The 72089-nt window shown below is 43.2% G+C and overlaps 2 protein-coding genes across 2 annotated transcripts; one reads left to right on the forward strand and one right to left on the reverse strand.

The window, feature by feature from the left end:
* Positions 1 to 2228: 2228 nt before the first annotated feature.
* LOC311325828 (inhibitory synaptic factor 2A-like) lies at positions 2229 to 30130 on the forward strand (the record flags this gene model as incomplete). The annotated part of the gene is made up of 3 exons (XM_084458618.1): positions 2229 to 3373; positions 14063 to 14134; positions 29947 to 30130. The coding sequence occupies 3 exons, from the start codon at positions 2229 to 2231 to the stop codon at positions 30128 to 30130; spliced, it is 1401 nt and encodes a 466-aa protein (XP_084314744.1).
* A 6228-nt stretch (positions 30131 to 36358) lies between these two features.
* Positions 36359 to 46571, reverse strand: LOC311325934 (indoleamine 2,3-dioxygenase 2-like; the record flags this gene model as incomplete). Its single annotated transcript, XM_084458751.1, has 9 exons — positions 36359 to 36708; positions 36839 to 36987; positions 37084 to 37135; positions 37315 to 37432; positions 40364 to 40463; positions 40733 to 40851; positions 41033 to 41152; positions 42645 to 42740; positions 46482 to 46571. 9 exons carry the CDS (start codon positions 46569 to 46571, stop codon positions 36359 to 36361), a joined length of 1194 nt encoding a protein of 397 aa, XP_084314877.1.
* Between the last annotated feature and the right edge of the window lie 25518 nt (positions 46572 to 72089).

Here is a 72089-nt window from a genome sequence, read left to right on the forward strand (position 1 = left end):
CCAATCACGCTGACCACCAGTCCGTCATACCCCTGCATCTGATGCGTCTTTCTGTGCGTCTAATGTTCTCCGTATGAATAACTGAAGGGTGATCCGAACAGACAACGTGGCCTGCCTGAGTACATAAGGAGATTTAAGAGGATTATTTTGCAATTTTCAATGCATTATTCATAATCCTGTGGATAGCCTGAACCAAAGCAGGGAAGGACAGGTCACTGGTAGAAAGAACTAGCTTTGAGAAAAAGAGGAGGAGAAAGGAATGAGGGTTTCACGGTGACTGTCTCAGTGTTCCCATGTGCCACTTGACGGTTCGCAAGGAATTATAAAGAGCGGAAGGGATTTGTTCTTTGTGTGAATGGATATTTACTGTTCCACAGTACATGCCCCTGCGTGTCTGAATATAAAGTGAGTGCTGAGAGGACATTGCTGCAGATGTGATTACCGTTTCAGTGGTGTGAGATTGTTATTTCCTGGTGTGAAATAATATGATCCCTTGTGGATTAAAGCCTTGTGTGCTTCAGCCTTGAAGCAATGGAAATTTCCTATCCATGAATGCTTCTGACAAAACAACGTTCACACTGCAGTCAGAATGTATAAATCACAATTTTACAATCACAATTTTACTACATCATACACCCCATCTGCAAAAGTCATTCTGGTTTTCAGAAGTAAAAGCACAAAACCTTCAGACAAAATGTTTTGAGCAATGCAATGCCAACTAAACTATTTCAGGCACAGGCACTGCTAATGTAATCATGAACTAAAATCAGTTTCAGTGGTGCAAACATGGAAAAAAAAATCCCTGAATCAGACTATGATCCACGAGCAGTCAGATACATAGAGATCATAGTGTCCAATCTGCAAGGTGAAACGCGTGGCTGGGTTCCTGGCACATTCAGCTGGCCTACTTTGTCAGGCCTTGTCCACAGCTGTCTCAGTATTGTGTGAGTAAGTGGAGCCCTCATCTTTGGGATACTGACCAGGGCAATCGCTCAATGGGTGGCAAAGGTGCTCTGTTCTTTTATTCAGGTGGCAAAGGGGAATACTGTCCTGAAGAGGAGATAAGGAGGAATGTCTCTCTCTCTCTCACAGATAAAAGTCCTGTGGGCTTAGAATATTTCACAATATCAAACACAGCAACATCACTAAAGTACAGAGCAGTAGCTATGTTAGAAAGTACTGGAATGTGCTATATACAGTACAGTGGTGTTATTATGCTATGCTATGCAATATGGCCGCTACAGTGGTGTGATTATGCTATGTAAGAGAGTACTGCAATATGGCCGCTACAGTGGTGTGATTATACCAACTCAAAAGCTACACAAAACTGAATCATTCATGGCTGTCTGATACTTATGTTTTGCTGCACTGCCTTATCTGTTCATAAGAGGGAGGATAGTGTTGACAGACGACTGTTATAGACAGACTGATCCCTCAGCACAGAGGGCAGAAGATAATTGCGGTTGCAATCTGTAATCTGTAATCAAAACTGGAGTGGAGTGAAAATGGCAATGAAGAAATATTTGGTTTAGGATAACACATGCCAGCCCAAGAAGCACACTGATGGATTAACAATGTCTCTGAATGATTGCTTAGAGAGATGCAGGCACACCATGAAAGCCAAAACCCTGTCTGGTTATAAATGACACATTCTGGTTTATTCATCAAATTGTCTCAATATAACAAGCAAGCTACCTCTGATGTATTGCTGAATCATTACATTTCCTCACTCACCCTCTCATATGTCATACATAGGTTTTCCAATATCTTACAACTTAGTTTCATTGTTACAGTGATTTACAACCTGATACAGTATTTGCATACACCACAGGGATCATACCAAGTCCAAGTATAAACCATTAGACCAAACGGACATCATAGTCTGGGGCTACCTCCTCCATCATAAACCACCTCTACTACTGTACCATTACATTCAGCTTTATTCGGCAGCCCTGCAATAACAGTATAGATATACTTTTGGGGACTATGATAAGTAAATAAAAAGTGGTTTTGTATGTGTATTTTCTGATATCAAATATGAGAGTGCAGATAAAGAACTGACTGCCGGGATTTCTGAATAAAGGGAAAACATACAAAAAACTGGTCCATCTGCTCTCTCTCTCTCTCTCTCTCTCTCTTTCTCTCTCTCTCGAAGTAAAGAACTGAGATTCCACCTCAGCTTGTAGACTGTAACTCTGCCTTTCTCTCTCCATCTCTCCACAGGAAACATGGTGAGTAAGGAGGCCTGCAGTACAAGCGTGGTTCTCTCCAACTCCGAGTCCGATTCAGACGCCGGCCCGTTCCACGGCCTGGAGGGGGAGCTGGGTAGGCAGCAGGTGAAGAAGAGGAACAAAGCTCTCCAGGTCCGCTTCAAAGACATCTGCGAGGCGCAGAACGAGCAGCGAGCCAGCAGGAAGGGCGGCCGCTCCATTTCCTGTAAGGTGACGTACAGGAAGTACATGACGATGCCTGCGCGGCGTTCCATCCCCAACGTGACCAAGAGCACAGGCGTGCAGACTTCGCCGGACCTCACCAAGCACTACCAGACATTTCCTTTCGAGAGGAAGAAAGGGCACACCATCAAACACACTGCCTTGGTGGAGAGCTACAAGGGGAAGAACAATGGTTTTTTGAGTGATGTTAAAGGAGGAGGAGGAGGAGAAGGGGAAGAGGGAGGGAGTTCGGGAGTGCCGTTGCGATGCGGGGGTAAGATAGTGGGACAGACCAAAGCACTGCTCCACCACACGGATGACAGCAGTGGGCTGAAGGATCTGCTCTCCGGAGCTAACTGCATAGATGGGCTGACCTACCCAGACCCCTCAGTCATCACCGCAGACCCTGAGAGCTGTCCAGACACAGGGGCAGAGACAGAGCACCAGAGCTGCGGTGACAGGACCAAACACAAAGGATTATCCAAAGACGACGCCAGTGCCGGCGTTTCCTCCAAGCGCCAGCTGGCCGACTGTGAGGGCTCCTCCCAGGACACCAGGTCAAAGAAGACGGGCCCCGTGGCGTGGAACTCCCTGACGCATGTGGATTGTATAGGGAGCCCCTCGGGGAGATGCAAACGCAAGAAAACCGCGCAGCTAAATGAACAACGTTCCCAGACACTTCCCCATAGCGCCGGGTGCTCTGCTCAGGGCCGATCGGGCCGTGTGTCAACCCTTAGAGGACCTCAGCGGGGCGTTGAGGAGCAGAGTGCCCCCCCAGGACAGCTGGGTCCCGGTGAGCAGGCAGTGCCCATGTCCGGAGACGGGGAGATCAAAGCACAGCTGCAGGCCATGGAGACTCTGATCAGCTCCAGCCAGGAGACCATCAAGGTCTTGCTGGGAGTCATCCAGGAGTTGGAGAAAGGGGAGGCGCAGAGAGAAGGGTGAGTGTGAGGCCCACTTATTATTATTATTTATAATAATAATAATAATTATTATTATTATTATTATTATTATTATTATAATGATGATGATGATGATAATAATAATAATAATTATTATTATTATTATTATTAGTAGTAGTATTATTATTATTATTATGATAATAATGAAAAGAATAACTACAGGAACATTGCAACTGTCTGCATTACCTGGTCACACAAGCAGACAGTTATTACTGCTCAACAGTCGACTACAGGAACTATTACATGCATGCATTCTGCTGGTATGAACACAGATATGTAAAGTTCTTGAGCCATGACCTTTGGTGAGGCCTATACAATGTTAGACTGAATGTAGAAGGCTGTGTGCTCCGTTACTAAAACTCACAGCAAATTGTGTTTAAGTCTTATCCCAGTCCTCTAGAGAACAAGGCACCTGTGGTGTCGCCTCCCTGGTCTGATTTAAAAGACCCACTTAGCTGTGGTTCACAGAGCCCAGCCTTTCACTTCTTCTTAATTGTGCTTCTCCGTGACACCTTCAGTATGCTCCATCACTATTAATAGAGAGGAAGTCACAGCCCACTCCCCCCAACCTCCCAACCCCCTCCTTCTGCACCCCCCCCCCCCCCCCCCGCCCAACATCTCTCCCTTCGTCTTCACCTCAACCCCCCCCCCCCCCCCCCTCCCCCTTCAGCCAGACCACTCAGCCACTCTTCAAAGCCCTGGTCCTGGACTCCAAGCGGAACGGGATGTAAAAGCTTTTCTCATCTCAGCGGGGATAGAGGTAGCATCACGTCCCTGGGGTTGGCAGGTGAAAGCTTTGCTTTTAGGGCACCAACGCATGTGTTGACAAGAGAGACTTCACCTCCGTTCTCCCAATGGCCCATAGACAGAAAAACAAACAGACAGGGACATTAATACTGCAACACACTGCACTACAGTTGATTAGCTGAGGTACTGCAGATACACTTTATTCCAAATTGGGAACGTACACCGAATCATTTGTTGTTAATCATTTGCGTGCTCATTATAGCATAATTGACTTTCGTTTTAAAGTGCATTAGCATTGGAATTGTGTTATGAAACAATGTTCAAGGCATTTCTCATTACATTATATCAAGGCTTGTTCTTCTTTTGTGGACGTCGATGGCAAATCAGCAATTTACCATATTTGTCATTATAACCTAGTTTGGTACTATTAAACCTTAGAAAGCATTGAAGGCTCTCTAAGATTTAATATAATTAAATCTTTTCAATTTTAATACCAGGCATATACCCCAAATGTCCTGGCGTAGGTGCCTGCGTGTTTCATATACCGGTATTATCTATATGCTGCTTTATTTTTTATTTTTGTAACATTTACTAATAAACTATGGGCCAAATCCACAAAAGGATTGTGCGGCTTTTACAGAGGCAAAACCCGTGCAAATGAGACAAAAAATAGCATCCAGGCGTGCGCAAGAACGCGCACATGGTTAATTGCAATCATGGGCGCATATTGTACACAGTTGGAAAATGTGTGGGTGTGTTTGCCCGGGCATATCATTAAAGCAAAATATATTGTGCTAAACTGGAGCAAATTGCGGTTGCAATTGTTGTGCAAAATATCGAGCTATTAACGGGAGCAATTCATTCTTTGTGGATTTGGGACTATGTTTTTATTCATATTTTCTTATTATGTAAAGCACTGTGTGCTACATTTACTTGTATGAACGCTATATGAATAATTTTTTCTTTGTCTTTTGACTTAACGCAGATGCTGAACTCACCAGGAACATGTCAGTGCTTCTTTGGTATTCACACAATCTGACATATTTGGGTATTGATATGTTGTGTTCAAAATGCACTGTTCATTTCTCAATCTATATTAAGTTAGTGTTCTAGAAGTCTTTTGTATTTGGTTGACTGTTTTGTGCTCCTTTCTGCTATCTCATTGGAGAACAGAGGGACTCAGAGGGACAGCAGATTTTCAAAGGTCGCAAAATAATTTGCTGACACTGCTTCTTCTTCCCAGTGTGTGTGTGTGTGTGTATGTGTCCACAAGCTTTTGCCTATCCTTCAAACACACTGGAGAATCCAGTGTAGCCTGACCCCAGAGTTGTTCCCTGGTTATCGATGCAGAGAACCATAATACTGTATTCCTCATGCATGCAGACAGACAGACAGACAGACAGACAGACAGACAGACAGACAGACAGACAGGCTGGTCAGCAGGTGTGTGGACAGGCTGGCAGGTGAACAGAGAGGCAGACAGATACAGACAGACAGACATGCAGACAGACATGCAGACAGACAGACATGCAGACAGACAGACAGACATGCAGACAGACAGACAGACAGACAGACATGCAGACAGACAGAATATGCAGACAGACAGAATATGCAGACAGACAGACAGACAGACAGACATGCAGACAGACAGACATGCAGACAGACAGACATGCATACAGACAGACATGCAGACACACAGACATGCATAGAGACAGACAGACAGGCTGGTCAGCAGGTAAGTGGACAGGCTGGCAGGCGGACACAGAGGCAGCGAGGCCGGAGAAGGATAGATGATAAAGGACAGGACATCGTCCAGGACAGCTGACGTGAGCAAACAACAACACAAGACTGAGCTAATGCCAATAAACGGCTTGGAAGCCTTGCAGAGCTGACTCTGGAGGCGAGGCTAGGTGAATGACTCTATCGCTCTGCCCATGACAGAGCTTAGAGAATGCCTTTTCTACAGATAAAATTTAGCAGCACAACACCGGCATTGTACTGAGATACCTTCCTCTTCTCCAAATGGTAGTTTACAAAATCAATCACCTCGATTGAGATAAACATCAAATGTGTGACCTTACAAATTGTTACCTGTTTATCACCTGAGGTACCAAACAATCGATTACTTGATTTGAACATGAGATAGACTAAAGGCCCATAGCATTTCTGGGTCTGGGTTTCACAGTCCTGAGCATGAGGAACCAACTCGCTGTGCGACCTTGAGTCCTCATCAGTGTGTTCGATAATCCCTGGGCACGACTATGGCATCTGGGGTCACCTCTTGTGTCACAGTGAACAGCTAGGATAGAAACCCCTCCAGCTGTCATCTATCAGCCCCCACTGACAGCAAGCAATTACATGTACTAGTGGCACCTCCCTGTCCCCCCACACAACACACAGACACACACAAACACACAGACACACTGACACAGACTCACACACACATGGACACAGACACATACAAGCACACGGACACAGATGCACACACACGCACACACACACATTAAGCAAAATAACTGATTTATCCCATAGCTGCCACTGAGGTGTAGAATGTGATGGAAGGGGATGTTTTAGCCTTGGGTAGCCTTGATACCTCTCCATGCATGTCCATACTGGGCCTCTGCATGCCTCTGGACACAGACATGCACAGCTCCTAACCCGGAGCCCGACCCTAACCCTACCCCTGACCCTTAACCTAGGTGGTCAGGTAGCCGCTATGGCTGATACAGTACATGTGACATGGTGGCCTCAGTACTATTTGTGTGTACCGGCGTGCATCCTTCCTCTACATCATACATGGTGTACCTAAAGAACCTGGTGTTCCTTCTCATCAGATCTTGTGGTGTAGCACTGTCTCCTAAAGCCTAACCCTACAGCTTCTCAATACAGTAACCCTACAGCTTCTCAATACAGTAACCCTACAGCTTCTCAGTACAGTAACCCTACAGCTTCTCAATACAGTAACCCTACAGCTTCTCAATACAGTAACCCTACAGCTTCTCAATACAGTAACCCTACAGCTTCTCAGTACAGTAACCCTACAGCTTCTCAGTACAGTAACCCTACAGCTTCTCAATACAGTAACCCTACAGCTTCTCAATACAGTGTGAAGAGGAGCTGTTCCCAGTGCAGGCCCTGGGGGCTCTATGGGAATGTCATATTGTAAACACCGTGCATAGGTAGCATTTGTCATTTTGATTGTCTTCTCCAGAACTCATTATTTCCTAAGTACACTGAAGCGCAATGAATCACATAGGAGAACAGGAAGCATGCAGTAGAGTATCGCTTCATCGATTATTCATTAGACATGATTTATATACATTTACATGTTTCTCGCTGCTCTATAGAATAACGTCAGAGAAGGTGAGGCACATTTGTATACCGAGGGTAAAATGAGATAATCCTGTTTTGTTAAATGAGCTTGTCTTGTACCTGATTAACCTACAGTAATCTGGGAAGAGGGTTGTAGTAGAGACACAGCTAAATGAAGATGAATCAGGGGGCGCCTTACTCACTGGGTAAGGCGCGCACCATATGAAGGCTAGTCCTTTGCGCGGCGGACCCGGGTTCGATTCCCTGCTCGGGTCCTGTGCCGCATGTCCTCCCTTCTCTCTCTCCCACTTTTCCTGTCTCTCTACACTGTTCTATAACATTAAAGCTGAAAAGCCCTAAAAAAATATCTTAAAAAAAAAAAAAAAATGAAGATGAATCAACTGAACATCTGTAAACATAAACATCTCTAAACATATAAACATCTCTAAACAAATAAACATAAACATCTGCAAACATATAAACATATGTAAACATACTGTACAAACAACATAAACATACGGTATGTAAACATATAAACATCTGTAAATGTATAAGCATCTGCAAACAAACTTCTGTAAATATATAAATAGCTGTAAACATACAAACATCTGTAAGCCCATAAACATCTGCAATCAAACATCTTTAAACATATACACATCTGTAAATATATAAACATCTGCACAGTGCAGCCACTGGATCAGAGATCAAGACCAGGACAGGAGTCAGCCTCTCAGCCACTAGATTAGATAGATAGATTGATAGATAGATACTTTAAAAATCCCCATTGACATTTGGGGTTTCAGCAGTACGGTACAACAGCATTGGAAAAAAAGTACAACAGCGGAATAAAGAATATACATAGATAATATATGAATTAAATTACAAGAAATATATACATACAGTATGCATAAATATAGGATATATACAAACATACAGTACATACATACATACATACATACATACATACATACATACATACATACAGGTGCACCTCAGATAATTGTGAAAGTAATTTTTTTCCCGTAATTTAATTAAAACAGGGAAACTTTCATGTATTCTAGATCCATTACACAAAGTGAAATATTTCAAGCCTTTTTTGTTTTAATCTTTATGATTGTTCAGTATGTTCATTTATACACTCAATACCTGGTCGGGGCTCCTTTTGCACAAATTACTGCATCAACGTGGAGCATGGCATGGAGGCAATCAGCCTTGAAATATTTCACTTCATGTGTAATGAATCTATAATATATGAGTTTCACTTTTTGAATTAAATTACGGAAAATAATGAACTTTCCACAATATTATAATATTTTGAGATGCACCTGTATATACATACATGCATACATACATACATCAGAATTTGATTATTGCCATACAGTTTTTCAACGTACTAGGAATTTGCTTTCTGTCAGAGATAACATTGGACAGGATGCAGGTACGAGACAGGGCAGTGCAAAGACCGGACAGTGCAAAGAGCGAGTACAAAATGCTAGTGCAAAAAAGGATAAGCTAAGGCCCAATCCCAATACTCCCCGTTAGCCCTAGCCCCTAGTTTTGGAGTGCCCTCGACTGGGTAGTGTTATAGATTTATTCCAATAATTAAGAAAAGAGTAATCAAGAATGCCAAGGGTCATCTTTGGAAGTCCAAGCTACTGGTTACTTTTATTCCAAATAGTTTACGAGTTTGCAAAGTCGCGCTCAAAGAGAAAAGGAACATCCACCAAGAGCAAAGATTTTCAGGAAAACAGAGCATTATAAACAGTGTGGGTGTGACATGCATGTGCAAATACTTCACTAGCCAATTATCAGTGAGTAGGTTAGGTCTGAGGGTCAACAGCTGAAGTGAACATTTACAGAGAAGATTAACTGGGAGGAGGTAACCTCTGGTGAGGTCTCCTGCCATAAAGTCAACGAGAAAGCCTGGGGACAGTGGGGTCAGGGCAATAAACAGAGGACAGCGCTCACTTTATAAGACAGACAATGTCTTGAGCAGAGAATACACTCAATTGAATGTATCTATTACAGTAGTGGCCCTTCAGAACGGAGCCACAAGTGATAGGGGTTGAAATCTTTACCTAAGAAATGGGACACCACTCGCTATGTCTTCAATCAGAATTGTATTATTTGCCTGATTTTCTGTGGAGTCCCTGAGATGTAACAGTATGATTGTTATTATTATAGTGACAAATCTGACCAAATGTCAGGACAGAACAAGACAGATGGAAGGAGCCAACAGTGGTCACTGGGATGTTATTCAGCGTGATGGGGGGAGGGGGGCTGGTTTCTTTCTAAAGTCTACAGTCATCTCCACTGCAGCACCTGTAGGCGGACTTGTCTCCCTCAGAGATGAGTCCGATGAGGTTGGTGTCATCGGCAAACTTCAGGAGCTTGACAGACTGGTGGCTGGAGGTGCAACTGATGGTGTACAGGGAGAAACGACGCAGCCCTGGGGGGAGCCAGTGCTGATGGACCTGGAGTCAGAGATGTTTTTGCCCAGCTTCACGTGCTGTTTCCTGTCCAACAGGAAATGTGTGGTCCACCTGCAGGTAGAGGAACAGGATCCTGGCGTAGGTGCCTGCGTGTTCCAGATTCTGTAGAATGTTGTGAAACCAGGATTGGGTCCATGATGGATTTGAGGTGCAGCATACGTACGTCTCAAGTCAAGACACCCTTTTGTGCCTGCACAGGATCTCCTGCAGCAATGCAGAGATCTTAACAACAGCGAGGCAGGATGGGCGGACTACATCTGGCTTGTGGAGTGGGAGGCAAACAGTGATTTCCTCCCGGGATGGACTTACCCAGACCGGTGTGGGTGAGGCTCAATCGCCTCCGGACCGGCGGCGGACGCTCATCAATGCACAGATGGGGCTTGGTATCCTGTGCGGCGTGCGAGTGTGGCGCCGAGGAACAAACCGCAGACCATGTCATACTGGACTGTCCGATGTATCGGACAGCGGAAACCCAACGGAATGACCTGATGGTTTTGGATGACGAAATGGTGACATTGCTCCTGGAGGTGTGCCCGGATATAAAGCCCGGGTGGTAAAAAGATAGCCCCTCGGCCCCGAGCCTGGGGAGGAGAGGGCACAACACCTAACCCACACGACAAAGAAGATATATACATACATAAAATACATACACACATACATAAATACATACATACAGTCTGTATGTATAATAACACTCAATGTACTCAATTATACATACAATACATACATGCACACATCCACAACACTCATGAACACACAGAAACACTCAGGCACTGTTATAGAGTCTGATGGCTGCTGGCACAAAGGAGCACTTGAACCGTTCTGTATTGCACCTACGTGGGATGAGCCTATGGCTGAAGGTGCTCCCCATCTGCCACAGCTTATCATGGAGGGGATGAGAGGGGTTGTCCAGGATGGACTTCAGTTTCTCCTGTCAGCATCATGTTGAATGCACTAGAAAACCTCAAATAGCATGACTCTCACTGTCCTTTCTGGCCTCCCCAGGGCCCATTCATCTTCTCTTCACACTTTGCTCATTCACCTTCTCCCCTGATTACTTAGTTTGGCCAGGCGGCCAGCTCTAGGAAGGGTCCTGGTGGTTCCAAAATTCTACCATTTAACAATGGAGGCCACTTTGTTCTTCAGGACCATCAATGCTGCAGAACTTTTATGCATTCTTTCCCAGATGTCTTGGAGGTCTATGGATTTCCTCGACTTCATGGCTTGGTTTTGGCTCTCACGTGCACTGTCGACTCCAATCAGCTTATCACTAATGTAATCATTGCCAAAGGTGCCTCAAAAAGTACTGAGTAAAGGGTCTGAATAATTATGTACAGTACATGTGATATTTCTGTTTTATATTTTAATACATTTGTAAAAAAAAATCAAATAAAATGTTTTTCACTTTGTCATTAAGGGGTATTGTGTGTAGATTGATCTTATCCACTCAAGCACCGGGCAGAACGGTAAAACTGGTGGTAGACTTATTCATTAATTGAAGAGAAATGGGCCAAGAAATGGTCACATTTTGTTTTAATCCATGTACAGTATCCACCCAGTGATTCGAATAGCATATGATTTATGTTTAATTCCACAGGATCCAGGCTAGGAAAATGTAATTGTTGCCTCTGTGCCCGGCAACCGCCAGGGCAGCGGTATACATTTTCAGTCGCGTGTGTTCGTTATTTTGTTTGTTCGTTAATTTGTTCGTTTGTCCTTTAGCAGGATTATACAAAAACTACCGGAGTGTTACACAGAACTCAGTGAAGGGGTATAGCATGGGCCAACTTAGAACCCATTCAATTTGTTTCTCACAAATCAGATATTATTTTGTTTGACATATAAAGACAGAAAATATAATATTGTTCATGAAAAAAGCAAATAAAGTTTATATATATCTATCTAAAGTTTAATTGACTCTTGAAAAACTTGAAAAAAAACATCTTTGTTGGCCAGGACTCAGTCCGGTAAACTTAGCAGATGGAAACGGTCCAAGTATGACCAAGTTTTATTTTAATTTAATTTAATTATGTGTATCCGCCCAGTGATTCGGTTCTGCTCCAAAACATAATGGGTTCTAAGTTGGCCCAAGCTACACTGAAAATATATCCCTAATGGGGGCAATAACAACAATTAATTCTTAGAGTAAAGTGGAGTTTCTCAGTGCAAAGGACATTTTTGTCGTTCTTCCGACTGGATTTGGCAAGTTTTATCTATGTTTTGTTACACTGATTGGCTGAAAACTCAAATCGTTCTTGGCGTCCGGAAGTCCAGACTGTATTGCAAAACCTTTTTTGCGAGGAAGTGTGGCTTCCAGGTTAGCGGTCGCTGGGCACGGAGGCAATAAGGCTGTAACATAACAAAATGGGGAAAAAGTGAAGGGATGTGAGTAGGCCTACTTTCCGGATGCACTGTATCTATAGGCTATTTAAACAAATAACAATTAACAAGCATACACATTTGCACCACACAAAAAACAACTAATATTAGTTAATATAGGCTAAGTAAAACTGAATAATTATTTAGATTTTTTTTGTCTATTTCCAGCGTCTCTTCATGAGAACAACATGGTTGTACCCCAAAATGTACCCCCAAAACTATGACCGATATAATTTATGATTATACCGCGGTTATCACAGATATGAAGGAACATGGATTTAAGGCATTAAGTCAACTCGTATGGGGAACCACTCTGTTATGTACAGAGAAACAGATAACCTTTATCAATAGTCTAATTTATTCATCAATCTCATTCTGTAGGCGGAATTCTTTGACTCAATCAAGTGACATAAGATAATGTGATGGCGCTCGGACGTGGTCAAAAGTTAATAATGTTTATTGAAATTATACTAATCAATTATCAAAATAATATTATAACACAATTCAAATAACAGATGGAAAAACACAGGTGGCAATATGAAAACACAGCACAAATGAAAAGAATGATGTCATGGGTTATCACAGCCTATCCTAAGTCTTCTAAGCTTACAACACTTTGGCATCTCACACCACAATCATAGGAGACTGTTGGATACAACCTTAGTAGCGGTGTGTTAGCGTGTTGTCCGGGCGGTGTTGTCTGGCTCGAAGCATGGAGGAGGCACGTGACGTGGTGGTCGCTCGGTTTGATGAAGGGGAGCGCACCTGCGCTCCCGTTGAAACAGTGATAGTAGCGTTGCTGCGCGAAGTTGATGTTCGCGGAGTTCAAAGTTCAGTTTCAGAGTTCACAAGTTGCAAATATCTCATTCAAAACCTCTGCTCTCGCCTGAGGTGGATCTTTGAAGTGTTGATGGAAATTCCTAAGCCCTGTGTCGACTACAGGGTTCTCAGATAGCAGTTCAGCATTCCACAGATAAAGGCTGATGTTATCAGCCGGCACAAACTTAGTTACTGGAGAGGTGAGAGAACAAGAGAAATCACGAGAGAGCTGCACCAGAGTGTGAAAAACGAGAGAGAGAACTTCCTGTCTGATCCCTTTTTAAGGAGCAGAGAGTGAGGTGTGTCACTTGGATCAATAACCCAGTGGGCACCTGTTACCATCGTAAAACAGAGCTCACATTCTGTACTCACTGTGGAATCATCAAATATCCCGGTTATGATTTCAACATGATATGACAATTCCACAACATGCCTAAACAACTGATTCATGATTTTAGCCAAAGATGGATGCTGTGTTTGATACAGAATCAGCAGTATATAATCCGTTATTTGTACAACATGCCAAACAATTGTACTGAATCGACTGCGCCCTTGTCCACGCTTGGCCTAGTCCACCACGGGAATAACTTGACCTTGACAATAGCCTGGCGCGGCTTCCGGAGTGGCGTGGGTTTGGGGAGAGACCGGGGGTGATAGCCTGGTCAAACCAAATGAATAACTGGTTCAGCTGATTAGTACGTAAAACATTCAGTCATCCTTTTAACCAAAGAACACTTTCCACTGACTAACATTTTTTCAGCACTTGTGTGTACCCTGGTAGCGCTTTCCTTCTGTCTTTGTCTCTACGTCTCCATTAATCTTTTGCAGTACATGTTGCTGTTTAGCCTTTAACCGTGGGTAGAACAGCCTGTGGAATGCGTTAATTGATGATGTTGTATGTTTTCTTTGTCGTCCGCAGGCTGTCATACAGGACAGGACAGGACACCGCCAACTGTGACACGTGTCGAAACAGCGCCTGCATCATCTACAGGTGGGTCCTTTCACATCCATCTTGCTGACTGCCTGACATGTTGTTCACGGCTCATTCTCATTTATCATCACTCATCATCTAGGTCTACTGTAGGTGTCCTAGAACCAATGGAGGACAGACAACCATCATTTATATAAAATAAAAAAAAATAAAAACTGCCATAGTTTGTAAAACGGATTAAATTCTTGTCTTCACTGTTGAAGATTAATGTAAAATGAAAAATGAACACTTATCCAGCTCAGACTGAACAGATATTAGACTAAACTTTATCTAGACGTGAGATCAATAAATACTTCTGTAAGCATGTCAGGTCAATAGTTCACCCTGAAGAATTGTACTATGATAATACCTTCATTACTGTACAATGTGAGAGTTAAAACTGTATTTTCAGGTTCTGGCGATAATATGAATAAGACATGTAGTCAATATAAAAATTCATAAAAATACGAGTATGATCTGAAAAGGCAAATTATGGAGATAATTTCCTGACCCAGGTGGAGAGGATGTGTACCTTCATAATTGTTGAAAGGGCAAAATAAAATGTAATTTCTCCAATATGCCATATCATTCTGGGCAGAGAGGAGTCCCTGTGACGAGCTGGAGGAATAGGCAATCATACACAGCAGAGGAAATGAGTTAGCCTGGAGAGAAAATACAATTGTGTCTCCAGGAGAGCAGCTGGGAACCGCTGTTTCATAGCTCCTACAGTACCTGTATAAATAAATAAAGTCAGCAGCCATCCACTAGCCATGGAAACTCGACTTAACTTTGAGTCCACTTCAGTACCTTGACAAACAATTCCATTTTGACTAATTAACTCTGACACACACCCCAAAATGTTCATGGACTCTCGTGATGGTTCACATGTAAAGTCACAAAGCCAGGTAGTCAAGCAGAGAAAGCAAGGGAGGTACTGCTAACTCAGAGACATACAGTAGAAACCAGGGAGGTACTACTAACTCAGAGATATACAGTAGAAACCAGGGAGGTACTGCTAACTCAGGGACATACAGTAGAAACCAGGGAGGTACTACTAACTCAGGGACATACAGTAGAAACCAGGGAGGTACTGCTAACTCAGAGACATACAGTAGAAACCAGGGAGGTACTGCTAACTCAGAGACATACAGTAGAAACAAGAGAGGTACTAACTCAGAGACATACAGTAGAAACCAGGGAGGTACTAACTCAGAGACATACAGTAGAAACCAGGGAGGTACTGCTAACTCAGGGACATACAGTAGAAACCAGGGAGGTACTAACTCAGGGACATACAGTAGAAACCAGGGAGGTACTACTAACTCAGAGACATACAGTAGAAACCAGGGAGGTACTACTAACTCAGGGACATACAGTAGAAACCAGGGAGGTACTACTAACTCAGGGACATACAGTAGAAACCAGGGAGGTACTGCTAACTCAGGGACATACAGTAGAAACCAGGGAGGTACTACTAACTCAGGGACATAGAGTAGAAACCAGGGAGGTACTGCTAACTCAGGGACATACAGTAGAAACCAGGGAGGTACTAACTCAGAGACATACAGTAGAAACCAGGGAGGTACTGCTAACTCAGGGACATACAGTAGAAACCAGGGAGGTACTAACTCAGGGACATACAGTAGAAACCAGGGAGGTACTAACTCAGGGACATACAGTAGAAACCAGGGAGGTACTGCTAACTCCGGGACATACAGTAGAAACTAGGGAGGTACTGCTAACTCAGGGACATAGAGTAGAAACAAGGGAGGTACTGCTAACTCAGGGACATACAGTAGAAACCAGGGAGGTACTACTAACTCAGAGATATACAGTAGAAACCAGGGAGGTACTGCTAACTCAGAGATATACAGTAGAAACCAGGGAGGTACTGCTAACTCAGGGACATACCTGTACAGTAGAAACCAGGGAGGTACTAACACAGGGACATACAGTAGAAACCAGGGAGGTACTGCTAACTAACTCAGAGACATACAGTTAAAAAAAAACGGAAAGCAAGAGAACAGCTCTAGAACTCTTCATCCAGGCTAAAAAAGAGCAGTAGAGGCGCTACATCAGTTGTTCCACTGATCAGAGTGTGTCAACAGCTTTAGAGACAGAAACTAGCGTCTACCTTGCATGATAATGATGCTCACCACTTCTTGTCAACAGAGTGTAAACAATCGCAACATCTAACGCCGTGCAACCTTTGTGCTCAAAACCAATCCATTGACAGTAATAAGTTGCCAATGTAAATGCAAATTACTCAGTGGGCGTTGTGCACTGTCCACAAAGGAGAAGATTATCATTTCATCTGTGCTCTGTATCATCAAATGGCTTTTTCAGATCATCTTCTTTGGATTGTGCACCTCAGTGTGATTTCAAACTCCCTTGAATGGAGCAAAGCAGGAGTTGGCAAGCAAGACGGCAATTTATCAAGACACTATCTGTCTCTGCCAAAGCCATGGTTGTAAATACAACTAAAACATTACAAATAGTCCAATTTTGTATTCCTCTGCAAAATCCTCTGACTTCAAGTTAATGCTGAGTGATGCTTTACGGCAAAGACACATCAAGAGTTCTTCAAAGATTTAGGGCTTTTACATTTTTATGGGTTTTATTTTTTATTTCCTCCTACTTACCAGGACATAGTGCATACGCACTTCCCATTTAATCTAATTTCTGACCCCATCAAATCTTAAATTATGTCTTATGATGTATGGTGCATCCTAGGGCTGCACGATTATGACAAAAGATAATAATTGCGATTATTTGCTTCAATATGGTAATTGCGATTAATAATTGCGATTAATATTTCAAAGTAATAACTTTAGCTCTGCACAGTTTGCATATGACCTGCTGGGCTTGAGGGACATCATCTTTTTCGTAACCAAAATGCTCCCAAATTATCACTTTCTTGCTACTAACTCACTGACCTCGTTTTCGCTCATTTTTTCACTACTCACGGCTGCGGGTACTCTTGTGACACTTGTCTTGCCCTACTGCTATCTGTCTTCTCAGTGAAATTGCTGCGCGCAGCACACTCAGCGGAAACGCATGTGATTGGTCAGACAGCATAAGCGCCTGTGATTCGTCCGTGTAGTCCTAGCACACTCAATTCAAAGCAAAATTATTAATCACATTAATTGCGGCCTTTTGCGATTAGTTAATCGCGGCGGTCATAATCGCGATTTTGATTAATTCACGATTAATTGTGCAGCCCTAGTGCATCCTCCAAATAAGATCCATAGACTTATCCTGTTCATGTGTTTGTTGGTATAAAGTCCTCAGATGAAGCTGTAGATAGACCCATCTGGTCTGAAACCAGCTGAGTGTGTTATCACAGCCCCGCATATGCCAGCTCAGTCAATGTGCTGAGAGGGCAGCAATAATCACCTTGCGGGGCACTGCACTCTGTGGCTGGCCTTAATGAGCTGGCCTGGGTACAGTCAGGCAAATAAAAAAATAAAAATAAAAAAAAGAGCCAAGAAACAGAGCAAGTCGGAACCAATAGGCCAATTATTCCTCAAACTTGGACAGTAACTGCCCCTCGCCAAGATTAGCAGCCGCTGAGATGTGGGCCCCTAATGCGGAGTGATGCAACAGCTCCAATATGGATAATAAATCCAATGCCTGGGTCCCAGACGGCGCCCAGTTGAGCTAGGGTAGTCAATCTACCGGCCCTACCCAGTATCCAACTCCCCCCGACTCCCCCTCCCCTCAGTGTACCGCAGCATCCCAGGATGCATCACGGCTGCTGATACAAATAAAGTAGGATACAAACAGGGCAGAGAGAGAGAGAGGAGAGGGAGAGAAAGAACAGATGTAAAGATGGAGGGTTGGGGAGATGAGATTGGGGGGTGCGTCCCATCCAAGACACAAGAGAGCTAAGGGTAGAAATAAGGCCATGCGGGTAAAATGAGATGAACATCAACTGGCTGTCACTAAACAGGCCCCTGAGAACAGATACAGATATACGAGTAGTAGCAGCAGTGGCGTGCACAGACATTTTGGGGAGCAGGTGCTCAGTGAAAAATGAGGGCACTTGCGCGGCGAGATGTTGATGGGGGGATTGTTGCGCGAGTTATTGACGGGGGTGCTGACAGAGATTTTTTGATTGTCGCGTGAGTTGTTGGCCGGGGGGGGGGGGGGCTTTTGCCCTGTTCGATTCGTTCGATCCCCCCCTGGCTACGGGCCTGTAGTATGTAGGGGTTGCTCATTTCTCCGCGTGAGAATTGTGAAGTGTGGCGTGTGAGCGTGAGAAGAGGCTGAAACGCGTGTGTCTCACGCCCTGTAAGCCTAAGGTTACTAGATAATACTAAATCTTCAGCTTAAGTATACTGATAGCTTAAGCTTTACATGCTGTACCAACAACAAATTCTACCGACATCGATCGTGTGGTGGTCATCATTACGTTAAATCCATTAATTGATTATGACTAGCCAGGGTTGGGAAGGTTACTTTTAAAAAGCAATCCCTTACAGTTACAAGTTACTTTTGAAAAATTGTAGTCAGTAACGTTATCTGATTACCACAATTTAAAAGTAAAGTAAGGGATTACTTTCAGTTACTTTTGGATTACTTTAAATAAAATGTGAAATACTGTGTATTTCACCAGATATAAAATGTACTGTGTATTTCACCAGAAATCCTACATTATTTATTATTTTTCTGTGTTCTAGAGCTGACAACATAGCTAAACAGCAGTTGCCCAGCGCCCACCCAGTTAGAGCAAGTGTTAATGCCAAGAGGTTAGGGTGCGTGTCATCTTGCCTTGGCTAGCTAATTGCAGTCTGCAAAACACGACACTCGTTGCTAACGTAGCTAACGTTAGGTGTAAACGTCGGAGCCATCTCTAAACTCCAGCTCTCATGCATTCTAAGCAGCTGTGATTGGCGCTATTCAGCTATACAGCTTGCCAGTGGACACACAGCCTTATATATTATGGATAAAGTACCCACTGACCAGTTTTCCCAGGCAGTTAGTTATAGCTCTTGAATAACACCGACAGACGCTATTGTGTGAAAATAATCTGAATGGGCGCTTAGGTCTGGTTTTCTGGTTGAACATTAGTGCTATACTGTAGAAGCCTACTGCTAGCTAATTTATCTGTCAGTGGAAGTAAGGTTAACGCTAACGTTAACTTACCTGCAAATGCTCTTTCAGGTTGGACATTGAGTCCCCGGCCATCGAGAGGGTTTTTTTGGCTGGGAGGCATAGTTTACACTGTGCTGTAATATTGTTGTGGTTCTGTGATAGGTAAATAAAAAAAATGCTGGTATTTCCAGGATTTTAATGCACATTGCGGTATTTCTGCCATGATGCCCGTGCTGCTCGCTATCTGTCTGGCAGCTGTGGTCCAACGAGCACATCAGTGGGAGTCTTGTTGGCGCGCTGCGTGCAATTGGTATTAGCCTACTACTTTTTTTTTCTTTTTCTTTTTAAAGTTATTTTGTAAAACTGATGAAGAGGCGAGGGGTGATTGTAATCACGCCTGTAATCCCCGTTAATAAGCAAATGTAACTGTACATATTTAAAATTGTACTGTAACGGATAACAGTTAGTTTTTTTGTAATCTGATTACGTAACGGCGTAACATGTAATCCGTTACTCCCCAACCCTGTGCGTAGCTAGCTTCTTAAACAGGTGCAGTCTGCTAATTTAGGCTCAGCTGTTTGCCGCTGTATGAGACTTACTTCACAACAGAGACAAATAAATGCAAGTTATAGTTTGGCAACTGAGGCTTAGGGGGCAAACAATACACTCGTTTGGTTTATGTGTTACCTGGCTGGTTAGCTGTCATCACTCGGGCACTCTGGATGGGGAAAGGGCAGGGGAGGAGATGTGTGTGCTGTGTGCAGTGCTGCTGCAGCGCGCCTCTGTTTGTGTCCGCTTTTCGCGTTTACCGTTGACAAAGGAAGAGAGGGAGGGGAGGGGCACGGGTGTGCCGCGGGCACGTGTGTGTGTGTGGGGGGGGGTTCTGGCAAAATTACAACACATTTTGGGGCATTATTATTACACGCTTTTAATCGAGAATTGATCGATGTCACCATGGGCCAAATACAGTAGGCCTACACTGTAAAAAAAGAAAGAAAAATTAAGTAACTTATAAAGGGCAAAGGGCAGGTACTCTAGCACCACCTCGTTTCTATCTGTGCACATCCCTGAGTAGCAGCCATCCTCTGCACCTCATCTCTTCTAGTGCAGAGATGAGACCCCAACCAGCCTGGCTATACTGTATACTGAATGTGTACCAGCAACCATCAACAGCCTGGGATCTGAGTGATAAGGCAGAAAAGGTTATGTTGAGCCTCAGAAAATTAAACATTTTGGGTGCAGAGTGTCTGTAGCACACAGCAGTGTCACCTAGCTAACAACTGAGTACACACTGCAGGGCAAATGGAAACTATTGTAGTCCACCCATATCCCAGGCACAGAGAGAGTAGCTGAGCAACACTGCTATCGGTTATTATCCTCTCATGGGTTATAAAAGAGAGAGGGGATGTTAGGATGGTGATATATTCCTTCATCAGGATGTGTTTCGTTCAATTTGGATCCGGTGATGACTGTAGAGGCGTGCTAATTTATGAGATGAGCTCAAAAGAGATGTTCTGTAATGACTGTTAGGAGATGCTAGGTGCTAATTAGCTCCTGTGCTCCACACTGAGACTGGTGTGCTACAGTAGTTGTAGCACAGAATAATTGTTTGAAATGTTTTGAAAGCTTTGATGTTGTTGTGTTCATTAGTCCACTGTTACTGTATGTTATGATGATATTGCAGATTGTTTTACAGTGTAAGGTAGTCGGCCTCAACATAACTGATTAGTTATGTTATGGCTTAAAATTTAATTTTCTTTGAAAGGTGAGAGGTATCTTTGTTAGTTACAGTAAGTAAATAGTTATTAATTCATGATTTAGTCATTTGAATCAATAAGCCTTCTCTTAAAGGCTGAAGTTGCTTGGCCCGTTACCTAGAAGGAGAGGTAGACAGGGAGTTGGAGAAGCAGAATGTAGGCTACTCTTTGGTGGACAGGGAGGTAAAACAGGGGCCATGACAGAGAGGAGACAGGCTGTATCTCAAATGATAGGCAGCTGGCTGCTGTCTTTCTGTCTAGCGAGTATGCTTTGGAGTCAGTGCTTTTGTCTGAAGTTGCCTGTAAAGGAGTCTGGATTGAAACGGACTTCCAAGGCAGCAATGAGTAACAACGTCATGATGTCACGTCACCAAAATACCTGTCACTCACTCAAAAAATAATTCTGGAAAAAAAAGTCTTTGCTGTGCAACATCAACTTATCTGTTGGCAAAACAAAAAGCCCCAAAACTGGTTGTTTTGCTGGCCAGCTAACATGTACCCAAATAAATGTTTGTTTAATACGTCAGCCTATTTGACTGCCCATCGCTATCCAGTCACAAATGATGGTCCCAGTATAGGTTAAAATGAAGGAACAAGTTTTTTTTTTTTTTTTAATTGGTCACATTTTGGGAATAAAAAATATTCAAACTTAACTACATATTAAAGGTGCCACAGACAACTTTTTCGTTTTTTGATGATCAGCAGCCATTTTGCCGATTCTGAAACGTGCTAGTTACTTCGGTCTCATGTTAGCTATGTTGATGGCTTACGCAAATTGCATAATTGTATCCTGTGCAGATGGTAGAACAGAGAATTTGCAAGGCTATAATGAACCTATCTAAACGCTGATGGTGTATTTTTCTATGATAATGATGTATTAAAGGTATAATATGTAATATGTGGATTTTTTTTTTTTTTAAAAGAATACATCCATATTGCTTTGCAAAGTATTGCTTTTCCATAAAAAATTATATTTTGTCTGAAATTATTACATTATGAAATTTTGACGGCCTGACAATGACACTGTTGATATCATACCAGCCAATAGTATTACAGCGTTGGTACTGTGCGCTGGGTTGCCAGGTACTATTCTAGCTTCACCACTGTGAGATTAGCAATAGCCAGCTAACGTTATACTGCCATGAATTAGCAGCATTATAGATGTTGGTTAGTGTGTGTGCGACTATAAAACGGCAGCTTTTCCGTCCACTTCCGCTCACTTTTTTCACGTTTGGTAAAATGGCAGAGTTCCGTCGTCCTGCTTCTCCGCCTGAGCCCCGGCGAACCGTGCGAAACGAATCTCAAAAGCTCAGTGACCGAAGAAGGAGCAAAAGTCGGATAGATATCGGGCCAGCCTTTGCTCGTTGGACGGAGTTTATGGAGTTTCATGGGATAAAGTCGCATGGTGACATGGCTACTTTTCTACTAGACCCGTAAGCTAGCTAACTAGCTATCGTTATCTTTCTTATCTAACGTAACTTATTACATGGAACTCTGAAATACTTGATTGTGATTACTGATTAGTGACGTTATGTTCCTCTCGGAGTGAAGATCTTATCACAGTATGACTGAAACAGTGCATTCTCTGGCATTTTGGCAACCAATACGTTGTGTTGTTGCAGTTCTTATCTTAAGACACTAGATGGGGAAAATAATCCACATATTACATATTATACCTTTAAATCAAAAAAGGTGTTTGTGTAACCTTTAACAGTCTACACAATTGCTCTCCATTGTTGTTCCCCTTGGCGGAGCAGTGGAGCAGGCACATGGGATTGTGAGATATATTGACCAACAAAGGATACATCTATGCTGTCTTCAAAATCTGCCCAGTTGGAGGCACCTCAGCAGGCAGCATTTTTGTAAATATTCTATTGGACATGACTTGATGCCTCCGTGTTGTTTGGGACACAACCATAATGTGTAGAACCATCTGGGAGGGAGCAGTGGAGAGTAAAAGCAAGAGGACAATGCAGAGAGGAGACAGCCTATGAACACCTTCCTTCAATACAGTGCTTAATTTGTGCCGGATCCTGCCGCTACAAGATCTGGGACCTGCCAAGATCCGGAGAGTGCTGACGGGCCGGACCTGGGCGGCAGAGGCTGGCTCTGGGGATATGGAACGTGGCCTCACTGGGGGGGAAGGAGCTGGAGCTTGTGAAGGAGGTGGAGCAATAACGATTAGACCTGGTGGGGCTCACTTCCACGCACAGTGCCGGCTCTGCAACAAAACTCCTGGATAGGGGTTGGACTCTATTCTTCTTTGGAGTGGCTCATGGTATGAAGTGTAGGGCAGGTGTGGGCATACTAGCCAGCCCCCAGCTGAGCATGAGCTGAGCATACTAGCCAGCCCCAGCTGAGAGTTCACCCAAGTGGACGAGAGGGTCGCCTCCCTACGCCTAAGGGCTGTGGGGGGGGACTCTGACTGTGGTTTGTGCATATGCACCAAACAGCAGTTCAGAGTATCCGGCCTTCTAGCAGACCCTAAATGGAGTCCTATATGTGGCTCTTGCGGGGGCTCCACTGTCCTACTGGGGGACTTCAACGAGCATGTGGGAAATGATGGAGACACTCGGAGAGGCGTGATTGGGAAGCATGGCCACCACAATCTGACTACAGAGTCATCACAGTACTCAGCCTCCCAGGGAAAGTATACTCTAAGGTGCTGGAAAGGAGCGTCCGGCCGATAGTCGAACCTCAGATTGAAGAGGAACAATGCGGAATTGTGTCCTGGTCGTGGAACTGTCGCAAGGACCTTGGAGGGGGCTTGGGAGTTTGCCCAATCTGTCTACATGTGTTTTGTGGATTTGGAGAAGGCTTATGACCGGGTCCCTCAAGAGATATTGTGGAGGGTTCTCAGGAGTATGGGATGTCCCTGCTCAGGGCCATCCAATCTCTGTACACCCAGAGCGAGAGCTGTGTCCGCGTCCTCGGCAGCAAGTCGGATTCTTTTCCGGTAGGGGTTGGCCTCCGTCAGGGCTGCGCATTGTCACCAATGTTGTTTGTGATTTTCATGGACAGGATATCGAGGCGTAGCCATGGAGGGGCGGGCTTGCAGATCAGTGAGCTGGGGATCACGTCGCTGCTTTTTGCAGATGATGTGGTCCTGATCCTGGCATCATTGGCCTGTGACCTCCAGCATTCTCTGGATCGATTCGCAGCCGAGTGTGAAGCGACTGGGATGAAAATCAGCACCTCGAAATCTGAGGCCACGGTTCTCAGCAGGAAACCGGTGGATTGTCCACTCCAAGTAGGGAATGAGTCCTTACCCCAAGTGAAGGAGTTCAAGTATCTGGTGGTCTTGTTCACGAGTGAGGGGACTATGGAGCGGGAGTTTGGCCGGAGAATCGGAGCAGCAGGAGCAGTTCGCAATCGCTTTACCGCACTGTTGTGACGAAAAGAGAGCTGAGCCAAAAGGCAAAGCTCTTGATCTACCAGTCTATCTTCATTCCTACTCTCATCTATGGTCATGAAGAATGGGTCATGACCGAAACAATGCGATTAAGAATACAAGCGGCTAAGATTAGTTTTATCAGGAGGGTGGCTGGTGTCTCCCTTAGAGACCAGGTGAGAAGTTCAGTCATTCATGAGAGACTCGGAGTAGAGCCAGCTGAGGTGGTTCGGGCATCTAGTGAGGATGCCTCCTGGGTGTCTCCCTAGGGAGGTGTTCCAGGCATGTCCAGCTAGGTGTGCCTGTTATGGCATGTTCAGAAATGTGATTTTGTAGATGATCTTGTAGCCTAGGCTATATTTAGTTTTCTACATTTTTTAAATTTACAATTTGATCAATAAACCTTTCAAAGAATCCTGACTGGTACTTTTATTTTCATATTGGGGTAATAACACTAGTTTAATTGGTGGTGCCTTTGTTAAGCAAAGCAGATTAGCCTACTTAGTTACTACAATTGTATTACGTGCCTGAACATGGTTAATGGTCTGTTTCTAGTACATGCATGACCTCCTACTGTATATTGTCTTGCCACATATTTAAAACATGGGGAAAACAGATTGCTAAGTCCAACTGTGTGCCCTTCTCCAGATACAGCATTCACTGAACATAGGCTGAACATATCACCCCATGCATTTTACTGAGGCTGCTAAATATGACAGGTGGAGTCCAGTCTTTAGAATTTCGTTTGGGCATTCCACGTTGACAGCTGCGTATTTTATAGGCTACATTTTTGTAGACTGTAGGCTATTTTATATCGTATTATATCACTTTGACTGTTCTGTCTCACTAAGGCACATTCCTCGTAGGATGAAACCTACAGTAGGCCTACTTGGCTAAATAAAAAACAGATTTTGATTGCAAACGCTGGATTCGACCTACAGTCCTCTTACTTGCCAACGCACCTGACACAACCCCACCTAAACCATGAAAACTTGGGCGAGGATGACCAGTAGGCCTATTCATTCAGAGAAGTGACATGCGCACAACCCTGTAGTTACATGTCCTTATGGGGCAGTTCGTTTTGTAGCAGCCTCGTAAAGTGCGGGCTTTCACACTTGGCTGTGCTCTTGCACACATCCAGAAATATGTTACCCAAGTGCACACCTCAGTGAGGGGCATAGGGCTTAGGGTGGGTATTGGGACAGGGCCTTAGATGGGGGGATTTACCAGTAGTGGTTTAATGCTTTTTGGTGTCGTTTTGGAATAATAATTACTTTACTGTAAGCCCCACAGCTAAGCAAGTAGGGGTTTGTTCTGTGAAATGGTGAAATGATGAATGGCTATCATGGAAACTCATGAGTCCTATTGTTGTGGGCATGATTCGTGTTTCATGGAGGTCACGCATGCGCAGAAATTGCGACTCGCGCGTGCACATATAGGCTGTATTCCGGGACCTCCTGATTTACAAATTAAGCACTGCTCTACTCCAATAACAGCCAATCATTGAGTGTTGTTGATACCAGCAGGACCTCAGGTAAACAATCAGTTCTCTACTGATCATAGGATCAGCCACTCGCAGAGCATAGCTAAACTCATCATTCATCTGTGTATGAAAGCCTCTCCATCTCTCCCTGTTGTGTTTACAAGGAAATGATCTTAGATCTGGTGAATTTGTCTTGCGCCAGCTCCCCAAGGCCACCTGCATGGTACAGTGTGCTTCCGACGTCCCACTGAGCCAATTGTCCACAACATGTGTAATTGCAGCTCTCTGCCAAGTGATTAATTGCATATTAAGTGCCAAGACTATTCTGTGATGTGCTGTTGTATTCTGCTCTGTTCTCTGTAACTAGGGCTTGGCATCTGGCTGTGTTGAGAAGATGAGCTTTCAAAATAAACTTGTAAAAATACTGAGGGATAAAGTCGTTTGAATTATACAAAGCAGCCAGGAGTTGGTTTCAAAGTTATGGAAAGCTGGGTCTAGGAGAAAAACTGGTTGAGTTGCTGGGTGCATATCTGGTGATATGAATTTTAAATCTAATGGTGTACAGTATGTTCTCTCACACACAATGTCACATTAAAGTAGATTAATGCAAGAATCTATAATGTGAATAATGTTTTGGGAGTAAAGTTCAGAAACTGATTTATTGCATTTTCAGGGATTCATGTCTTTGAGATTGCATTCATATCTAAAATGTATTGATTGACCGGCCAAGTCCATTCTGGCGCTCTATGCCATTTTCTTGGGAGGTTTTAATAGAGTTCCATTCTTCACTGACAGTTATCTCCAGCGCACAGACCGTTTCCAAGATTCATTCGGTCACTTTGAGCAGGGCATGTCCTTTATAGAGCTAATTGGCCTGCCCATCAGTGGTTCAAAACAGGCCAGGGTTTGTCCAGATATATTCATCCTTCTGTCTGTCTCACTGGCTGTCTGTCTGTCTGTCTTTGCTTGCGTCGCCAAGGTGCGCAAGTAAGGTGATCACTGCCATCGGTCTGGTTGTGTGGGTATGTGGGTGGGTCTCTACATTGCATGCAATTGCATCCCATCATCCTCTATTTCTAAGTTTTTTTTCCCAGCAGATATCTTAGTTAATACAAGATTGATCTTGGAAGACCAGTTATTTGTTCATATGTGTGGTATTTATTCCGTTTTGGAGTCCCGTGACCGCCCTAAGCAGCACTCAAGAAGGAAGTGGCGCTCCGGGCCAGTGTAACAACTTGATGGGGAGCGCGTTACAAATGCAGTACCTATACCTATACCTAAGTGATTTGGCATGAGAGCATGAAGTTGCGGGTGTTTAGGATCAATCTGTAATGGAAAACAATATTTTCCCAGCAAATATCTTAGTTAATAAGAGGTTGAGTGATCTAGGAAAGCAGTCTTGTTTTGTTGTTGTTTATGTATGATATTTATTCACTTTCGCGATTGCTCTCGAGTAGCACGAGGAAGGGAACTCCTCCAACCAACATCACAACATCAAACTGCAACTGCCTGCTGGTGCTAGCTTCCTCGCCGATGGTGATGTTGCTAGTGTGTACTAGCTTCGATAGCCTCTGGAGCACTTCTGCATTCGATTGCACCTGCTGCGCTGTCATTTCGAGTGGTAACTTCTTCATTAGCTTTTTTTTTTTTTTAATGAAGAAGTGGTCAATTGTTTTTATAGCTCTTTTCGCCATTGTGAGCAGGTTGGCTAGTTGTAGCTTGTTGAGCACTGAGCAGTGCAGCCAGATCTCTTTTTTTTGCGGTAACAGATCAAACCGTAAATTATTGAGATCGACGGACGAGTTGTGCCATTGGTGGATTATGAATATATATTTTTTTAAAGGTCACCTAGTTTAAGTAATAAATACACTTTTAAAATGAATGATTTTAAACCACAATTATGTATTTAATAATTGTGTTAATTAGTTTTAAAAAACCTTTTAAAGAATTTGAGCAGAGTTGGGCTGGCCAATCAGGGGGGGCACTTGCCCTTGCCGTGCAGCAGGCACAAAAGGGTGTCTCGACTTGAGACGCCGGGGAGGCTCCGCTGTTGCAGTGAGCCTGTCGTGGAGCAGGTGGTTAGGCCCAGGCGAGACGTGCTGTGGTTCCTGTACGGCAGAGGCCAGCGGGCTGGATGCCTGTGAGGATGGGAAGGTGGTCCACAGTAGGGGTGTGCCGGGAGCCCACTATTTGTATTTGTATTTGACAGCTAATTATTCGTATTCGGACAAAACCCGGAAGTGGGCAGGGCTTAACCCGGAAGTCGGTTCAAAACGGTTTAAACTGAAGGGAAATGTTATAACTAATTCTTTAGCCTGGATGCTTCATAGGGAACCAATAAATCATGTAAGTATTTTAAACCATTTATTGCTTTGTAGACCAGCAATAAGATTTTAAAATCTATCCTTTGTCTCACAGGAAGCCAGTGTAGTGATTTGAGAACCGGTGTGATATGGTCCAATGTCCTGGTGTTAGTAAGGACTCTGGCAGCAGCATTCTGAATCAGTTGCAGCTGCTTGATTGTGTTGAGACCTGTTAAAACACCATTACAGTAATCTAGCCTACTGAAAATAAATGCTTGAACAAGTTTCTCTGTGTCTTGTTTAGATGGAAAACCCTTTATTCTAGCTATGTTTTTCAGGTGGTAATAGGCAGATTAAGTAATAGCTTTTAAGTGTTTGTTAAAATTTAGGTCTGGGTCAAAAATTACACCAAGATGTCTGGCTTGATTCGCTGTTTTCAGTGAAATGAAGATTAGCATTGATCTTTGACTTTTCATTTTTGGGGCCAAAAAAACATTTATTTTTGTCTCTTCGCTTCAAAATTTTCTGGGGGAGGGCCCCCTGACCCCCCGTTTGGTGCTCCACCCACTTTCATTTACCTTCCAACGCCCATGCGCCCAAGTGCAGTCTAGTGCTGTCTGCATTCCTGTCTGTCTGTCTTTTTTTTCTTTCTGGTTAGTAAGATCTAGTTATTGAAATATATCCCTGCCTCTTTTACATAAGATAACAGATAACATACAATGATTCATACTCAGCTCATTTTCAAGGCAGTACATTATTATCCACCCACTGGGGAAAAACATTTTTAAAAATAAACTGAACTGGATCAATAGCTATGAATGAAGAGGATGAATGGACTACGGCACATTATTTATTTATAGTTATGCATTCATCCTCTGCTTATTGTATGATATAGAGAAGAGCAGCATATCTGTCTGTGTCTGCTTGGGTTCTCCATCATTTCATTTGGGATTAAGCCCTGTACTCCCAATCCCGAGAGATTTAATTTGAGAGTTCAAGTGCAGTGTCCCAACAGGGTGGCCAGCCAGGGATTACAAAACAGTGATGAGGAAATATGATGTCATAAGCATCCCATATGTCTCGCTAATCCGTGCAATATGTAGTATTATCACAGGGAATCACTGGATCAATCTCTGCACTACCACTACATGTATGTAAACATGATCATGACATACACAGTCCTATACTCTGGAGTCATATGTAAACATTGAAATGTTTTGGGGCTGATGTAACAGTTGGTTGGGGGGCGCATTATAAATAAAAATAACATAACATAACGTGTATGATGTACAATGAATTGCTTAGATGTGCCCAATGTACAACTGAGCTGGCCAGGCGACATGTGCAAGGATGTGAGTTGTGTTGCTAAGACAACTGTGGTGATGCAAGGCTAATGTCTTCCATCCACTCAGAGTCCATCAGGCCTCACGGTTAGCTGGTAGCCACCACCCCAGATTATCGCAAATATGTAATGTTAATTATTATAGCAATTTGGCTATAGGCACTCTAAAATAACACATTTACTGTAAATGACCTTTTTAGCGGGTCAAATTCCAATACACGGGACCGTCATTCTATGAGATAATTAAATACTCACATTAACATAAAGCAAATCCTGGAGGTTTGCTGATAAGACAAAAAACAATAACAAAAAAAACGACAGACCACTTACACCAAGTGTGTGTGTGTGTGAGTGTGTGTGTGTTAATCATTCTTACACTGAAACAAAGTCATTGTTGCCTCATATAGAACACCAAGGCTTTGTGGAGCATGCTGCAAAAACTGTGTTGTTTGTGTTGCAGTGTGGAGCTGGACTTCAAGCAGCAGGAAGATAAGCTCCAGCCCCTGATCAAGAGACTATGTCCAATGGATAACCCTCAATACCCTGCCCTGTCTTACCACCAGGAGGTCTTCACCTCCACCCCCAAACGGAAGTCCAAGACAGAATCCAAAAAGCATGGCCGCTGGAAACTCTGGTTTCTTTGAAGAAACTCCCTGGCTTTGGAATGGCCTGCTGGGGCTGTGTTTAGCTGTCTGCCCCGCTACCAACCACCTCGACTTCCCGCCCCCCCCCACACACACACACAGACACACACACACACCTTCCGTTATTGAAGGATTCTGTTATGGAACTACAATGGAAGTCCACTTTATGAGGGATTACAAAACAATCGTTGCTCATAAAGGTTTCGCAAGAAGGAGAAGGTGAGACTCTGGGTCTGGGTTTGTGTATTTTTTGAGGATGAATAGTAATTTATTTACTGATAAAATGTACCTCTCACTTTTTTATTCATGATTTTACAGTGCATTTTTCAAAGCAACACACATCTGGTCTGTTTCTCCCTAGAGACACCCAGTGTTTGAGTGGAAGAGGAATTGCCCTGTGAAGGTGTCTCTCAGAAGCTTCTTAAACTGTACATCATACCCTTGGAAAGCACAAACATTTGATACTGAGAGCGACAGGAATAGAGAGCTAAAATTAAACAGTACTCTCTCTATCTCTCCTCGTTCCTTCCCTCTCCTCTCACTCTCTCTCTGTCCCGCTCTCTCTCTCATGCTGTCACACCTTTCAGGAGTGCTAAAATAAAATCAGAATGCCTGGAATGTTTGCCCTCTGTAACTTTTAGAAGCAATGTAATGATATTGTCTATATCAAACTGAAATCAAGAGTAGGGTCTACTTGAAGCATACAATCCCTAGATATGAAGAGATTTTGACATTTTGGTACAAATGATGAGAACAAAATACAGCAGTGTGCTATTGATTAGCATTTGAGTATGTTCTATAAATATCATTGAATTTCAGATGTGTGTGTAAGGTAAGGTTAGTTTTGACACCGGTTGTTCAGTTCAAGTTATTATTGCCTTTCATCTACACACAGTACTACACCTTCTCTCTCTCTCTCTCTCTCACCCACAGCAAGTATATGTATTGTAAAGATCTGCATCGCTTTCTATTCTCTGGGGAATACTGCATCTGTTTTACATTTTGGCTCACTTGGCATCATAGTTACTCAACACAGGTCAATTCTACAATGAAATTACACAGCAATTTCGTACAACATACTTGGAACTGATTATCTTAAAAATATTTTGATTACGATCTGTATGGTTTTCTTTGGTTTGTCAACATCTCACCAATCAAGACAAGGAATCCATACACTGAATGTGCTACAATCCTGAAGGGCTATTGTATTTATTAAGGTGAGTTTGGCATCAATCTCTGTATGGGTGTACTATGGATGATGACACTCTAGAAACGAAAAGGTGCTATATAGAAACGTTTGTAATTCAATAGAAGAACCGTATGAAAAAAAGGTATGTAGAACCCTTTCAGGTCTGTGCGTTTCTATATAGAGCAGAAAGAATCCTTTAGGGTTCCGAATAAAACCTTTCTGAGCTAGAAGGGGTTGTGTTTGGAATCTTGGGGTTTATTGAACCCTTTTTCAGAGGGTTCTTCTATTGTTAGAAAGTGTATAAAAGAGCACCCTTTTGTTTCTAGAGTGTAGATGGTGATGTGAGCAGAAACAGCAGATGTAGCGTATAATCATGGACGGTCATAGAAGTCATGTCACTAGGTATTGCGGTTCTGTACAGATGTTATATTTCTATGGGATAAAACAAACATATCCTCTCCTGTTGACTGGGTCACCGATTTCAAAGCAGGGTTTGAGTCTTAACATACTGTTACTGGTACTCAGCTAAGAGAAATACAAATACATAAGTATACCTTGAGGAAGTGCAATTCATTGATTATGTGCAATATTATGCATTTTGTACCGTTTTTACCTCACAATTAAAGCATTTTCAATTGAAAATGTCTCTGGACTTTGCAAAAAATGTACTGTACTATCCAGACTATGAGCACTTTGAGAGACCACACTTGATACCATTGTTTAAAGAGAAAAGAAGAGTGGGAACATCTTGTGCTAAAATCTTCCTACTGTGTGTTATTACATGCATATATAGTAGTACGCTTCCCATCCTGCCTTGCTAGAACAGACCTCTTCTGGATTTCAACTGCAGTGTTCTAGAGTATAAACACCTGCCCAGTCTCACATAACTCACTCTTTTATCCCTGACTGTGATTGGCTTACTTGTACCCTATGATTGGCTGGCATACAGCCCACCACCTGCTACCCAGTTGCTCTAAGCTTGGACCCCTCAGCCCTAGGAGTGCAAATTGCAGAGGGAGGGGATGGAGGAACAGGGATAGATTGAACCATACAATCTCCCTTCCTCCTCCTCCATCCATTATTCCCATCCTTTTTTGCACCCTTCTTGTGTCATTCCATCACTAAGCCATGTACAGTATGTGTCTGTTCCCGCAGTCGTTTCCTCTCACTGTTCTCTCTCTGTTTATTTCATACTTGTTTGTTTCTCACCTCTGCTGGGCTCTCCCTCCTCTCTACCGGGCCCCATGGGGACTATGCCCAGAGCTAGAACGAGTGGTTGTCATGGTAAAGCAAGTTGAGTGACAGGGCTAGGGCCAGAGAGGCGAGTCTCTGGGGACTGTTCTAAGGATGAATAATGTATGACCCAGTACAGTGCAGGACCGTGCACTGCATAGTGTATGAGCTCACCTGAATTATCTGATGTCTGATCTTCACTGGTTTAAAAGCATGGGAGGAGCACTGTTTGAAGCAGGTGGCTCTGCCCCCTGACATCGTCCACATGCAATGTTCCCATACCCGAGACAGGTGAGATATCCACCCACGCTAAGACAGGTGAGATGTCTCTCCACACTAAGACAGGTGAGATGTCTCTCCACACTAAGACAGGTGAGATGTCTCTCCACACTAAGACAGGTGAGATGTCTCTCCACACTAAGACAGGTGAGATGTCTCTCCACACTAAGACAGGTGAGATATCCACCCACGCTAAGACAGTTGAGATGTCTCTCCACACTAAGACAGGTGAGAGGTCTCTCCACACTAAGACAGGTGAGATGTCTCCACACTAAGACAGGTGAGATGTCTCTCCACACTAAGACAGGTGAGATGTTTTCCACAATAAGACAGGTGAGATGTCTCTCCACACTAAGACAGGTGAGATGTCTCCACACTAAGACAGGTGAGATGTCTCTCCACACTAAGACAGGTGAGATGTCTCTCCACACTAAGACAGGTGAGATGTCTCTCCACACTAAGACAGGTGAGATGTCTCTCCACACTAAGACAGTTGAGATGTCTCTCCACACTAAGACGGGTGAGATGTCTCTCCACACTAAGACAGGTGAGATGTCTCTCCACACTAAGACAGGTGAGATGTCTCTCCACACTAAGACAGGTGAGATGTCTCTCCACACTAAGACAGGTGAGATGTCTCTCCACACTAAGACAGGTGAGATGTCTCTCCACACTAAGACAGGTGAGATGTCTCTCCACACTAAGACAGTTGAGATGTCTCTCCACACTAAGACAGGTGAGATGTCTCTCCACACAAAGACAGTTGAGATATCCCCCCACACTAAGACAGGTGTGATACTGTATCACCCCAACCAAGACAGGTACTGTGTTGAAGTCAATGGTTACTGTACAAGACAATGCTGAACGGGTCTTTTAATAAATTATTAGCACTCCATTTTTCCATCTATGTTGGCCACCCAGTACCACCATTTCTTTGAGGATGCAGGGGTCACTCAACTCAGTCGCAGCTCTTCTCTGTTTCCGCGCCATAATGGTGTAATGAACTCACCCACACTGCCAGGACGGCAGTGTCTCGAGACCCATTTCTTTAAAGAACACCCAGGACCTCTCCACTGACCTTCTTCAGCTCGTAACACTCCACTTCAGCTCGTAACACTCCACTTCAACAAAACACAAAATATTCACCTGTCCTCTTTTTTTTCTCTAGCACTGTGACTGCTGGTGGCACTTGTTCTTACTGAAGTCTTTACTGACCATGACTGGGATGTGCGGTACAGTCGGTTCATTGACTTGCTTTGGATCAAAGCGGCTGAATGACTAAAATATAAATGTGAATGAAAGAGGAAGAACTCTGCCTTACCTTACCCATCACATTCTTGGCCATAACCTACAGGCTTGCACCTGCTTGGGTTTTCCGTGACATTGAGGCAGTTGCATTGCTGCACTTCTTGAATCCTTTACTCTGTGGGGACCTTAGCCCTTCTCAGGAACTGTGAGTGCGCTGATGACGTAGCATCTGCTACCACAGTCCTTTCTACCAACATAGGACATTTTCACTTTTAAATATTTGGCGGCGCTTGGCGCTCATATTTAAAAGTGTCAAATAAACATTTCAAAGCCACTCACCAAAGCAGAAACGCCTATTCTAACAAACGATGGGTTTTTAAAGCTCGGCGCTACCGTTAGGTGATCTTTTTAGCCGGTTTTTGTGGCATCGTCATTATTTTTCGAGGTAGTCTTCTTCAACTGCCATACAACTCCACATAGCGGACAGCGCCCCATCTGGTCGGATATCCTCGAAACTACCTCGAAAAATAGTGACGATGCCACAAAAAACGGCTAAAAAGATCATTTAACGGTAGCGCCAAGCTTTCAAAACCCATTGTTTGTTAGAAAAGGCGTTTCTGCTTTGGTGAGTGAAATGTCAATTTGACACTTTTAAATATGAGCGCCAAGCGCCGCCAACTTTTTGACTATTTAAAAGTCAAAATTTCCTATGTAGACTACGTCATCAGCACACTCACAGTTCCTGAGAAGGACTATGGGGACCTATTTTCTCTGTGGAAGTATGGCATTACCTTTATTTTGAAATTCCTTGAAAGAAAGCTACCTGGCATGAGTTTTGGTTGCTGTAGGTTCTCCCTGACAAAGTAAAGGATGTTTGGTAATAATAATAATAATAATACACTTTATTTATAGAGCACCTTTCGTGACATAAAATGCAGTTCAAAGTGCTTTACAAAAGCAGACATTAAAAACAAAAACAAATAACAATTGAGATATAGTAAAAGTAAAAGTAAAGTTCAAAGGATAAGAGTCATTAATAGCAAAACATCAATTCAGACTCAGAGATAATAAAAATAGAAAACCATAAAAGAAGCAAGATAAAATAGAATGGTATAATAGAATACAATAAAATGAGAAAAAAGTTAAATAAAAGAAATCAATTAAAGCAAGGTCATAAAAGTATGTTTTGAGCTGCCTCTTAAAACTGTCAACTGAGGTTGCTTGTCTAATGTAGGGGGGAGCATGTTCCAGATCCTCGGTACATATCTACTGAAGGCAGCATCACCGTGCCTCTTGCTGTTTGACAGAGGCCCCCTCAGCAGACCAGCACCAAGCGATCCGAGGGAGCGATTTGGAAGATACTCCATCAGGCAGTCTGTGCATTGCAATGATCTAATCGTGAGAGTACGAGGGCTTGAGTCAGTTTCTTGGCATCCTCTAGGGAGAGCTAGGGTCTGACTCTTGCACCGTTTCTCAGATGATAAAACTAAATTTATCAGTAGTGGTAGTGGATGCCACTGCATTGCGCTAGCATTAGCAATATGTGTACAGTATGCCCACAAGTAGGACGTGGCATCAGCTGAAAAACCTAATGGCTAAGTTGTAAATTAGACATTATGTCCAAAATTCTGAGCTACCACTTTAAGGGCTTAAAGACATGCTGAGAGTGAACAATATTGATTTTATTGTGCAAAAGGAGCAAGTTAAAACAAAAACAGTAAAACAGAAAAGACTTAAAGTGACAACATGTAACGTATGCTCAGAAACCTGCCAGGGTAAATTCAGATTATTGTCTGGCTGGAGCCCGCTTGGAGCAGTTTGGGCACGCCCATACTCCCAAATAAGGCCGTAGAAAAACGCTCCATGTTGCTGATTGACATCCTCCTCTAGACATCCTCCTCTCTGGAACAATTACAGTACAGCTGTTGCTGTTCTGGCAGGTTGCCTGAATCACCTAGGTCAATTGGCATTCAACCATTTACGAACCAAACAACAAGGAGGCACCTTGCTCAAGGTTGGAACTGAAAGACAAAAGTCAGATTTGAAGGGGGGGGGGGAAATAGCTCAATGTCTTCAGATAGAAGGAGCATGCGTTCACAAAGAGGATAATGTTAATGTAGTAGTCATAGAGACATGTAGCATTTATTTATTATTTTTACACTTTATACTGTATGTTACATGGTAGCCAGGGCACCATTTAAAACAAGACATTGGTCTAAATTGCCTCCCCTGGTAAGTAAATATTTAATTAATTAATCAATAATCAATGGCTGTATGGGTTATATGTCTGAGATCAGTATTCTGAGGGTGGCGTCACGGACGCTCTTGAGGAACACCATGGGTCTGGACCCCCCAGTACCAGTATCATCCAGCACTCTGCACACCCCTCTGAGAGGACAGCCTGAGGCGCGGGCCTGGGTCCCTGGTACGGTGATGTACCGGGCCACGGCGCACAGATGGTAGCTCCGCAGGTCCGCCAACGCCAATACACAGCTGTCGTAGGCGTGGCAGATGGACCAGCTAGAGCATGAGAGGACATAGTCTTGCAGGGAGGGACAGAGGGACAGGGTCTCTATGAGCTGACGGTGACTAGGGAGCATGTAGTCACGCATGCGCTTCAGGTAAGAGTCTGCACATGAAGGACAGGCAGTGAGAAGAAAAAGACATCATTCTTCCAATCAGATTATTAACCGGACTGAGGGCCTTGCAGATAAGAACTGGAGCATCGCAAGGGTTCAGAGTTCAGAGTGGGGTCATACCTGACTGGTCATCATGACGAACCCCCAGCAGCGCATCGAAGCACTGGATGCAAGAGCTCTGAGCAGCACTTCCTCCAGACAAAAGAACAGGTTTGTCAGAGGCCCCATCATACCACAGCCCTTCTGGCAACATTGGGTTATCTCTCCACCTGGCACAGGACAGGTCTTTTTTATATTGTAGGTTCTTTGTTGACAGAATTACACTGGAAAGACACTCATAGAAAGTATGAATGGCATGTGCTTACCCAGAGAAAAACACCCTCAGAGTGCCATGGAATATGGCTGGGTCTACATGCTCTGAAAAGACATATTGCTGCGTAGTCAAGAACAATGATAAATGTATCCATTTAGTGTATGAATTTATACAACTTTATGATGTTCATATCGTCTTGCTAAAAGACAAAAGTATAAGGACTAGGAAAGAACATACTTGAATACACTTAATAAGATAAGGTGTGTGTGCGTACGTGACCTACTATGCATGAGTTTGAACATTTCCTTCATCTTCCTCAGAGACTCGGCCACCTTGTCAAGGCCTTTCTGTAGCCTGATGATGTCACAGGTAGCCATGGCATTCATCACCTCCAGTGCTCCCTGCAGAGTTCAGGAGTATTAGACAGTAGGGATGGTACAGAATATAAATATGTCATTGGGAAAGGCACAGCAAATGTGATGGATTTTTTTTTATTTTATCCAAAGCTATTCATTATTTTTTGGGGAAAAACATGTGCGTCATCCACATTAGCATTTTGTTATGTTGGTGAGTGAATCAAAGGAGACGCCGCGCTACTCCGATGAGACCACTAGCAATGACTACAGTGAGGCGGTAAGAGAAGGACAAATTTTTACTCACCCGTTGTCAGATAAAGTTGAAAGATAAAGCAGCAAGTTTCTTAATTCAGCTAATGTTAGCTGGCCATTCTGTTTTGGTAGGTATGGATTCTAAAGTATGTTCCACCGGTAGACTTTGTATCCATTGCAGTAACGTTATAGAGAAAAAACATGGCTAGAGCCATAACGTTAGATAAGACTAATATTATTGTCAACTAGACAATAACTTCAAAAAATAGGCTACACTCAGTCTGAGACTAAATGTAGCTCTTGTGGATGTTTCCTACATATGTGGTACTGCTGCCTGCATTGTTGTAGTACTGCTAAGAACATTTTGCAGCGCACTTCATTCATGTCCAAACTGTTTTGCTCGCTTCATGTTGTTGTCTGACTCTGTGAGAGCGAACGTTACTAGTCAGGTGACAGCTGGCTTCTGAAATGGTAGCACAGCACCTTCTGTTGGATTTAAGAGTTGTTTTCGACCACATCCCAGTTGATATAGCCTGATATCAGACAGTACTGTCAACTCATTACACTCCATTGACAACTTTTAGTGTCTGGATTCGAATGTCTGGACCCAGGCTACAGTTGATGGGCTATGCACGTAAATTAAAAAATTGACTGTTTAATAAGTTTAGTGGGTTAGAATTATTATCTGGTTATCAATTAAACGGTTAATTGTTAAAATCCCTACAGACTGCAAGATCAATATTGAGACAGAGGAGATGAGAGAGGGAGTGACATAATAACAGATGAGAACTCATAATTTCTGGAGTCACAGTTAGAATCTGTAATGAGTCTGAGTCTTAGAATCTGTAGTTTTCAATTGCAGTTTGTATTTCCAATGCAAAACAGATGTTTTTATTTATAGGTTTATTTATAGGGTTCAGACAGTTCATAAACCTAAAGTTTAGTTAAAAATTAAAATATAGTGAGAGATGAAAAGTAAAATATGAGTTTGTGGAAATATATTTCAGAACTAGTTATATGCCTATATTAAATCAAATTGAAGGCTAAAAAATTGCATTGGCAATGAATATTAGGTTAGAAAATATGATTTAACCCAACTCCCGGTATAAACCATGCACACTTCAGGTTTATATCAAAAAACAGATACAGATAATTTTGTTAGTTGAACAGATACAGATAATTATGTCTCAGTGCAGACAGACAGGCTGACAGACAGACAAACATTACATTACATTAGTCATTTAGCTGACACTTTTATCCAAAGCCACTTACAATAAGTAAACGTCAGTGTACTACTACTTGCCAGAACTCACAAGTGCATCTCCTTTCTAAAACAAGAGACTAGGGGCCAGATGTACTAACGTTTGTGAGCGCAGCGTAAACAGCACCTTGAGCAGTCCGCAGAAAGCCACGCGGGGCGTCTTCTGTTTGCATACAAAGCCTGCGCCTCAATGCGCAATCAGCGCATGTCACCGCCGTCAAACCGTAATGTGCGCAGGGAAAATACAGCGACTTGCAGTACACAGTCTTGCTTTGTCCATAATTAGGCTACCTCTGTGTAATTGACTGCTTTAAATGATGAGGATTGATGTGGTAGGCTATCTTTAGGCTGGTCATTGCTGTTGATGGTGTAAGGCGATGATCACATCGGCCTTGTGTATCTTATTTGCAAGTGAATTGTAGGCTATCCCTGGCATGTATTCATTTTCTAAAGCTAATTGTTTAATTACAAAACCTTGTAGCCCTGAATGGTTCCAATTGTAATTAGTGAATGTCTGCAATATCAATGCTCCAGTCCACGCTATAATCATAATTTACTGCATTTTAATAATTCCAGGCCTTAATACTGTACATCAGGACATATTAATTATATCTGAGACCAATTTGATTAGTAGGCTATGTGACCTCATTACACCTGCTTTCCAAAGGCGGATAAATTTCACCGCAAAACAGAAAACAGTGTTCTTTACCCCACAGCTTTCATACATACAACGGGATATTAATAAGTGTCTCCTTGCGCATCTCCTCACCGTTTGTGCGCGTTCACACCCACCTTTCCCTCCACCCTCCCATGAATGCATATGCATGAGTAGGAAAGCGCAACTTGCCCTTCTGTGGTCCTGCGCCAGGCAGAATGCGGGTCGACCCATGTGTGATCTGTTCCCACATATCATGTTGTCAGGCGCATGTTGTGACGGAATAACTACAAAAACGGGCGGTAACATGTTAGTACATCTGCCCCTAAGAGAAGGATCTAGTGCTGAATGTAAAGTGAAGAGGTGCTTAAGAGTGCTGGTAGTACTTCCTGAAGAGGTGAGTTTTGAGCCTGAGGCAAAACATGCGCAGCGACTCTGCTGTCCTGACCTCAGTGTGGAGTTCATTCCACCACTGTGGGACCGGGACAGAGAAGAGCTGTCGATCGACTGCAGGGGCCTCAGAGTGACGAGGCAACCAGTCGCCCCGAGGTAACAGAGAATAGTGGTGGGGGGGGGGGGGGGGGGGTAGGGTTTGACCATGGCCTGTAGGCTGGAAGGAGCTGTTCCTTTCATTGCCATGTAGGCTAGTACCAGAACAAACAAACAAACAAACAAACAAAAATCAAACACACAAAGACGGACAGACAGGCCTACCAACCGACAGACAGACATACAGGCCAGCTGACAGACAGACAGACAACCAAACAAGCTAACCAATTGACAGACAGACAGCGTGAAAGAGACTTGCCTGTATCCCTGAGCTACCAGCCTTCTCGACCAACAATGAAACCAGGAGGAATCCCCTGCAGCTATCAGACCCGGGAAAAGAGAACACCAAATCCAAGTTCCTGTATTTAATTGCACATGACAATCACATGAATTAATCACATTAAACGGAACAAGGGAATTTCCATTCAAGAGTTCAAGTAGGAACTGCAACAGACATAAATAATATAGGTAGGTAGGTAGGAAGGTAGGTAGGTATTACTTTATTGACATAATGTACTCACCCCATATTCATGCATCTGAAATGACAATACAGTTAGTGTGTGTCTGCCTTCCCTTTACAGAACTACTACTGTGGCAATAATGTTTAGAGGTCATGAGTAAAACTCACCCTGCAAGGTCCTTGAGTTTCCAGTTAGCCAGGACGCAGTCAGTGTAGGTCAGGATGGGTGGAAGGCCAAGCCTCTTGGACACCAGCCAATAGGGCAAGGCCAGGGCTTTGGGGAGAACCTGCCAATCACAGAGCATTCTGTGATTTCACAAGCATCATTCATGGTATCATGAATTTCAAAGGAGAACTCCTGGGCCCTAGACATTAGGGCCCAGGATCCAGAGCTTGTTCTGGTGAGGTCAGTGAGTTCATCTCCAGGTTGTGGTCCAGGATTGGGGATGGAGTAGTGCTTGTTCTCACCTGGGCGGGCAGGTGTTCCCCCTCCTGCCACACGTAACCCATAGTTACGAAGCCCAGAGCCAGGTGAGCCAACCTTAGCTCCCGATGGCCCCTCAGGTGGTGAGGACTCAGAACAGGAATCTGTTGGCACAGTTGATGACCTGTGGTCACTGACCAATGCACATAGTCTCCTAAGAATCTAAAAGCCAGCCACAAGGGGGTCACCCACACTACACCTTATTAGCTTCTTTACCACACAATATTACCTGTGTTTAGACCTCAGGAGCTACCCTTTTGTAATGAAAGATTCAGGGAATAGGCTCACTGTAACTAAAGCTGTGCACCAGTACTCTCAACCTGCCCTTTGCAGATATGACTGTAGGTTCTCATTTTATATGGATTCATCCTTATATCCATTGAATGGCTGGCTAGTATGTGTGCACCACTATACTGTACCACCTTGGGAACTGGCTCCTCAACAAGCGATACTTTTATACAGGAATCTCAATATCATAGAGTAAGAGACTACAGTACACTGTATGAAGTGAATATTGTTGTGCCAGCTTTTTCTAATCTATTGTATTAACAGAAATTCTACTCCATTACGTTTCACCTATCCTAGGCTTTTCTAGGCACTGTTTTGACTGTTTTGACTGTTTTCACTCCAGGGCCCCGTCTACACTGCTAGAGAGGATTATTATTTAAATAAAATGAAAAATCAATACCTCCTCAGGCACCATACTCCCTTTCCTTCACCCCTGCCTTAATTATTATTACTTATTATTTCAAGTCCTACAGTAGGTCCTCAGAGGATACCTTATAGCAAAAGAGCCCTGTAGTGCCACCTGACACCAAATACAGTAGCCCTGTGTAACAGCATGACAATTAAAACCAAATAGGACAGCTTTATTTATGAGAGTAAATCACACATTCTACAACAGAGAGTTTGGATACTTGATTCTAATTGGCTAGCAGCTGTGGTAAAATACTCTGTAACCCACGGCTGCGACCGCATAACAATTAGTATTAATGCGCCGTCAATCTCATTGGCGAGGCCACTGATAAAATCAAGCGGTAGGCTATGCTTTGCGTAGCAACCACTCGCAGCAACCTCGCCTTTTTCGTATCCTATTACAATAACGCACTCATCAGTTCGACTCCAACACTTCCACACCCCTACCAGCAAAAACGAGTGCTCTGGAGAACTGTTTTAATAACTGCACCATAGCTGGAAATATTCAAATAAACGTGAACCACCCGAATTATGCCTTATGTGAACAAGGTCAAAAATAGGCGAGATAGCCTATGTTGCCTAGCAACCATTTAATTCAGAACTATAGCCTATCGCAGAAGATTTTGTAAATACTAAAATGATAAGAATGATCGGTAAATAAATGATTGAATGTTACTACTGTGTGTTTTTTGTGAATATATATATGTAGTAACCGTTGTAGAAAAGCAATTGACCACTTGAGGCATTGGGTTTAGAGAGGCACTGCCTCTCGTGGTCAGTTGCTTAAATGTAGCACACAGTATCTGGAATAGAAAGAAATACCCTGGGTGGATCAATCAGAGTCACCATGCCCAGCAGTCTGAATGACAAAGCCCAAACATTGTTCTGTTGGTTTCGCACCTCATGGACCAGGTCTCGTAGTTGATGTGTGTGGATGAGGTGTGTGAGGTTGCTGGCCAACTCGATCCATACACGGTAGTACTCTGGAAGGTCGGTCTGAAGAGGACAAAGGTAATGTTTTCATTCAGGACACTACAGCAAGTATCCATGACCGGTTGTGTAACTCAAAACATAAAATGTTATCTAGTCTCAGAAGTTTCTCATTGATCTATTTTTTGACACAACAGCATCAAGTCTATGGGTCGATAGAGACCACAAGAGACAAGCTATGGGCTTGTATGGGCCCATGCTAATGAAATAGAGAGATATCAATAGCCCTAAACAGTTATTATCTCTTTAACTCATGAGTCAATGGAGAGTATAGGTCATTGGAATTCAGGAAAGTATCAAACTTTTCTTCTCCTAATAAAACACAACATGTACAATGTGAATCAGGATGAGCAGTCTTGTATGAGCTCTACAGCTGTAGTATAACTTAAATTCAGGGACTCACTCTAATATTCAAGGATTCAATGTTTATTACTGTATGTCCAAAGTAAACCTAGAAATGGTGCTCAGAGAGCACAGACCGCATTTCGTGGCCCTGTGCACTCCAAAATTGAATGGGTTTTAAATTGGCATGCCACACCCCTCCATCGAGTTTCATGAAAAGCAGTGTGGTAGTTTTTGTGTAATCCTAGTCCAAAAAATGAATGGAGGTGAATGGCCATCCAGGCCGTGTTTGGACGGCTCGTGATTCAGTGTGATGGAGGTAAAAATGACTGGAGTTGAATGGGTAGCTGTATTTGGCCGGCTGTGTTGCCTCCCTCAGGTCACAGCCAGCAGGGGACAGTGCGGTACGGCGCAAACCCCAGCCCAAACCCTGTGTTTCTAGTACCCCCACACAGGTAGATGGCTACTTCTACAACGGAAAGTTTGGATACTTGATTCTGATTGGCTAGCTGCCGTGGTAAAATACTCTGTAACCCACGGCTGCGACCGCATAACAATTAGTATTAATGCGCCGTCAATCTCATTGGCGAGGCCACTGATAAAATCAAGCGGTAGGCTATGCTTTGCATAGCAACCACTCGCAGCACCCTCGCCTTTTTCGTATCATATTACAATAACGCACTCATCAGTCCGACTCCAACACTTCCACACCCCTACCAGCAAAAACGAGTGCTCTGGAGAACTGTTTTAATAACTGCACCATAGCTGGAAATATTCAAATAAACGTGAACAACCCGAATTATGCCTTATGACTTATGTGAACAAGGCCAACCCAAATAGCCTATGTTGCCTGGCAACCATTTAATTCAGAACTATAGCCCATCGCGGAAGATTTTGTAAATACTAAAATGATAAGAATGATCGGTAAATAAATGATTGAATGTTACTACTGAGGGGCGAATTCACTAAAGCAAATTGCGCCCGCTAATTGCACCATAATATTGCGCGTCAGTTGCGCCCGCTATGTGCTCCGTTTTAAAAACCTATTCACTAAAGACATTGCGCTAATAATATCCCAGCGCAAACACGCCCATTCGGTGTTTGCGGCTGAGTGCAATTTGCTGCTGATATAGGAAATGACTATAAATACTGCGCATACAGCGCATACAACTCGTATGCATATCATTGGACGATGGCAGACAGAAAAAGAAAGATACGATTTTCAGACAGCGAACTTGAAGGCCTCACGGAAGAGGTTCAAAAACATGTCTCACAGCTTTCGGCAAAAAATATCACGACTGCAGCAAAAAATCATATTTGGGGTTTAATTTCCCAATCAGTCAGTGCCATTTGTGTGTGTACACGCGGAAGACTGCAAACGGAGGTGGAATGATTTAAAAAGACGAACAAAGGAAAAATTGTCATTTTATGTTATGCAAGTTGCAGCACGATGATCTGGCATACTTTTGGGGGAGTGTATAACATTGCCCCACCGGTACGATCTAGGCATCTAAACGGCTTTTCAGGATTCCAACTGTGCACCCAATCACACCGCGCGTCCTGATGTGAGCCCAGTTGTACGCCGCCTCTCCAACGTTGGAAGGATTACGCACGGGAGTCATCATCCATGGCTGAAGATGATACCTGCCGTCATCTATGATACAAAAGCAAAATATTTTCAAGACCATTGAAATAAAACAAATATTGTGTAGGCTATGTTTTTATTTATGTATTTATAGGCTACCTATATCGGCCCCCAGCCGTTCAATGAACAGCTATAGGGAATGCGCAGTTTCGCGTATAGACTATTATACGCACAGTTTCGTGCTATGTAGGCTATTATATTCATTGGGGGAGCTTGGACTCGCTGGGGACGGGTGGAGAGACGCATAGTCAACTGAGCCTCCCCAGACGCGACTTCATCCTCCAGTTGGCTGAAGAGCTGCGCGCTCTGGTGTCCAAACAGTTACCGCGGTGGTTCTAGTGTTAAATCAAAAAGTGACCTTCTTCTAAATATTCTCTCACGAACAACATGCCTGGCATTGCGATGCCTTTGCCTCGCAACAATCACTGCTGCCATGATCAGCGGACAGGCTGGCCGCGACACACCCCTTGCGCTTAAATACCACCACGTTTCTGAAAACGGTATTAATTTCACTTTAACTGCGTGAGGCAATTTGCGCCGATGTTTGTGAATTGGGCGGGTTTTGCAATAATGTTCATTTGCATAGAAAGGGGAACATTCTCCGCCCATATTACCTAATTTAAATGTCAGCTAATAACACCGGCGCAGAGCAACGCAATGACGAACGCAACGCAGTTAACACCGTATTTCACCCTTTGCGAGGGCTTTGTGAATAGCAAACATAATTTTTGACTTATTTGCACAGGCTTTGCGTCAGTAAAAGCTGCGCAATCCTTTAGTGAATTCGCCCCCGAGTGTTTTTGTGAATATATACATGTAGTAACCGTTGTAGAAAAGCAATTGACCACTCGAGGCAGTGGGTTACAGGGGATTTTACCACAGCTACGGGGCATTGTTAGGCCTGACGCGATAGCGGAGGGCCTAAAACCCCCGTAGCTGTGGTAAAATCCCCTGTAACCCACTGCCTCGAGTGGTCAATTGCTTAAATTCAAAATGTTGTTTTCATTGTGTGTAATCCTAGTCCAAAAAATTAGTGGCAAATACAAACTGTATTTGCCTGGCTCTGTGGTGCCACCCCCGGGTCACAGCCGGCGGCGGGCAATGCGCTGCACTCCACACAGGGAGCTGGCTTCATTCTAAGTTTTGTTTTCATTCGTCGATCAGGCCTGTGATCTGGATCTGTTCCAAAATAGTATGAGTTCTAAGGAGGCCCATGATATACCCGTGCATCGAGTTTCATAAAAATCGTTTTTCATAGTTTTTGCATAATCATAGTCCAAAAAATGAATGGAAGTGAAAGGGCAGTCCGGCTGAGTTTGGGCGGCCTGTGGAGCCGACCTGTGATTTAGATCTGCTGCAAAATTGGATGGGTTCTAAGTTGGACCATGCTACACCCTTCCACCGAGTTTCGTGAAAATCGGTCCTGTAATTTTTGCGTAACCTGCTAACAAATGCACACACGCATGCCACTGAAAACATTTCCTCTCGCCCTGCGCTGTCGCTGGGGTGGAGGTAATGAAATGCTCAAATGACCTGCAACATTATGCCGGGAGGGTTGCTCAACCCCACTGCTTGCATTATCCTGTACCAGGCCTATACACTGTTAAACAACACAAGAACCTCACGCTCCCTGCTTGGTTTACCAATGCTCTGTTTCCGCCAGAGCCTGCAGCATATCTGTCACGTCAGAAAAGTAACGAGCAGAACACACGTCTTTGGTCAGAGATGACAGAACATCAGTCTTAGAACACAGGTCTTACCGCTGGCTGCTCCAGAAGGAACCCACACTCCCCAGACACGTAGAAGGAGTCCAGGTCGATGTGCTCCACTGCTCTGTTGTGCCGCTCCATGGTCCGTGCTCCAGTCTAACTCTATCGGCTCTATGCTAATCTGTCTGTGCTGGTGAGATAGGGAGCGCTCTAAATGTCTGCCTGCCCGGGAGAGGGACTTCAACTTCTGGAGCTGTTTCACTCTTGTACACATCCCCTTTATAGCCATTCCCCTACCATCAAAACTTCCACAGATCACGTGACATCACAACATTTGAGCTGTGCAAGAACGTGCTAATGAGCTAAACCAGTTCTTTAACAGGTTCAACACATATAACTTTTCAACACAACTGAATTTAAATAGTTAATTAAGTAAATGTAATCAGTTACTTTTCACCTCAAGAAATCTGTTGCAGCTCACAGCATCTTAAAAAGGTGTGGTTTTGGACAAAAGTTACTGTAAGATGCATTGTGACACAAAATAGACAATATTGTAAGTAAGTAAGTAAGTAAAACTTTATTTATATAGCGCCTTTCACAGCATGAATGCACAAAGCACTTCACAATACAAATAACACATAACTCTGAAAAGGAAAAAAAGAGTGACATACAAAATACAATACAAATACGGGACACTACTGCACGTGTACAGTACAGTACAGTACGTATGCACAGACAATACTGTACACAGATAATACTCCAAATAGACAACCTGGGCAGGGAGTCCGCGTTAAAGGGCCATGTCACTACATAATAGTTTAAAGACAATATGCAAATCCTTCCTTGTTAACTTTACAAACACGGTATACCTAGAAGGCAAGACTGGACAATATTGCGAAATCCCCAATCCCAAGCTCCCTAAATTAAAACTGTCCTCACAGCCAATTAAATAATAATGTACTGGCAAGCTTTAAAAGCTAGTGCTCACCACATCAAATCATTAATTATGAATGCTGCAAAATGGGCCAGCAACTGACATGGGGGTGCATAATTTGTAATCTCTGTCAGTTGTCGTAAAATCGAAAGAAAGAAGCATTGGGTAAAGTTGCAATACTGTAGTTATAGTTGGACTAAAGCTTAGGCACCTACCTACAGTGTGTGTGTGTGTGTGTGTTTAATAGAAGAAGAGTAGCTGTTATATGGCATAGGCTTATATACAGTATAGGCATATTTCTCTGCGGGTGCCTTATTGGCACACGGCCACTCCAGCAGAAAGTGAGGTTTGGGAGTTTGTTTTTTGTTGTTCGCATGGAGTTATGAAAAAAAAAATGGTTGAGAACAAAAATAGTTAAGATAGGCCCTAGACATCTAGGGAGGTGGTGACACCAAAACACGACATGCAGGAAGCGACAGTGTACTGCGCCACCATGCCGCATGTGAGCGACTTGTTCAAAGACATTTCGGCACACTGCCGGGAGCTGAGATTGAACCGGAGATCTTCCGATCCCTAGCCGGACACTATCTCCCGAGCTACGTGAGTGTGAACTGATGTAGCCTACTTAACAGTGGCAATGTGCCAGGTGCAAACAAACAGGTTAAATGGCAGGTGATTTGTTCTCAGATTATTATTCAATTGGGTGGGATCTCACTCCAACAAAAGCCATAACCTAATTGAAACTCTATGGGAAATGTACATGTATGAACACATTTATGCAATTGTACTACTGATGTTACTCTGAAGTTAGGCCTCTGTCCTGTACTGACAGAGGCCCATATATTCTTGTTGATGTGCAGGACCGTGAGAAGGGACAAAAATGTGTAAAGATGTTTCCTGTCAAATGTGAAAAGTATTGCAAACTGCACCGATGAGCAAATAGCTCCACGGCTGCGCCAGGCTCATTTGAATGTATGTAAATTAGGTACATCCTTGCCCCAAATAAGCCTTGCGTCTGATCCACAAAGACCATGAGCTAACTGTCACACATAGTTAGAGAGGTGCAAATACCGCTTTTGAAAAGTTGGTTTTTAACTGCACAGTCAGCGCGCACTCTCTCCTTCTGTCTCTCCTCAAAACTTTGAATGATACTCAATTGATATTGGATGATATTAAGGGTGAAATATATATACAGAGGGATTTAAAAATAAGTCCAGCCAGCTGTGATGCACAGAAACAAATATAACTGATATTTTCTGCAAAAAAGTGCGGTCTGTCGTTTTCATTGTGATCCAATCTGTATCCTGAAATATGGAGAAAAGCTTGAAACACTGGGGAAATATCAGACTATATCCAATATCTTGTATCTGTATACAAGAAAAAATGGCATTCATTTGGTGGTAAGTGCGACACATATAAGGGGCTGACATGCCCAGGCTCTCCAGGGATCATGGCAGCAGTTATTGTAGCCAGACGAAGGCACCGTCATGCCAGGCATGCGCAAGAATGCGTAAATGGCAAAACATTGCAATCATGGGTGCAAATTGCACACAGTTGGTAGATTTGTGGCCGTGTTTGCCCAGGCATATCATTACAGCAAAATCTTTTGTGGATATCGTGCTAAACTGGAGCAGATTGCCGTTGCAATTGCTGTACAAAATATCGAGCTATTAGCGGGAGCAATCTATTCTTTGTGGATTTGGGTCTTAGTGTCTAGGAAGAGTCCTGGTGGTTCCAAACTTCTTCCATTTATGAATGATGGAGAGCACTGTACTCTTCAGGACCTTCAGTGCTGCAGATTTTTTTTGTACCCTTCCCCAGATCTGTGCCTCGATACAATCCTGTCTCAGAGGTCTATAGACAATTCCTTTGCCTTCATGGCTTGGTTTCTGCTCTGACATGCATTGTGAACTGTGATACCTTGCTTCCTGCTTTCGGACAGTGCAGACGCTTCTGCCGCTTGCTCTCGCCTTTGTTTGCATTTTCTGCATTTTTCTGCTGATATTGTTGCTTTTCTTCCGTAAGAAACTGTGAGCAGTGGCTCCTGGATACTTTAAATCACGGGGACTGTAATTTCTTTGAAGATTTTGTTGCCATATTTCAACATTTTTATCACCTCCTCATGATAACGTGAGCACAGCAGCAAGATGCTCCCTTTCACTGCAGATGACTTCCACAAACTTCTGCAGAAGATTACAGTGCTGGAAACAAAAATGAACCGGTCAGAGATGAGTGTGGAAGTCAATGGACTAACTGGGAACGACACCACCTTACCATGGATTCAAAACAGTGGTCAAGAGCATGCTAACACACTGCTAATTAGCACCAAGGAGACTACCAAGAAACAGGAGAGCCGTGTACTGGGCACTAAACCTACAAGTCCTCCCTGGAACTTGCTTGGTGCAAAGCCTAAGAGAAGATCTCCTCCCAGGGAAATGGGAGAACAAGGCAGAGCCCCGTTTCCAGAGAACTATGCGACTGACTGGCCTGCATTATCATCCAGGCAGAGTGCCTCTTCAACCCCTGTCCCTAGAAGGGCACCACCTTGGACAGCCGCAAAAGCGAGAACCAGAAACGGATCTCCCCGACAATCAACCATACAACTGGAGAACAAATTTGCCCCACTGCTGCAGGATCCTGCATCTCCGTCTGATGACTTGGATCACATCTCCTTACACAGCAGGGTAAGGACCGAGAGTAAATCAGAAAGTAAAAGGCTAGAGGGAAAGCCAACGACTGGGCCTCAAACTCTGATTGTGGGTGACTTTACTGTAAAAGATGTGAGAAGCATGTGCAGTGAAAGCACCAAAATACTCTGCTTTCCCAAGGATATGGTTGCTGACATGACAGAAAAAAAATCTTGCATATCGGGGCTACACATCCAACTGTGGAAAACATCATCGTGCACGCGGGGACAAATGATGTTGCGCAACAGCAGTCGGAAGTTCTTAAACAAGACTTTATTGATCTGTTGAACACAGACAGTTCTCTGAAAGTGGAGGTGTTTATCAGCGACCCTCTTCCACCAGTCAGAAGAGGGGTTGAGAGATTCAGCAGACTGTTGGCACTGAACACATGGCTCTCAACTGCCTGTACCACTCACTCAGTGCGCTACATTGACAATTTTCCATTTTTTGGGAACAATACCATCTTTTTCAGAGAAATGGACTCTGCCTTAACAGGTCAGGAGTAAAACTATTTATCTCCAATCCGTTCTATTCTCTGCATCATCCATCTGCTCCCTCTGCCATGGTGAAGGACAAGAGACAAGAAATACCAAAACAGAAGGAAGACATCGCAACATGGCAGAAACCTTGAAGAGCTGCTGCTTCAACAAAGCTCTGATTATGGGAGACACCCGCGCCAGGAAGAAGAATCTTCACACCACCCCCCATCGACAACAACCCAAAGATGCCCCTCTCCTCCTCCACCACACTCACCAATCAAGGGCCTCATCAAAGCTGCCACACTGAAGCTCAGCCAAATTGATGAGCTACTGCAAGAGGGGAAGTCTCTCACTCCCCCCTCCCACTAGCACTCACCAGCGAGGATCCACCCCCTCCACCCCCCCAAGAGGGGGAGTCTCTCACTCCCCCCCTCCCACTAGCACTCACCAGCGAGGATCCACCCCCTCCACCCCCCCAAGAGGGGGAGTCTCTCACTCCCCCCCTCCCACCAGCACTCACCAGCGAGGATCCACCCCCTCCACCCCCCCAAGAGGGGGAGTCTCTCACTCGCTTCCTCTCACCGCCACCCACCAGCAAGCACCTTCATGCGCTGTATTACGCGCTCCCAACCGCCCTTACCACCTGCAATACTTCAATTTTCTCTTCCCCCAACTCCCATGAGAAACGCCAGGCCCAGCCTGATAAAGGCACAGCACATTCAGTTACTTGTTTACAAAATACAGCAAGCTCTAACTGATATGTAATGGGTCCAGGCTACAAGGCTAATTAATTTAAGTTTTTAACTGAGACTTGGCTAGACCAAGGTAATAGTACAGTTGTTCTTATTGAGTCAACTCCTCCCAACTTCAGCTTTATGAGTGAGGCTAGAGTACATAAGAAAGGAGGTGGAGTAGCCATCTTGTTTAATGCCTCCCTCCAATGTAAGCAGATGTGTTATGGAAATTTTGGTTCCTTTGAATATGTGGCTTTTCAGTTGAATTCCTCTTCTTGAGCCATATTTCTAAACATCTACAGGCCACCCAAATACTGTCCAAACTTCTTTGATGACTTTGCTGAACTGTTGTCTACTGTCGTCTCTGGTAAGAGAAGATCTCCATGGAGAAACGCCACGCTGGTCAGAATAGAAAAAAGAGAGTGTCAAAAAACTGAACGCAGGTGGCGAAAAACAAATCTCCATGTTCATTATGACATCTATAAAGAGAGACTTTGCATTTATATTCTTGAGCTGAGAAATGCAAGGCAGACCTTCTTTTCTGACATCATCACCAAAAACCATAACAATGCCTTGTTTGCCACTGTTGATAGGCTGACAAACCTTTCTGTGTCAGTAGCCGCTGAACTTCTTTCCACCAGGGCCTGTAACGAATTTGCCTCATTCTTCACTGACAAAATTCAGAAAATTAGACAAGCAGTTAGTGCCTCCATTCCAGGTACAGGACATGTGTTGTCGCAGTGTCCACTTGAAATCAATACCATGACACTATACCTATAACCCTGGGGGACACTATACAATATCTGAAATCATCCACCTGTTGCCTTGATGTTCTAGCTACAGACTTCTTCAAAACTGTATCCAACTGCATGGCCTCTGATTTATTACAAATTGTAAACACATCTCTTCTTTCAGGTGTGTTCCCGCAAACCCTGAAAACTGCAGTCATCAAGCCACTCTTAAAAAAGAACGGAATTTGTTCATATTTATTTAAAATGTCCAGTTGGACTCAAGGATTAACTGATTACATTGTGGGGGTCAAGGGTCACTGACATCACAAAAGGTGTTTTTGGCCTTCTGAACATGATATCTCAAGAACGGTATTACAGAATTTGTACATATTTGGCCTAAATGTCCAGTTGGATTTAATTAGATTATTTGGATTAGATTTTGGTATTCAAATGTCAAAGGTCAAGGTCAAACAAATGGCACTTTTGAACGCTAATACTAGCTAGCTAATGCTAACAATAAAGCTAGCGCTAGCTAGCTAATGCTATTGCTAGTTAGCTAATGCTAATTCTAACACATTAGCATTAGCATTAGCGTTAGCTAGCATTAGCATTAGCATTAGCTATTCTAGCTGTAATGCTAGCTAGCATTAGTGTTAGCTAGCATTACAGCTAGAATACCAGCAAGCTAGCGTACACAAGCACCATCCACATCAACACAGGGGCCCTCTCTCAAGACCAACTGAATGTTAACTGCAACTTGCATTGTTGGGCGGAGGCATTTAGCCGCTACATGGTTTTTCTAGTTGATACTGATGCTAATGAGAATCAGGGTTACCATGGTCATCAAGATGTTATGGAAAAATCATGGAAAAGTTGTAAAGGTAAAAATGAGTGGGAACCCTGGAGAATACACAAAGAGTAGACCTTAACAGTATACTGGCAGGGGAGGGGGGGGGGGGGCTGCATCTATAATCTCTTGGCAAGTCACAATAAAAAAATGTTTTTGTCACAATATAAATATACAAGCATTCCAGCCAATCCCAGTGATAGGAAATGCCACTTATGCACAATTACATGGACTTTCTCCCAGATAATCTTACATCTACCATTTAAAATATAGGCCTACACAGTGAATCTGTGGAATCATTGACGTCACATAGTGGGATGCCTTGCACAATATGGCTGCCATGTCGGACGTGAGTCCATTTGAATTCTACAGCACAATGGCCAGTCTAGTTCTTTATAATGTCTATGGCTATGACACTCAAAATTGAGATCAGGTGCATCCTGTTTCCACTCATCGTCCGTGAGATGTTGCTATAACTTGATTGGAGTCCAGCTGTGGCAAATTCAATTGATTGGACATGATTTGGAAAGGCTCACACCTGTCTACATAAGGCAAGGCAAGGCAAGGCAAGTTTATTTGTATAGCACATTTCAGCCACAGGGCAATTCAAGGTGCTTTACATGAGACATTATAGACATTTAAAACAGAAAGCATGTCAAATAGAGTACAGGAAAGAGGAAGTATGTAGGAGTGGGGATAAGAGGCCAAGTATAGGTTTAGCAAGGCATTGAAGGAGGCTAAACAACGCTACTCTGAGAAACTACAAAATTAATTCTCAGATGGTAATGCGTCCTCTACCTGGAAAGGCCTCATACCGATTACACAAACTACAAATCAAGACCCCCCCCCACTGACGACTTGACCTGAACAAGATCACAGACTTCCTGTCTGACAGGAAGCAGCATGTGAAACTGGGCAAGCATGTCTTTGACTCCAGGTCCATCAGCACCGGCTTCCCCCAAGGCTGTGTTCTTTCCCCTCTACTCTTCTCCCTGTACACGAACAGCTGCCCCTCCAGCCACCAGTCTGTCAAGCTCCTGAAGTTTGCAGACGACACCACGCTCATCTGCCTCATCTCCGAGGGCGACGACTCCGCCTACAGGTGGGAGATCCTGGTACTGTCCTGGTGCGGCCAAAACAATCTGGAGCTCAGCGCTCTCAAGACAGTGGAGATGATTGTAGACTGCAGCGCATCATCTGCTCTGCTGAGAGGGTGATCGGCAGTAGACTGCCATCCCTACAGGTCCTACACGTCTCCAGGACCCTAAAAGGGGCCAACAAGATCTCGGCCGACCCCTCCCATCCTGGACCCGACCTCTTTGACCCGCTCCCCTCTGGCAGGACGTTATGGTCCATCAGGATTGGGTCCACTCGCCACAAAAACAGCTTCTTTCCCACAACCATCAGACTCATCAACAAGGCTTGTGTCCCTGGAGCTGCACCCCCCTCCCACACACACACACACACACACACACACACACACACACACACACACACACACACACACACACACACACACACTCTATACCCCCTGCACCACTTGCACACGACCTCTGATTGTTCCACATACCTAAATGGCACACACACTGCTCTCACTGTAAATAACACAGCTCAGCCACCACACTACACTCTGCATACACACTGTACATACTGTACCCTCACCACTCTCCATTCTGTATATAGTACATACACTGAAATTGTGCCTCCCCTTTTATTTTTATTTTAACAGTATATCATAATTTGTACATTGCATTGCATTTTGTTGCACTGTTTTTTCTATTTTGTGTTTGCACTGTTTTTGTACTGAAAAAAAAAAAAGACTGACACACACAAACGCACACACACTCACATACATGCACACACACACACATGCACATGCAAGCAAACACACACACACACACACACACACTCAGTCATCTCATGTTTTATTATTCAAAAACTGCTGTATCCGTTCTTCATGCATCATAGCCTGTGTAGATGTGTCCTATCTCTTGGAATATACAATATGGTATGTTGATGGGGTCCATCACAGAAGCCATCTTGTTCAAATTGCTTGGCAGGGTTCTTGTGCTTCAGGACTGAATTGGACGTGACATGATGGTGCCCCCGGGCTGGTGCTGAGCCTGAACCCAGTGCACTGCCTCAGACTATAACAAACTCATCTGGCATCTCACTGGTGCTGCATGTCTACAGATTATTACAGTAAACAGTCCAAATAGGAAGAAGCAGAAACAGTACTGTACACAGGAATACGCACCCAGGCTAAGACTCTCATAGCTCACACGTCTGACACAGTCATGGGATGGTGCGCCTGTGGATTTCACATGCTGTAAACTGTGAGCATGTCAGCAGAAGCCAAGGTATATATGTGAGAAAGACACCAAACACCTTCCCAGTGGGATGTGCAAGCACACACACACATGCACATGTACACACAGACACAAACACACACACATTGCTGTTGTGAGGATTGCCATATTCATCACAGTAATGACTCACCAGCTATTCATCACAAAACTGCTTTTTATGCAAAATGGAAACTTTTCTCTGAGTTTAGAATGAAAGCCAGCAGATCAGGGGGGAACATGTTCTCTTCAGAAGGAGAGGTAAACAGAACTCCCGTGTGGTTGAGGGAGGGAGGAAGGTAGGTGTTTTAGCGATCTCCCGGGAGGAAATTACAAGGTAGTCTCCTGTGCAAAAGAATGGCCGCTGCTGGTCGCCCACATCCGCACTGGACCAGAACAAACATTTTGTGTCAAACCCTTGTGGACTGTGGACTGTGCTGAGGATGTGTCTGTGTGTGTGTGTGTATGTGCATGTGTTTATTGTGTGTGTGTGTGTGTGTGTGTGCATGCATGTGTTTGTTGTGTGTGTGTGTGTGTGTGTGTGTGTGTGTGTGTGTGTGTGTGTGTGTGTGTGTGTGTGTGTGTGTGCGCGCGCCATGTAGTCAGTGAGTAGTGGTGGTCTGCTGTGATAGTTCCAGATGGCTTCCCGCAGCCCTTTACAGCTCTCCCAGTCTATGCAGGAGAGAGAGTACGGGCTGTTCAGAGATGAGCTGCAGATACTGGCAAAAATAAACCAACAAACAGAAGGTTAGAGACAGCAGTAAAAGCAAGGAGTAGTATTGTCTGGGCAGGGAATTTGATCTCCATATTGTCAGGATTTGCAACGTCCTCCCTGCATATTTGAAGGGTTTGAAGTGAACTGTTCAGTCTGGTGCAGTGGACTGTAGAGACCAATGCTGCAGCTGTCTCTGTCGTTCACGGCTTCTCCGACATCCCTTTTTTGAGGTTTCATCAGAAGCTTCTCTCATTAGTGGGAGGGAAGTAACTACTATGGTAACCAGTTCCCACTGTTAGAGGGAAGAATCAACAACACCATAGGCCTCTCAGTTACATGGAGCGTGTTAGCAGCATAAAGGGGATGTCAAAGTTCTGTGGGCAAACAGACTAATTCTGTGAGCCTGGGGAATCCTCAGGAGGAGATGTGGAGGTTGAGTGAGAACGATGATCATTAGCAAACACCTACAGCTCTCCTTGAACTCTCAAGGGAATAACAGACCTCTGCCTTCCCTGCGCCCTACACTGCTTAATGATGCAGGACGTGCTGCAGATAGTTTGATCCGCTTCTGGTAAACCTTCCCAAAGACTAACTCAAACTATAGACAGATTTCATGGTTTAAAAACTCCTGGGCTTAGTCTGGATTAATGAACGGGATATGCAGGGCTGTCCCTTACCCATGGGTGTGGTACCAGGTCCACAACAGTCTGGTATTTCATTTTCGGGCATGGGTCGGGCGCGAGCTGGGGTGGTAAACCAGTCCAGTAAAGGTTTACTGTAACAATGGTAAGAAGCGTCTTAATCGGAGCTGTCCACCACCTCCAACAAATCAACTGATGCCAGGCTAATCGATAGTTCCACATAATTGCATGCTCCCAAACGAAGTATTGATGTAACAAGTGGTGTGCTACTCACACACATGAACAAAGGATGCTAAAAATGAACATGCTGGGAAATGAGCCGCCCAAACGCAATTATAATACTAATTGCGAGCTGAATCCACACATCTCCCATTCCCCTGCTGTTCTGCCTACCTATTATATGTAGGTTAATGTTATGTCCTGTTCATTTGCAATGTGTATGTAATGTGCTAAACAAATTAAATAGCCTTGTTCACATTGCCCATTATACATATGAGACACCAGTGACAGGCCTATTGTGGTTCCCCCATAAAAGTGCCATTACGCACACAGCAGGATGTCTGGTAACATCAACTAACTGACACAAATAATGACCAATAACTAGCAGCCAAGGCATCTCACGCATGTGACTGTGAAACGGCTTGATATAGACAGCAGGTGAAGCCTCTCTTGATTAGTTAGTTACATGTGTCAGTTGCCTGATGTCTGTCAATTGTCCCTGGGTTGGACAGCGGCTATATTGTTAATGTGCCCTGAGACATTGTTTGAGTGTGTGCATTTGATGGGGATGAACTACTGTATCTCATACTGTATGTGCATGAAGATGTGGGATGGTTGCAGAATAATCATGGTCATGATGTTAAACTTTATTCAACTTTATACTTACAGTATAAACTTTATAAATGTATTTCAGACATGGACTGCAACTCAAATAGCTTTATAGACAAGAGCATACAACAAGTGATAAAGTAGGAGACATTAGGCTTACATCAAATAGCGGGAAAAACTACAGAGCAGCATTAAAGGAATCAATTCTGATTGGAGGGAAATAAGTTAAACATTTAAACACATGGAACCTTGTTTCATAGAGGATAGATTTTCACGTGTTCCCTAATATTAAACAGTAAAGGGGTAGGGGTGCATGGAAGAAAGAAAAAGGAGGGAAACACAATAAGGATGAACAGTGTGCACTGTATTAATATATCCTTGCTTAGTGTAACATTGATTTGCCTGACATGACTGGATCTGCAAGCACTTGGTCTCTAAGAAGGGTGTTAGGTGCGCTCCAGCCCATTCTTACAACTCCTTCTGAGCGAAAGATCATCTTAGGCTAAGAAGCAATCTGGGAAACCCATTTGCTTCTAACGGGAGGCTTAAGAAGAATCTTAAAAAGCACTTAGCGCTAAGTTCTTCATAAATTAATTTGGGAAACCCGGCCCTTGTCAATACCCATTTTTATATATTTTGTACAAGGCACTGTAAAGTGATTATGCTTTCGTTCTTGTGTAGCCAATTTACATTAGCCGTTTAAGACAATGAAATGTGTCTGTATTGATCCCACATAGCTTTCAATGGTTACAAATGGAACATTTGAAAATTGCCCCCCCAACCCCCACCGAGGTTACATCGATTCCAGTAAGGATCAGGAAAACACAAATATTGATTTTTTCCCCCTTCAAGGAGACAATTTGTTATCATCACATTACAATCACTTCCGTTACGATAAGTGTTGTCAACAGGAGAAATCAACAACTCACATTCATACATCTTTTTTATATGCTAACATCTCAGGTTCAATTTTCTTCATTTTCAAGATAGAGTGATGAACAGAACAATGGTGACAGGGTTCTAGGTTCCGCATAGGCAGAGGTTCTCCATCATCTAGCTGGACAGATGGTAGTCTTCAGATCAGCAGACTGGACCGCAGGTTTATCCTTGATGGGAGGTCTTCTAAACATAGATGTGGGGATTGATAGGAGCTCCGTTGTGACACAGAAAACAACCAAGATCTCCTAAGATTGGTTCCTATATCTGTCTGTGAGTTGAGCAGGTGAATTGTATTGATCTCAATTGGACTCAGGATAATATTTGAAAGTATTAATGTCCAGGGTTGTCTATAATACATTTGTCTGACATGAGCTCAAAAGTCAACTGGTACTGCACTTACAGTTGGTGCCAGCACTGCAAAAGGGAAAAATCCTACTTACCGAATGAGGTAGATTATTTTCAATTATCATAAACAATATATAACAGTATAAAACAATATAAATCATATAAAATTACATTTGTACATTTTACACATTAAAATATAAAAAAATAGAGGGGCTTGCACTTTGAGAGTGCAGAACTCCGCCCCTTCCCCCCCCTCAACTGCTCTCCCCCTTCCTCGTCCCCTCTCCCCCCCCTACCTTTCCTCCCACCTCCCACCACCACCTCTCATATGCTGTGCTCTCCTACTGGCTTTTTGAATCGGTTACTGTAGCAGAGGGGGGGGACATCTAGATTTCGCCTCCCCCTACTATCGCGCTTTCCACATTTTGTGGAAGGGAGGGGGCCCCTCGAACAGAGCACACCACCAAAATTCATATGCTGTATTTGCTGCATGCACAATAAATGGGTCAATTTTGACTAAAGTGATCTCGACTGAACTATAGTTGGGAGGAGAGGCTTCAATAAGCGCTGCTTCAATAAGCGAGCAAGTATTAACACATTGGATTGAATTGCCAGTCGGCGGTGTCCAAAGATGAGTTTATCTCAGGCTAGGCATCCTTGCTCTCCCTAAAATACCTTCCTCGAACTGAGACATGGATCACACCAGAAAACACCACCACACCCGCAGTTCTGTCAGATGTGTACTCCTTGTCCCACACTCCCAGAGCTGAGAGGCACAGTGGTGGTACTGGTCGTCTTTTTTCCCCAAAATTGAAATATTCTCTCTTCTCAGTTCCACATTTTTCCCCGCCCTCTTTTGAAATGCATGCCGTCACTGGCACTTATCCAATCAAGCTCACCATTGCTGTTGTGTATCGCCCATCAGGCCCCCTTGGAGAGTTCCTGTTGGAGCTTGACACATTGGTCTCGCACTTCCCTGACGATGGCTCCGCACTCATCCTTCTCGGCGACTTCAACATCCAGAGTGAGAAATTGGAACCTCTTCTCTTTTTCCCCTCCTCATTTGACCTTTACCTCTCCTCTTCTCCTTCCACTCACAAAGCCGGCAACCAGCTGGATCTCATCTTCACTAGACACGGTTCCACCTCTAACCTCTCTGTCACTCCCCTCCATCTCTCTAACCCCTATTTCATGTCCTACTCCCCCTCCCTCCCCTCTTCCCCCACAATTCCTCCCCTTACCCACATGATTACCACCCATAGCCACCTCCGCTCGCTCTCCCCTACTGACCTTTCCTCTTCTGTTATCTCTGCCCTCCCTGCCCCTGAATACTTCTCTCTCCTACCTTCTGATACTGCTACCAATCTTCTTCTCTCTACTCTCTCCTCTTCTCTGGCCAATATCTGTCCGATCAGCTCCAGGCCAACATGGCCAACTCCACCCACCTGTTGGCTGTCGGACTCAGTGCGTACTGATAGACGGAGCCTTTAAACAGACAGTGGCGCCGGTATTAGAAACATGTTCACTTCTGCCCTCATGTGTCCTTGTGCAAGCAGAGGCATACTAAAACCAAGTTTATTATTGTCCTCAGACTTACCCCAATTTGGGCATCGAGTAGTCCTGTCAGAAACCCCTCGGAGATGGGCTCTGAGCACAGCGTCAATGTAAGAGGACAGCAGCCTTGAGCTGGCATGGATGTGATGACAAAATGCAGCCCCTTGTGCCTACAGAAATCTTCCAGCCACAGATGGTGTGTGTGTGTATGTGTGCATGTGTGTGTGTGTGTGTGTGTGTGTGTGCGCGTGTGTGTGTGTGTGTATGTGTGTGTGAACTTGCGGGACACTGCCTCTGTGTATGGTTATGAGCGCACCTCTCAGGCATAAAACAAGAGCATAGCAATAAACTGTGCTGGAGCTGGCCTTGCTGCCTGTCTGAAGGAGATGATGGTATGTCGGAGATTTCATAAGGTCAGAAGTTAAGCTCCATATCTGAACTAATTTGTCAAACAGCAGAAATTGTAGAGAAACAAACTCCCACTCCTTGTATACTGTAAGTACTTGGCCCTCAGCCCCCGCCTTCCCTCCACCCCTCTCTCCCTGCCTCGCTCCCTCCATCCCTCTCTCTCCCTTCCTTCATCCCCCCCTCTCTCTCCCTGCATCCCTCCCTCCACCCCTCTCTCCCTGCCTTGCTCCCTCCATCCCTCTCTCTCCCTTCCTTCATCCCCCCCTCTCTCCCTGCATCCCTCCCTCCATCCCTCTCTCCCTGCCTCCCTCCATTCCCCTCTCTCTCCCTGCCTCCCTCCATCCTCCCTTTCTCCCTCCATCCTTCTCTCTCCCTTCCTCCATCTCTCTCTCTCTCTCTCTCTCTCTCTCCCTGCCTCGCTCCCTCCATTGCCCTCTCTCTCCCTGCCTCCATCCATCCTCCCTTTCTCCCTGCCTCCCTCCATCCTCCCTTTCTCCCTGCCTCCCTCCATCCTTCTCTCTCCCTTCCTCCATCTCTCTCTCTCTCTCTCTCCCTGCCTCCATCCCTCTCTCTCCCTGCCTCCCTCCCTCCATCCCTCTCTCTCCCTACCTCCCTCTATCCCTCTCTCCTTACTTCCCTTCATCCTTTTCTCTCCCTGCCACCCTCCATCCCTCTCACTCTCAGAATGCTTTACCGCCAGAGCCAGCAATTTTTCATCTGCTCTCCACCTCCAGATTAACAAGGAGGCCAGAGGGATGGAGAGAGTGGGGGGGAAGAAAGCCTGCTGCCCAGTTGAATTCCAAAACCACTTACCAAACCATAAAACAAAGAGTTCAAAGGGCCAGTAAATTCACTCTGCACAAGCCACGACACGACACGACAACAGAGAGCTGAAGTCACTGCAGGACCTGCAGTTCCGTCCGACCCCTCCACAGAGTGAGGGAGAATATCAAGTGCAACAGTATTGTTGGATTTACTGCTGTAACAATTGTGCCACGGGGATCAATATATGATCTATCTAGAGTGCATCTGGAAATTTACAATTTAAAACAATTTACACACAATACTATGGAAGCCCTGAAGGCTTTTCGAACGAGATAGCTTAGTCATTCGAACGAGATACCTAAGTAATTCGAATGAGATAGCTAAGTTGTTCAAACGTAGATACCCAAGTCGTTTGAATGAGATAGCCAAGTCATTCGAACAACATAACCAACTTGTTAGAAAGACATGCTGGCAATTCGTTCTACGTGTAATGTTAAGTTTTAAAGTGTCTCCAACGCAGTATACAGAAAAAACAAACATCATCAATGAATGAATGAATGAATGAATTAATTAATTAAATGTTTTACTCCAATGACTGGTGACTGGTAGTCACGTGGGACATCCGCTTAACATGGATGAAAATGAAGCGATATGGCAGAATACAAGACGCATTTAAGTCAAAAACAGAACTTGTTTCACTGAAAGAAGGCGCAAAAAACAAGTTTTATTGGGATTTGTATGGGTAAGCCAGGCTTACCCTGGCTTATAGGAGCAATCGCCACTGGTCATACAACATCTTTTTATGCAATACTCAATACATACACTCTACTTTTCTTTGTCTTTGTGGATGATAAGGGGAACTTTCAATGATCTTTACTTTAAGGGGAGACACTACAGTCAAAATTGTGTTTTTTCTTTCCAACCTCAATTTTCAAATTTTTCTATATTCTTCTACTATAACATACTATCACTGCATTAGCAGAGCAATGGCGAGACTTGATTAAAAACTTCTATTTTTCACATTTTTGTACCTGTGAAATAAGCATATGAATGCATAATGCTTATCTTTATCGGCCATTTTCTTAAAATTATGTTTTTTCAGTACCTGACGTCACTCGGTACCTCACATCTCAACTTCCAGGGCAGGTGCATTCACTAAACTTTACAGTACATACTGACTCTCAGATGTATTCTGCAAATATTTACAGCTGGAATTGTGAATATCTTATTGTCTTTTCATTTTAGGCTGCATTTCGTGTCTAAAAATAGGCAAACAAATATTTTTCATGGGTGTATGCAGTATTTTTTCAATATCTCTTGAAAATAAGCTTGTATTCACAAACCCAGCTGCAAATATTTAAGTTTTTAGTATATTGTCATAACAAAAGTAAAACTTTAAGCCTGACTTTATCCATTGTTTAGATAGTAGGTACCGAAATGTATGCAAATGTACGCATATTTCATTAGTTATTGCCTAATTTGCATACCTAAACTTAACAACTTTTTTTTCGAGAAAGTGTAATACAAAAAAATATTTCTCTTGATGTCAAGATTAAACTGGAAAAAATTCATGAGGATATCTTTAAAGGAAAAACCTTTACTCCACCTGATTGGTGGAGTGCTGCAGAGATGGTTGTCCTTCTACCCAATTACTGAGTTTGGCCAGGCAGCCAGCTCTATAGGAAGGGTCCTAGTGGTTCCAAACATCTTCCATTTAAGAATGATGGAGGCCACTGTGTTCTTCGGGACCATCAATGCTGTAGAATGTTTTTTGTACCCTTTCCCAGATGTCTCAGAGGTCTACGGACAATTTTCTCGACTTCATAGCTTGGCTTTGGCTTTCCCATGCACTGTCAACTGTGGGCTATTATACATACAGTACAGTAGACAGGTATGTGCCTTTCCAAATCATGTCCAATCTATTGCATTTACCACAGGTGGACTCCAATCAACTAGTCAATAATCTAATCACTGTCAAAGGTGCCTCAACGAAGTAAAGGGTCAATACTTATGTCACTTATGTCAATACTTATGGTTTGAAACCCGACTCATCCTGACAATATGTCGAAGTGTCCTTGGGCAAGACACTGAACCCCAAATTGCTCCCAATGAGCAGGCTAGCACCTTGCATGGCAGCTGCCGCCATTGGTACTGTATGTGTGTGTGAATGAGAGGCCTTCATTGTAAAGCGCTATATAAGCACTTTAGATAAAAGTGCATTCCATTTACCTTTTTTTATGTGGAAAAATTGAAGGGGTGTGTAAGTATTTTCCAGATGCATTGTATCTAGTGTTTTACTGTGATACAGTGGTGTGTTGCATGCTTGTGTGACAGATGAAACTCACTCCGTGTCTAATTATTTCTGCTGTTCCTGATGATGATGCTCTCATGGTAGATTAGTAGGAATGTGGACGGTGACAGCCAAGTTTCTTCTCCATGAAAGTATCCTATTTCTGTGAGAAATGGCAGTCATGTCGGAAAGAACAAGACTATTATTAAAGCTGCTACGCAGCGATGAGGCGGGGCCAGGCAATTTCAGGCAAATTTAGGAGCAATAAGCGAGAGAATAGGAAGACAACAAGAAAGTTGACATTCCAATGTTCATTTTGCATCAGTTGAGGATTGAACTTGTAACCTCTGACATCAAGCAACATCCTCTATCTCACTGAGCTAATTAGCAACAACTCACATTTGGCTTCACAAATTGACTAAGCCAGTCACCAGGGTGCATGATCAATCAATCAATCAATCAATCAATCAATCAAAGCTTTATTTCTATAGCGCATTTCATACCCAGAGGCAACACAATGCGCTTTACAGAGAACAAGGGAGGTGGGCATATGACCCACTCTCTACATATTCCAGAGGGAAGCAAAAAAACAGTAATCACCCGGGGGCCAGATAAGTGAGCTGTAAAAATTCTTCCCTGACCCCTCTCAACAAGGCGATTGAGCAAGCTCCAGGAGTATGTTTGTCTACCGGCTAAGAACATTTATAAAGCAATACATTACATTAAATTACATTTCAGAGTAAGAGAGGCTAAAAAAGCATTATAGGAGAGAGGACATTCTACGGACATGATAAGAGGTTATAATCTGTTTCATCATAAAACACTGAACGTGTAGTATATGTAAAAGCCCATGAAAAAATTTTTGTTGATTAAAGTATACACACTGAAACAAAAGATATAACAATAGAAGTTGCATCATATAATGATGGTATGCCCTTCAAAATGTGGATGAGTGGCTGAAGTGATCAGAGTCTCATAAAGGAAAGAGAAAGCTGTTGACAGTACTGTGTATTGTAAAACATTTTGATGCATTGTAAGCTCAATTTTGATGACAATCTGGTCAATGAGTTTGTGAATGATAGTCTGAAGATCCAGTGTAGCATGTTTGGTGTTAATTGATTGAAAAATGTGAGTTGAGATATATTTATTCATTTTTACAGGTTTTGTTTGCTTTTCTTCATAATTGAACATTAACTTCAGCAGCTGTGTGCTCAGTCAGTGGCCAATCAATTAATTTAGCCATTGTAATCCTCGGCGGGGGCTGGGTAGGGTTGCCTACAGCGATGTCTCTGATTGATGGAGCTTGCGTTGGATTGTTGGTTTCAGAGGACAGAATTAAACATATTTTAAAAAATTCAATTTTTGAGATAAAATTCTGAAAAAAATCACACTACATCTACCCTTTCATGAAAATTGTGCCCTGATTTTTCATGAACATTGGACATTTATTGAGCGATAATTTGTAGTAAATGTACAGTATTGCTAATAGTAAAACATTTTGATGCATCATGCGCTCAGTTTTTGATTTTTCAAAAGGATCGTTTGGTGTGGGCTGTCTGATGATGCAGTGTGTGCATTTTGGTTGCAATTCAAAAAAAATGTGGGAGGAGTTAGGTTTAGATATGTTATTTTCCATTGACCGTTTGAGGGTATAATTCAGAATACTGTAAAAAACATTCTGGTCATTTTTTGACATAAAATTCGGAAAAAATCACACTACATCTTGGATATGTTGCCGATATTGTCACTTTTTATGAGGATGATCAGACATTGATTTGGCAAGAATTTGTAGGAACTGTATACAGAACTGTTAACAGTAAAACGTTTTGATGCGCTGTGGGCTCAATTTTTCATATTTCAAAAATCTGTGAGGATACTTTGGTAAGGACAGTCTGAAGATACAGTATATCAATTTTGGTGTCAATTGAACAAAAATTGTGGGAGGAGATAGGTTTGATAGGTTTTACAGTTTATGAAAAAATCTGAGTGATGGACTTCAAAATTCCTGCAAGGTCAGAGCGTATGAAAGTTTTGTCTCACTTGGGACAACATTCACGTGGTGGTTTTACAGTGATAGCACCTATGGCTGATTTATTATAATTTTTTAAAGTTTTAAACTTTAGACTGTTGCTGTAGCGCCACCTTCAGGTTGATTGACCTACAATGCAGGTTGAGGACTTTGGGTATAGTACTGGAGCTACGTGCAAATTTTGGTGATTTGTCGTCCACGGGAAGTTAGACTTCAGTGGAAGATGGAGAATAATAATAATATAGGCAAATACAATAGTGTTCCGGCAGCTACGCTGCCTGCCCCTAAAAATTATGGATCGACTAACTATTATCAAGATGAAAGATTCCCGGCAGCACAGGAAGTGTTTGCACCTCGGTGGTGAAGAGGATGTCCACATTCCATCCCTCACTTTGATATACAGTAGGGATGACTCTGCAGCCTGTGATAGAGATTCACACCACACACCTCCAGATTCAATAGAATAAAATGGAAATGAATGCCTTGGAGACTCTCTCTCAGAGACATGCAGCACATTATTTCAATAGAAACCCCACCTCTCCTCTTCTGTTTCATCATATTCATTGTCTTGAGGCACATAAATGTAGTCCAGCTGGCTTCAATACTGCAATATTGCTCCAGTATACCATAGAGCCTGGGCTGTGTTGTATATTTAACAGGGATTAAGTGGTATTATTTAGGAAGCAATTGTTAATTAACAAGCAAACATTGTTAATTAACAAGTGGGCATACACCCGGATCACATCCTGGCTTACACGTTATTAGACATCCATCTGCACATGGTCCCCATTGTCTCTGACAGAGCTCATTTGATACTGAGAAGGTGATGCCATTCATCAATATACCCAACACTACATTACCATCATCAATCTACCCAACACTATATTACCTTCATCAATGTAACCAACACCTTTACACTAACACCTTTATCCCTCTCTCCCTAACGTTCAGATGAAGAAAGTCAGTCTTGTGTGGTGTGCTCTAGTTCTTCATTTCCCACGGAGAGTGACGCCTCCCCAGAGATGGCTCCTGGCCCTCTCTCTACAAATCCTGTCAGAGGAAATCACACTGTTCTGATCCAACCCCCCTTGAGATTCTAGAATGTCTACAAAGTTCCACAGAACCATTAATCTACAGTATAATATATATATATATATATATATATATATATATATAGAGAGAGAGAGAGAGAGAGAGACAGAGAGATTGTTAGCATCTTGATGAGGCTAGGGAAGTGGCAAGGCATCGTTGTGGTCGGGGGTGTCAGACCTCATCTTGTCAGTGTGAGGAGCAGCACTAACTATAATCCTGGGAGATGAGGCCTTCAAATACCAGCACATTAGTCATGCTCTACTGAGCCAGGTGAGATGGGAGGGGCTAAAGAAGGAAACACGCCCAGTCAGCTGATTATTAAAGGTGCTATAGATAACATTTTTATGTAGACAAACCATAAAAAAAGAAATATAAAAACTTTTAACAAGAATCTTGAGCCAATAGTATGATGACTCCTAACAGTGTGGTACCAATGTCTTAGTAGATGGGAAATACATTGCGATATTTGGACCTTTACAAACATGTCTGGTGCTAATTCTCCAATTAGATTTACTAAAAGTAAGCTGAATTGTCCAAATAGTCCACTCAGAAAGATAATACATTGACATTTATTACCTTTTAAAACTCGCACCCCCGGGACGCAGCATTCAGTCGAAGTGTGCATGCACAACGTTGTGTTAAAACAACACAGTAGTAGCCAACTATTCTGGCGTCTAGAGATATCATGTGTTTTTTAGCTCAATGATATCATGGCGGAGGTGAGAAAACCGAAGCGAAACATCACGGAGGAAGCCAGAAAAAGTAAAAGACAATCTGATAACTTTACGACAGTACGACTCGCAGAGCCTGTGGGGGCTCAGTTCCGAGAAAACCGGAGAAAACGCTATGTATTGCTTTAATGATACCGCTAGGGGGAAATTTTGACTTAATACTCTTGGCTCACGAGCATTATTAGAGGTGGGAACCAAACCTTAGACATCTCAGAGATAAATACAAAATAAATTTTTGACCTGTGACCATTTTTTTAAAATAAATTCATTATCAATATTTTTTGAGGGAAGGAAAGCATTTTTTACATAAAAAATCTACGTAAAAATGCATAAAGCGTCTACATAAAATAATATCTTATCAATATTTTTGGGGGAAGGAAAGCATTTTTTACATACAAATTCCACATAAAAATACATAAAGCGTCTACATAAAATAATATCTATCTACTGTACTTTTATCTTGAACTCACTGTTACACTTGAATGGGTTGCATTCTTGTTGTGTGTTAATATGCACGTTAACAATGTATTTTATTAACAACTTATTCAGTGAATAAGATTATTCTATATGCAAAGTTGTCCTTGAAGCACTGTCAGTTGTGCAGGTATTGGAAAGAATAAGTCCAGGTATTACATGTGAATTGTACCATATGGCGCTCCATACCAATGTGATTACTGGTACAGTAAGACCCTTTCACAGTCTGACACACTCCTCTCCACAGGGTAGATTCCAAACCAGTTCCCCAAGATCAATTTTTAATTTACTGACAGTTGGACTAATGAAAAACTCAATTACACACTAACTGACTCCAAATGGTCTTATACAGCACTCCATATGGCTTTAACCCTTTTGTAGTCAGGTTTTGCCAAGGGAAATTCTATGACAAGATCCATGGCTTGCTGCTTGGCAATATGTTGTATGTAATAGGATTTCAAGTATGCTATCACTATCAGCAGGTGGAGAATAACATGAGGACCATCTTGCTATTAGTTTTGTCTCTCTACATATTAATGAATTCAAAGGCTACACACTTTTTAATCTTTTACTCTTTGGGTAGTGCCTGTGAGGCTGGAACCAACCATTCATCCATTAATAATGTCCTTCATGAATTATTGATAACCTATCCTGCAGCTTGGACTAAGGTTTACTTAGCATGACTGCAGGAATCTTAGCTTCCGACTTTGTACTGTACCTGTAATAAAGGTTGAGCAGAGCAATGTGGGGAAACTTTCTAATGCCACTAACCAGTATCATATATACTATTCCCTCAACTTACCACCAACCACAGACCATGGGCCCTCACCAGTGCTATGCTGGCCTTCATTTTACACAGAATTTTACTGTACAGTCCCAAAGTGATACATCCCCCTTCACTATAACTACCACACACACACACACACACACACACACGTGTGTGTGCGCAGGCACACACACACATACTCACTCACACTCATGCACACACACACACACACTCTCTTGGCTCTCTGTGGGTCCAAGCCAAGGCCAGGGGCGTGCCATCAGTCACAGGCAGGTTGGAGGTCGGTGTGGCGTGGTGGACAGGTAGGGGTGTCTGGAAGCCAGTCTAGATCACAGTAGGATACCTCAGGTTGCCTCTGGCGGAGTTAGAGCAGCTTTGACTCTTAAGTGGACAGGGGGACATTCTGCTCTCAGATCTCTCTGACCTCTCTTCCTCTAGGGTCCAAACTAAGACCTAAGGCGAGGCCACTTTCAGCCACGATGACCCCAGCCTGTGGAATCACTTACAGTACCTGAACCTGAGGGTGGCAGCAAATGTGGATATCTTTAAAAGACAACTTAAAACACTTTTTTAGCCTGTCTTTTCTCAAGTGTGTGTTTATTTCAACATTTGTGTTGTCTTTTTTGCTGTTTATTATATTATACTTTATTTAATCATTTTCATGTTTTTTGTATTTAAACTAATGTACTTTTTAAAATAACTCTCATTTCTACTTTGTATTTTCAGCACTTGGGTTGCATTTGATGTATGGACTTGTGCTATACAGTACGTATACCTGTACTTAAAGTTTGTTTGTTTGATTGATTGACTGATTAATTGATTGATTGATTGATTGATTGATTGGTTGATTGATTGATTGGTTGATTGATTGATTCATATTTCATCCAGATGGACAGAGGCTGGTGCTGGGGCCCGGGGGGGGGGGGGGTTAATCTTTCTAAACCCATGGCTATAAAAGTTTCAATGACTCCCAAACACCTCAACTCACGCATCACTCTCCAGCCATAATAAAACAGCTGGTCCACTTTGACGAGACTTCATTATGCTTGGTGGAGGAACTCATCTCTAGTAATTCATTAAGACACTGGGTCATACATCACAAGTGTCATTACATTCTAAATCTATTATCCATCATTAACAGCCTTCTGAGGACTGAATAGAGCTCATATCCTCTGCTCTGATTAATTATAACTGATTAATCATAACTGATTCACATTCAGATCTTTACACATGGAACATACAGTGCAGAATCACAGTGAAATGTTGCTGACGGCTCTGAGATACATTATAATCTGATTTTATATCTAAATCAAACTCATGAACATGTATTTATTTCAGGCATCCCAGTGAAATGTTGCTGACGCCTCTGTGATACATTAAAATCTGATTTTATATCTAAATCAAACTCATCAACATGTATTTATTTCAGGCAGACGCTCCCAGTGTAGCACAATCAATGTATTTCTCTACTGTATGTATTAATCTGGACTAGGACAGCTTTTAACGGACATACAATTTTTCCATCTACTTAATAAAGACTTGACATATCCTCTTGGATGTCAGATAACCATGAGGAATGTTGTCCTTGAACAGGCGCAGAGCAGAACAGTGACACCACTTCACAGTGGGGGTGACACCACTCGGTACAGGACGATCCACTGAATTGTGAAAAGGTTAACTGGATTTCAGCACAGAATACATGTATGCAAGGTAAGGTACCATAACAGGTCTCTGCATGCAGAGAAAAACATGCAAGAACAACCTTTTGGTGCACTTCAACCTTTATATTATCAACAGTCTGTGTCCTCTGGGCTTCATTGTCCTTTAGACGATCCTCTCCAGTAAGCTTAGCGCTATCTAAATAAAAGCTGTCCGGGAGTCAGACTTCATCTGAGGGTCCTCAGCAGGAACACAGTGTTAGAAATAGTTCTGTGGGAGATAATGGATCCCATGTTAAACCATGTGTGTGTGTGGGAGAGGGGATAAAAGCATGTGTGTGAAACAGCCTTTGGTAAATGTGTACTAGAGACCAGCTGATGGCAGATAAGAGTGAACCATGCTGAGCTTAAAAGTGGAAATTGCTCTTCTTTATTGAAAATAGTAATAAGCATAATAAGAAGAGTATTAACTGACTGTATCCCAGTAGGTGTGTGTGAATGGATGATCAGCTGGCTCTGCTGTACTGTTTTCAAAATGTTTTTTTTCTTTTAATGTCGATATGGTTACAATGTACTGCAGAAACAGTAAACTGAATATAAACAGAATAGCTTTCTATATTTTTAGCTGAGTTTCAATTATTTTTTTTATTTCTTTTACCTTTTGCATGGCTAGTGAAACAACAAACTGTGTAGAGCAGGGAGGATACTGTGCCTCCTGGGAAGACCTGTTCAAGGCCTACCACATTAATGAAAGTATCTGCTTTACACTGTCAGAAGGGTTCTAGAGGGGTTTTCACTTGTCCCCGTAGGGTAACCCTCAGAAAAAGAAAAACGTAAAAAAATGTGATTACTGCTATGACCATTTATTGAAGAAATGTTTCTAGCTGGAACCTACCGATTTTTGCCCCAAAAAAGGGTTTTCAGACCCCTACAAGGATGACTGAAGAACTGTGTTTTCTCCTATAAGCCAGGGTAAGCCTTGCATACCCAAAATGAATCCCAAGAAAATTTAATTATTGTGCCTTTGTTTCCTTCAGACTGTTTTTGACTTAACTGTGTGATGTATTCTGCCATATCGCGTCATTCTCCTCTGTGATTTAGTGCTCTGTCGCCACCAACATACCTCATAAAAATAAAGAAATCACATATATGGCGTTGGTCTAACTACAGTAGCTCATCGTCCACTAACACTGATCGGACTTCATTAGGCTATTTAGATTCAAACCCTGAAACTCCGAAATCCCACATTTTCAACCCTTATTTTCAACGATGCAGTCAGAGTAACGACACTACGATACAATCAATAAATAGCGCTAAACCAGTGAAGACTAATTCATTTCAACCCGTATTTACCAACCCATGATAGAATTATTTGATTCAAAGCACACACTACCACGACTGCCCAAGTAGCTCAATTGACAGTGTTGCAGACTTGTAATTCAAGGGTCGCCGGTTCGGTTACCCTGCTGTCAGAAGGACATGGAAAGGATTCTACGTCTTCAAGAAGTTAAGACATTGCTATTGTACCTTATTATTACAAGGTAACAACAACGATGGTACAGTCGCCCCTCAGTACTACTAAGTAGGCAACTGGGGGCAAGAAGAAATAACAACAGCAGATGAACAGCAGACGACTGTTTGAAAAATCA

The sequence above is a fragment of the Borostomias antarcticus genome (genome assembly GCF_949987555.1).
Source record: "Borostomias antarcticus genome assembly, chromosome: 25".
Classification (NCBI taxonomy): domain Eukaryota; kingdom Metazoa; phylum Chordata; class Actinopteri; order Stomiiformes; family Stomiidae; genus Borostomias; species Borostomias antarcticus.